The 72,089-nt window shown below is 39.2% G+C and overlaps 1 protein-coding gene, 1 long non-coding RNA gene and 1 other non-coding gene across 4 annotated transcripts; 1 reads left to right on the top strand and 2 right to left on the bottom strand.

Annotated features, from left to right (window-relative positions):
* Positions 1-17,026: 17,026 nt before the first annotated feature.
* On the top strand, positions 17,027-17,133 carry LOC131222051 (small nucleolar RNA R71). Its single transcript, XR_009159759.1, has one exon. It is a non-coding gene; the product is annotated as a small nucleolar RNA R71 (small nucleolar RNA).
* Positions 17,134-40,112: 22,979 nt separating this feature from the next.
* LOC131220905 (probable LRR receptor-like serine/threonine-protein kinase At1g56130) lies at positions 40,113-44,634 on the bottom strand. 2 transcript variants are annotated; one of them, XM_058215820.1, is made up of 3 exons: positions 44,315-44,627; positions 41,886-41,957; positions 40,113-40,210 (listed from the first exon to the last, which is right to left on the bottom strand). In XM_058215820.1, exons 1-3 carry the CDS (start codon positions 44,503-44,505, stop codon positions 40,135-40,137), a joined length of 339 nt encoding a protein of 112 aa, XP_058071803.1. In that variant the 5' UTR covers positions 44,506-44,627; the 3' UTR covers positions 40,113-40,134. The 2 variants fall into 2 exon arrangements, with proteins under 2 accessions (XP_058071803.1, XP_058071804.1); XM_058215821.1 differs by lacking the exon at positions 40,113-40,210 and adding an exon at positions 40,220-41,047 and having other exon boundaries at positions 44,315-44,634.
* Positions 44,635-64,162: 19,528 nt separating this feature from the next.
* On the bottom strand, positions 64,163-65,181 carry LOC131220906 (uncharacterized). The gene is made up of 3 exons (XR_009158880.1): positions 65,157-65,181; positions 64,369-64,471; positions 64,163-64,243 (listed from the first exon to the last, which is right to left on the bottom strand). It is a non-coding gene; the product is annotated as an uncharacterized LOC131220906 (long non-coding RNA).
* Between the last annotated feature and the right edge of the window lie 6,908 nt (positions 65,182-72,089).

Below are 72,089 nucleotides of genomic sequence, written 5' to 3'. Positions count from 1 at the left end.
TTTAGTAAAGGCCCCCGTCATCCCATTAGCAGCATTTGTTGAACCTTTAGTCCCCACCTGGGTTTCATGAATCTAGCACTTGTGCAAGCAACTAAATTTCTTTAGGTGTGAATTTTACATGAGCCCACAATGATGTGTTTCTTAGATCCACATTATCCATTCATTTTTTTCATATCATTGTGGGATATGAACCCAAATGCAGATCCAAAGCTAAAGTGGACCACACCACTAAAGACAGTAGGAATTGATGTTACCATTGAAAACTTCTTGGGCCCACATAAAGCTCCGATCAAGCTGATATTTTTATTTGAACTTCATCATCAGGCACGTGTGATCTTATGAACACTTAATATGGAAAATAAGGCTCACAATTGGTGTAGGAAAGTTTCAACGGTAGTTTGTTTAATCCCCACTGCTCTTTCTGTGGTGTGATCAATTTGGGCTTTGGATGTACCTCGTTTTTGGGTTCATGCTCTGGAATTATCTGGAAAATTTTATGGATGGTATAGATCTAACACAAAAATTATAGAGGGACATAAAAAAGTATTACACCTTAAAAGTAGTCTTGTGTAGTTAGCAATTTACCTTGGATGGAGAAATCCAAAGTATCTTGTTAGCTAGAGCCATGGAAATGGCATAGACCAATGAGAAGCGACAACATTGGAATTTCTCGTGACTTCAACACAGACTATCCGCACTCTTTTATAAAGCTGGGCATCGAGTCGAGTCGGTCCGAGTTAGGGCTCACTCGACCGGACCCAACTCGATTTCAAAATAGACCTAACAAGAACTCGACTCGACTTGATACCGAGTCCATCATGCCTAACCCAATCCGAGTGTGGGTCTAGCCTGGACTAACCCGGACCGAGTCTGACCCGGTCACCAGTATCAAAGTCGGGTTGAGTCAACACCGAGTTGGGAAGGGTATAGCGGGTGGGTTAGATTAGATTTAGATACACGCACACACTATCCAAACCTAAGTTAAGTCAAGTTTCAGATTGAGTTGGATTTTGGGTTAGTCCAATCGAGTTCCTAGATGAGCCAAACTTGACTCGGTTTGAATTTGGATTGGGTGAAGTTTCGAATTGACTCACCCACTTGGTTCAGGTCGAATCAGGTCTGAACAAGTCAGATGAGTTGAGCCTGCCGAGTCGGGATGGAGTTGAGCCTGCCGAGACGGGAAGACTCCACTCAACTTGTGCCCAACTCTACTCTTTTACCAAATGAGGGATGAAGAGAGGCTTTCTTGAACGATAAAGACTCGAGGGCAGTTTTGTAGTTTTGAAAAATATGATCAGAAATCGTATACATAACGGTAGGTGGCTGAATGTCTATCGCGAGAAATATTTTGAAAGCATGTGTTTATCCAAAAATTGCCTCAAAGATGGCCATTTATAAAGAAAAATTCCTAAATTTGAAGGTGGGTGAAAAAATCCCATAAAATTTAAGTGATTTTTTCAATTAAGCATTGAATATCTTCTGATTACCAAACGTTGCGAATTACCAAAATCACTAAATATAGCATTTTTCATTAATAAATTTTAAATTTAAGTTTTACTAAACACATCCTTAGTATAGGCCATGTGAAAGTGTGGGCGTCCTTATTATCACTACTTCCTGTGATGTGGTCCACTTGAGCCTTGGATCTCCCTCATTTTCTTTAGTTTATATCTTAAAATAATATGGAAAACGGATGTACAATATTGATAAACCCATGCGTCACAGTGGCCCCTCATAACCCTAGACTGAGCTTTAGGTAGTACCCAATCCTCATCCTCAAAGAGCTCAAGTTGTGGGAAGCTATTTATAACCTACATAGATGCACATCAAAAATCCACTCCGTCCATCAGTTTCTCAAGTTCACAATATCACATGATTCAAAAAAGAAGGCAAATTCAAAAGTTAGGTGGACCACGCTCCATAAAACAACATGGATTGAACGTCCACTAGGGAAACTTTGTGGGGTTTAGATGTTTTGGATCCGGATGATACATGTTCCTACAGGTATCCCATTGGAATAACCGAGTGATCGGTTTAAATGGCATGTGAAAATCATTGTCCAGGAAGGTTATGCGGGCATTTTCATTTTCATTGTTTGCTATTGTTCATGTGCCTGTGTTTTGGATCTTGCCACTCTAATATTTGTGAGGTTGTAAAACTGATGGACGGAGTGGATTTTTCATGGGCACTTCCTTGGAGTGGATTGTCAGGCATATTGGGTAAGCTCTGTGAGGCCAACCGTGATGTATGTGTCTTATCTACGCTGCCTGTATGTTTTCCATATCATTTTAGGACATGAGCCCTAAATTTAGACACATCCAAAGCTCAAGTAAACTACACCCTAGTAAATAATGTATATTGAAAGGGTATAGTTGAAAACCTCTTCAGGTTCATAGAAGATTTTGACAAAGTTTGTTGTGGGTAAAATCAAACTGACCTGCTACATGGGACCAGTGTTCGAAGTATCGGTATCGCTACAAGTTTCGCTGGGCAGGGATATAAAAATAATATCGATATTGTTGATAATTGGAAATGTGAGGAAATTTGGGAAAAATGGAGGAATTTTCAGTGAAACTTTATGAGATGTTAAAATGTACATGCATATTTAAAAATTTATATATATATATATATATATATATATATATATATATATATATATATATATATATATATATATATATATATATATATATTGTAAAATGGACTTTAAAGTAAGAAACCAATCCAATCATACCAACCGGCCTATTTAACCATTCAAACATCCATCGATATTGTAAAATATCAACAACATATGATCTTTCACCAAGAAATCATCAACAATTGGAAAGGAAACGAAAGTTTGTGGTTCAATATTGCGCATGGTGCGATATCGATAATATCGCGCATGTTGCAATATCGATAATATCGAGATATTATAAATATTGTAAATGACAAATTAAACACTACATACAACCATGTGCCCATGAAAAAATTATAATAAACAAAATTTTTATGTTATCAATACGTTGGTGATATTATTTAAATATCGTCGATACACTTATGATACAAGTATTACCTAAATTTTATATAGTCGAAAACATTGGCGATATTGATGCACTGGCACATTGGAAACACAAGCAACACTTAGAATTTACATAATTGAAAATATTGGCGATTGCATTAGCGATATTGATACGTTGGCAATACTTAGCGATACATTGCTAATACTTGGAATTTCTAATACTACCAACGTTATTGGTTTTCACTACCAATGTTATCGGTGTTGCTGAGGTAGAGATAAAGATAATATCGGAGATATTTCAATAATATCATAGATAATTCGAACATTGCATGGGACACACACATTATATGAGGACCAAGGTGACATTGATGATTGGCGAGAAATTGCCTTAGTAGGGTTTCTGGAAATACCTACATGGCAGTCATACAAGTGAGCCGGCGTGAAGGTGAATGCCGAGTTGATGCTCAAGGACTACGCTAAGATAAACGACATATTTGCTGACCCAAGCTACTCAAAGACATAGCAAATAAGCAAGTATTGAACTCCCGAGCTTATCTATCCAATCTCGACATAGGATGAGGAAAATTCAAATGAAATCTCAAATCACACCAAGCTGAGATACCCGACAATAATTAACCGAAAATTATGCTGATCGATGTGGATTCAGAGATATTCTCATAAACAAATCCCTACTCAAATTCAAATCATTCTGCATATCCGACAGATCCTGCTAAGATACGCAATCCATCTAAGCGTCCTATAAATACACCCCATGATTTGGGAGAAAGGTATGCATAAACAAACCTTTATCCTTAAGCACTATTCCCATGACAACCCTACCTGCTTGACTTAGGCATCAGAGGCTCTCGGGCCAACACCTGCATCCCTATTATCCTTTGTTTCATACTAGTGCAAGTATTCAAGTGGTGCCACGGGCTGATCCAGAGTCATCCAGATTTATATTTATATTTTCTCTTCATCATATCTTTTTAACCTAAGGAACAACTTGGATGACAAATAGACGTCAGTTACCGTTAGAAAGATTTCAATGGTGGATGTCACTTGGTGTGGTCTATTTGAGCTTTGGATATTTCTAAAATTCGAGCTCGTGCCATAAAAATGATCCCTAAAAATGTAGGACTCGTATGTCCTCCTAAAGCCTTTGGCAAGTTCCTACGTTTGTGAGAAATTCACACCATCCATCCACTGTGGGTGCTCATTTTAGGATAAGCTACTAAAAATGAGGTGGATCCAAAATTCAAGTACGCCAGACAAGAAAGAGTTTTATACCATTGAAACCTTCTTGGGATCTACATTGATATTTATATGCCATCCAAACTGTGTATAAGTCCTTCCCACTATGATGAAGTGAAAACACCCAAAAATTCGTTTGATATGAAACTTTGTGGGCGTATCAATGTTCCAAGAGGTGGTCGCTAAATCTACACGGTTTCTTTCCTCTAGCACAACTCATTTGAGTTTTGGATACACTTCATTTTACCTCATGTCTTAAAATGAACTCTCAAAGTAAATTTTTGGTCGCATGTCCTGAAATGACCTCCCAAAACGAATGACGGTGTGTATTTATCACAAACATCACAGTGGGACTCACTTAGAATCCCGGTGCAGGAACTTCGAGGGAAAGTTATGGGTGGCCGTATCAAGCCCAGTGCTATGCCAGAGGACACGGATCGGCTACTGACGGGTTTTAGTAGGGAAACTGAGTACTAAAGTGACGTCACGACTTCTGTGGGCCCACCATGATGTATGTTTTGTATCCACACCGTCCATCCATTTGGAAGATCATTTTAGGGAATGAGCTAAAAAATGGGTCAGATCCAATGCTCAAGTGGACCCCACCACAGAAAACAGTGTCGAGAGTGACGCCCACCGTTAAAAACTTATAAGGGCTACGTGAATTTTCGATCAAGCTGATATTTGTGTTTTACCTTTTTTTCATGTGGTTGGATCTCAAATAAACATCCCGGTGGACAATAGGAAGGTTTCAACGGTGAGCGTCACTCCTCTCACTCTTTTCTATGGTGGGGTCTACTAAACCTTTCGATCTATCTAATTCTTTGGCTCATGCCTTAAAATGATATCTACAAATATATGGACGGTGTGGATACAACACATACATCATGTTGGGGCTCACATAACTTGGTGACGTCACTTTAGGGCTTGTTTGGGCAGTGAGATTATAAGGGATTAGGTGGGATGAGATTCATGTGCCAATTCCACCCCATGTTTGGGAAGATTAGGTGGGATGAGATTCATGTGCCAATTACACCCATGTTTGGGAAGAATGGAAAGCTTGGAATTAGATTGAGAAATTTAGGACCGTGGACCCCACCTTTTAGCCAACTGTTTTTATGAAAGAAGACAAACCTTGTTTTGCAACTTAGACCTCCACATGCGGATACTGAATTTCAGGACAAAAATACCCCTCCTTTCACGGAAACGGATTGGGTACTCTACCTGCCACCAGCCAACGGCGGATGGTCGGTGGTCTGTGGGCCCCAGCATGATGTATGCTCTTCATCCATGCCGTCCATATATTTTATGATACGAGACCAAACATGAGTTATATCCACATCTCAAATGTACCACATTACAAAAACAGTGTTGAATGAGCGTCGACCATTAAAAACTTTTAGGGGGCCCACTGTGATGTTTGTGAGAAATCCTCCCCATCTAAGTTCATTCATAGGGTCACAAAGACCTGGATGAAGAGGAAAAAAAAATTTCATAATGATCCAAAATTTCTGTAACCCCTAAAAGGGTTTCAATGGTAGACGTTCAATTCCCCACTGCCTTTTACAGTGTGGTGCACTTGATATTTAGATCTATCTTATTTTTCGTCTCAAGCCTTAATATGATCTCTCCAAATAGATGGATGGTTTGGATATAATACAGACCTCATGATGGGACCCACATAAGCAACAAAATAAAAAAGACTACCGCGGTGCAGTCTGGCTGCGGTTATGGCTACGGTTATAATCCGTAGCTATAGTGTATCAAAAATTGCAGGATTTTTAGGCAAACACACTGGACAGTTAATGGACCTTTTCGATAATATCGAAAGGTCGTCGATATATCGACGCTACTTATTGCTACGGTTATAATCCGTAGCCATAGGACTACGGTACTTTCTCGATATTAGTTATCGATACTATTGATCATGTCTCGATATTATCGATGACTTATGCTCGATATTATCGAACATATGTCGATAATATCGAAAATTTATCCATTTTTCAAGTTTTGTTGCTGGCCAATTTGGCATTCATCTTCGATATTATCGAAATATAGTCAATATTATCGACAATCTATGGCTACGGTTGTAATCAGTTGCCAAATGTCTGTGGGCATTTTCTCCTTTCTTTTCCCCACAAGTACTATTACTTTATCAACTTTCTTCTTCACACCTGATGCAAAAATAAATAAAGTAAAACAAAACAAAAAAAAAAAGAAAAAAAAAAAGAAAGAAACAAAACATTAAGACACCGTAGAGAATGTAACCTTAAAAGGCAATGTAACCTTTAAAAAAATCTAAAAAATAAGGGAAGACTTGCCTATGAATGAGTGAATGAGAAATAAAACTATAAAAGAAAAGGGAAGAAATGAAATGATCTTAATTGTTGAATCTTGATCTTCGATGGTTGAACGCTTCAACTTTAAACTTTAAATTTGAAGCTCGATCTTGGATACTCGAATGATGAATCTTCATCTTGGATGGTATTCTTGAATCTTGAATGGTCTTGGAAATGTTCGAATTTGTAAATGGGAAATGAAAAGTAATAGGGAGAAACTTGAAATAGTTGTAGAGAGATTAGAGTAAGAGAGAAAGAATGAGAGCTTTAGAGTCAAGAATAATGAAAATGGAGGGGATATGAGTGCCTATTTATAAGCAAAAGTGTCCCACATTGCAAAAAAAATAAAAAAGATTGCTCCCAATGGTCATATTTCTGACTGTTGAGAAATATGTGATTGCATATACAATATGGCATCACGTACTCACATATGTGATTGCATATTAGTTGCATATCAAAGTATGTCATGGCGTACTTGTTGAGATTGCATATGCCATGATGGTATTTGAGATGTGATCCATAGTATGCACATATGTGATTGCATTTGACAACAATGGTTTTTCATTTTATAATGTCTAGAACAATTCCATTATTCTTGTCTTGTCAATCAAGTCATTGTTAGAATTGAGTAAATTTTAATATAATTTCATTGTTTGTGCCTAAAATAAGTAGGACAAACTGGAAATTCAGCGGGGTAACCTAGAAAATGAGTGGGGCAAACTGAAAATTGAGTGGGGCAAACATAAAATTTAGCGGGGTAAACATTAAATCGAGCGAGCATTGCATGAATATTGAATGGGCAAACTGTAAATTGAGCGAGCATAGGATAATATTGAGTTAGGCAAATATTAAATTCGGCAATCCTAGCATTATATTTATCGAGGCAAACATTAAATTGACCTTATCTACCATGAAATTAAGATGAACAAACATTAAATTGAGCGATCCTAGCATGAAATTGAGCAGGGCAAACACGAATTTTAGCAGGCCAAACTAGAAATTGAGCGGGGCAAACATGAATTTCAATGGGGCATACAAGAAATTGAGCGGGGCAAACACGAATTTCAGCGGGGCAAACAAGAAATTCAACGGGGCAAACTAGAAATTCAGCGGGGCAAACATGAAATTGAGCGGGGCAAACTGAAAATTGAGCGGGGGAAACTAAAAATTGAGCGGGGCAAACTAGAAATTGAGCGGGGTAAACATGAAATTGAGCGGGGCAAACTAGAAATTGAGCGGGGCAAACATGAAATTGAGCGGGGTAAACATGAAATTAAGCGGGGCAAACATGAAATTGAGCGGGGTAAACTAGAAATTGAGCGGGGCAAACATGAAATTGAGCGGGGCAAACTAAAAATTGAGCGGGGCAAACATGAAATTGAGTAGGGCAAACTATAAATTCAGCGGGGCAAACTAGAAATTGAGCGGGGCAAACTAGAAATTGAGCAGGGCAAACTAGAAATTGAGCAGGAAGTAGTGGATCATGTGACTTTCTACAACACCAAATCTGAACTTGATGCTAGTTGAAAATCTATCCATGGTTGAGTCTCACATGACATTTGTAAATTTGGGTTTGCCTCCCTACTCAAAATTAGTGCCTACTTGTATTATTGATACATCCTATTGAAGATATTGTTCATTGATGTGTTGACAAATAAATATCAAACAAGGAACTGTATAGTTGCACAATTGGAACATCTGAAATTCAATGGAATGACAAAAACAACTGATTTACTAATCATTATACTTTTTCCATATTGCTTCAACATGTTGTCATCCACTTGTTTGAGCAGGTCAAACAGGAAATTGAACATGTTGTCATCCACTTGTTCCAGCCGAATTACCTAAAAAGTAAAAAGTGTTCTTTAGGCAATTTGTTCACTCCCCAAGTATAGGGTTGTGATGTAGTAATAAACTCGGTAAGACCGAGGTCGAATCCATAGGGACTGATACCTGTACGTTATCTGAAACCAAGTAGAACTAGAACTAGACTAAGATATGATCTAGCCAAGGAGATTTTTAAGAAACAATTGTGGAATAATTATCTAAAACTTTAAGGAATTCAGAGGAAGGAAACTAGGGATTCAGAGGATCCACTTGTAGAGATCAGGGAGATCTTATGCCTGCATCAAGGATTATGGAATTCAAACTGAACTTACTTGATCTGATTTTCAAGAGATGAAAGGTATATGAATTAGAATGGATTCCATCATCTAACCATGCCCAGGAGACAAAGTAAATAACGGGATTAAACTAATTGCCAACCAATCGAAAGTACATGAAAGTTAGGAAGAGTACTATCATCCAACCATGCCCAGGAGACGATGGTGAACAACAGGGCCTCCTGACGTCATAAACATCAAAAGAGAAAAAGAGATATTCAAAGCCATTGCAAACCCACTGTAATTTCAGTCACAACAGACCATTAAAGACTGAGTAAATATTCTTTTAATAATCAACTCAAAACCAAGTTCAGTTCATGAAAAGCAGGAAATAGTGTCTCCCATCTCGCTACAGGCTTCACCTCTTAGCCCTAGCTAAGAGGTTTAGCCGAGCATGATATGGGCTAAATTCCAATTAAAAAGAAGAAGAAGAAAAAAAACATTAAAGGAAAGAAATAAAATAAAAGAAAAAGAAAAAGGAAAACCTCTTTCTTCCTATCTCCTCAGCCTTTTCTCCTTCTGTTTTCTCCAGCCACGTCTAGCAGGAATCCCACCTGCTGCTTCTGTGCTCTCTCTCTCCAGCCGTGGATAGCAGAAACCACCCTCCTTCCTCCACACGTCCCCAAAACGAGCGCTGATCTCCTCCAAAGAACACGGTCCCTGCTCTCTTTCTCTCTCCGTTTTTTCTTCCTTGAATCCTAACCGTAGCTCCCTGTCTTCTTCCTCCGTTTCTCTTCCTTCGTCAAAGCCAAAAACGAGAGACCTTCCACTGCCTCCAACTCCCTGTTTTAAAAGGGCTTTGCTGACGGTGAAACGTCCTCCGCAAGTCTGTTTACGCAAAGCCTCCTGCGGAACCTTTGTTTACGCAGGGATTTAGACGATGCATTCCACCCTTGCTGATCTTGCTGATCGGTGAAAGATCTTCTAGGGTTTGGTCTAGTCCCTCATCCCTACAAGATGGACGATGTAGATCTTCAATCACCTTGAAGATAGGAGCCCACAACCATCTATAACGTGGATCGTGCAACAGAGTCCGCGGACGGTGCGGTGCGGATTGATTTCCGTCCGGTTAACATAGATCAAGAAAACGAGCATTGACCGGTCGGTTTTTGACCCTGATCAAGAGGGGTGGACCGGATCATCCGAAAAGATCGTTTACGTGGCCCACCAGGATCGTCCGCAGATCTGGTCGCGAAGCAGAGACGTCGTAAGGCTTCTTGCGCCGTGGCTGATGGGCATTGATCGACCATATATGAGAAATCCACACCGTCCATTGCACTTTCCTCGAAAAAACTGTTCGGATCTAGTCGGTTTTGGATTGACGCTGAAGCGGCCCACCTGATTTTCCATATTGTCGTTCAACCTGCGTTTGAACGGTATTTTCCTGTGTATGCGAGCATAGGTTTTGAAAAACCTCATGTGTACGGTCGGTTTTACCTTCTGAAACAAATGGACGGCCCGGATTAGAGATATCTGCGATGATGGTGGCCCACCTGACTTCAACCGCAACTCTCTGTTGCAAACAGCGGACGGCTTTGCCGTTTTTGAGTTGTAATCAGCCAACGCCTTGTTAACCGTCTTCAACTTCTCGGTGCACAGCGAGCCGTCCGGTACGTGGTGTACACGCACTGCTGCATAGGGTCCACTTTGATATATTCATGAAATCCGTTCCGTCCATCCATTCTGTCATATCATTTAAACCATCCAGCCCAAGTTTGAAGCATATCCAGATATCAGGCAGGCCCCACATAACGATTAAAGGGGCTGATCTGTCCGTTGGGCCACTTCTATAGGGATCCAATGGATGAAACTTTACGTGTACGGTTCATTTACGGTCCTCAGGCCACGTATGGAGTTTTGAACTGATCAGATGGTGGGTACCCTATGATCTTGCATTCTGGACACTTTTCAGGCCACTTGAGCTTCAGTTTCTCAATTTTCTCAGATCCCTGGCGTGAATTCTTCAGTCTTGGTTCTTCGGAGTGTGTCCCTTGCTTTGGTGTCATTAGAGCGTTAAATCCATGCTTTTAGTACCCTTTCCCAGTCCAGGCTCGTAGATACGCCCTGCATCACAAACATGATTAAATCAGCCATTAAATGGAATTATGCTTGTAGATCCAAGTAATAACTAGGGTCTAATATGCAATATTTGACCCTCAACACAACCCCCAACCAGCATTTTGCTAGTCCCGAGCAAAATATGCGAAAAGTAAGTTGAGAATTACAGAACAATTTCCAAAAAAACTCGAGTGATTTTTGCAGAATAATCTAGATATGAGAATTCTCAGATTCATGAATGTTGGCATTACTTTCTCTTGAAATCAAGTTCACAGTAAACTTCATAATCAAGCTCAAATATTAATCCATTAATTTGAACGATTTTAAATGTTGAGTTCCATGAGTGTATAGTCCAATCTCGACTTGTCAACATTAAGATTCACCTTGATATTTAAGGATATCATTGGTAACAAATAAGAGAAATCACGATAACCCAACTTGGCTTACACCTATTTTTTTTTTTTATTCTTTTAATTTTTAACTTCTTTTTTTTTTTCCATTAGGAGTAACGCCAAGAAGTTAGGAGTAACGCCAAGAAGAGGGATCAAATCCTCACCTACAGGGAGCAAACCTAAGATAAAGACTGTACACCCATCTTTTTCACATATCATTCATGGGGAATCGAGTCCTCACCTATAGGGAGCAAACCTATGGTAAAGACTGTTCGCCCAATCCTTTTAATTTTCTCAGGCCGGTTCTGTTCATGCTTAGTGATTACCACGTTAATCCTTTAATATCAGACTGAAACCTTGACATGCAAGCGAGATGTGTCTTGCGAATTCATGACTCAATCAATATTTACAAATTCTAAAAATGGATTAACAATTCAAACTTAGCTGTAAAATTTAATAGATAACTGAATCCAAGAGTCATGAAGTACCAACATCACGCATTTTGAAATTCTAAGTACCCTAGATGGCCATCAAAATCACTTTGAATTCATCAGAAATTCTGAAAAATTAAAAATTTTCACAACTTTTGCTCAAGACCAAGAAAACACTGATTAGGAAACCTAATCTCCCACCCCCAACCAAAAATCTACATTGTCCCCAATGTAAAAAAGAAATAGACATGCAATGCACATGAGACAACGGAAAAATAGGAGTGATGGAAAGATATTACTTGGACGAAAGAATCAAGAGGCTTTCCAAAGATATCTACGTAAGAGTGGGTCAGCATAAGAGAGAGACCAAATAAAATATAAAAATAACAAAAATGAAATACTACCTACACCACTTTCGTAGGTGCTCTCGATTGCATTTAGCGTATGCAACAAGCCTTTAAACCCCTAGGTTACCCCTAGTGGACGAGTTGTAGTCTCGTGAGGGTTTGCAGTAATGTTACCCACAAACATTAAACTGACTAATGATAAAAATGACATGAAATGAAGAACTGGGTTGCCTCCCAGGAGCGCTAAGTTTACTGTCTTCAGCCAGACAAATAAAGTAACTACCCTAGTCCTAAGAAAACAGGAAACCTACCTATACCTCCATCAGACTAGGAGATCAATCCTGGTAAACAGGATCAGTCAGAGGCATGGACATGTCCTCTGAATCAAATTTCTCGACAAATGGTTTCAATCGATGTCCATTGACTTTAAACTCCTTGCCATTGTCGGGATCTCTTATCTCAACGGCCTCATATGGAAAAACAGTGACAACAATGTAAGGGCCGGTCCAACGAGATCGAAGCTTACCCGGAAAGAGATGTAATCGAGAATTGTACAAAAGGACCTTCTGACCAGGCGTGAATGATTTTCGCAAAATGTGTTAGTCATGAAATGCTTTCATCTTGTCCTTGTAAATTCTCGAATTATCGTATGCATCATTCCGGATTTCCTCAAGTTCATTCAATTGAAGTTTGCGTAGCGAGCCAGCGTTGTCCAGATTGAAATTAAGATTTTTGATCGCCCAGTACGCTTTATGTTCCAGCTCCACAGGCAAGTGACAAGCTTTCCCATAGACAAGTCTAAAGGAAGACATTCCAATAGGGGTTTTAAAGGCAGTACGGTATGCCCATAAGGCATCGGTCAATCGGATTGACCAATCCTTACGATCAGGGTTAACCGTTTTCTCTAGGATATGTTTGATCTCCCTATTGGAAATCTCAGCTTGTCCACTTGTCTGTGGATGGTATGGGGTGCTCACCTTATGAGAGATACCGTATTTCTTCATTAAGCTCTCAAATGGTTTATTACAAAAGTGTGCGCCCCCATCACTAATGATGGCTCGAGGCGTTCCGAATCGAGAAAGGATATTTTCTTTTAGGAATTTAATGACCGTGCGATGGTCATTAGTTCGACATGGAATCGCTTCGACCCATTTAGTGACATAATCCACGGCGAGCAAAATATACAGATTTCCAAACGATTGGGGGAATGGTCCCATGAAATCGATGCCCAAGCAATCAAATGCTTCAATGATAAGAATGGGATTCAAAGGCATCATATTTCGACAGGACAATGCTCCCAATTTCTGACAACGCTCACAAGCTTTGCAAAACTCATGAGTGTCCCTAAACATAGTGGGCCAGTAAAAGCCACACTGCAGAATCTTGGCCGTAGTCTTTTTAGCAGAAAAGTGACCACCACAGGCCTGTGAGTGACAAAAGGAGATGACGCTTTGATGCTCATCGTCTGGTACACATCTCCTTAGGATTTGGTCTGGGCAATATTTAAATAAGTAAGGATCATCCCAGAAAAAGTTGCGCACCTCGGTGAAGAATTTCTTCTTATCTTGCGCAGTCCACTGTGTCGGTATGGCACCTGTAGCAAGATAATTGACAATATCAGTGAACCAAGGTGAATGGGAGATTCTGAACAATTGTTCATCAGGGAACATATCATTTATATGGGTCGCCTCAAGAGAATCAGAGGTATTAAGGCGAGAAAGGTGATCGGCCACTACGTTCTCTACTCCCTTTTTGTCTTTAATTTCTAAATCAAATTCTTGGAGTAGAAGGATCCATCGTATCAAACGAGGCTTAGAATCATCTTAGAAAGAAGATACTTAAGTGTTGCATGATCTGTGTAGATAATGATCTTGGATCCGATCAAGTAGGACCTAAATTTGTCCAAGGCGAACACTACAGCTAAGAGTTCCTTTTCCGTAGTCGAGTAGTTTACCTGAGCAAAATTTAAAGTTCTACTTGCGTAATGAATGATGTAGGGCCGCTTATCTTTTCTCTGGCCTAGGACCGCTCCAAGAGCATAATCAGAAGCGTCACACATAAGCTCAAAAGGAAGGCTCCAGTCGGGTGGCTGCATGATAGGTGCAGTGGTTAACGTGCCCTTAAGCTTGGTGAAAGCTTCCTGGCATTGCTCAGTCCACTCGTACGGAGCATCCTTTTGAAGAAGATTACATAAAGGACGAGAGAGGAGACTAAAGTCTTTTATGAATCGCCTATAAAATCCTGCGTGTCCTAAGAAGGATCGCACGTCTCTGATGTTCTTGGGTGGGGGTAGGTTAGAGATAAGATCGATTTTTACCTTATCTACCTCGATTCCCTTGGACGAGATGATATGCCCAAGGACTATTCCCTTCTGAACCATGAAATGGCACTTCTCCCAATTAAGTACCAAGTTCTTTTCTTCACATCTTTTCAGCACACATTTAAGACTTTCCAAGCACTTGCTAAAAGATGGACCGTAAACAGAGAAATCGTCCATGAAGACCTCTAGAGATTGCCCCACCATATCAGAAAAGATACTAAGCATACATCGCTGAAAAGTGGCAGGGGCATTACATAGTCCGAATGGCATCCTTCGATAGGCAAAGGTGCCGTAGGGACATGTGAATGTGGTCTTTTCCTGGTCTTCAGGGGCTATCTCTATCTGGTTATAACCTGAATACCCGTCAAGGAAACTATAATAGGAATGACCAGCTAACCTTTCCAAGATCTGATCAATGAATGGTAAGGGAAAGTGGTCTTTCCTCGTGACGGTATTCAACTTCCTGTAGTCAATGCACATTCTCCAACCAGTAGTGACTCTAGTTGGCACGAGTTCATTATTAGCATTGGCTACGATGGTGATTCCATACTTCTTAGGGACCACTTGAGTTGGACTCACCCATTGACTATCAGATATAAGGTATATAATACCCACATCCAATAGTTTAAGAACCTCGGCCTTAACCACTTCCTTCATATTTGAATTTAGTCTACGTTGTGGTTGCCAAGCGGTTTTTGCATTATCCTCAAGATATATGCGGTGAGTACAAATCGAGGGATCGATTCCCTTGAGGTCCGCTATCGTCCATCCCAGGGCTCCTTTATGCTCAATGAGAGTAGATATAAGCATACTCTCCTGTTCTTTCTCCAGGTGGGCAGAGATCACCACCGGGTATGTCTCATCTTGACCTAAATAGGCATATTTCAAATCAGAGGGCAAAGGTTTTAGGTCAAGCTTCGGCGGCTTGAGGTTAGACGGTAGAGGCACTACATCGGTTTGTGGCAATTCTTCAAATTGTGGCCTCCACTGGTTAACTTCAAGTACCGGTGCAGTATCAAGCAAGGCACACGTCTCCCTAATCATGTCATCATCAAAATCATGGGAGTGGGCCAGGCACGTCTCCAGATGGTCGGAGGTCAGCGGTGTCGTATCTTCCACGAAAGAGTCAATCATGTTAATGTCGTGGAAATCGTCATCATCCTCTGAGTTGCTGCCGTTATTGAAAAAAATGTTTGACTCCAATGTCAAATTTCCAAAAGACATAGTCATGATACCATTCCTGCAATTGATAATTGCATTTGACGTGGCAAGGAATGAGCGACCAAGAATGACGGGAATCTGAGTGCTCATGTTATTGATGGGTTTGGTGTCCAGGATGATAAAATCTACAGGGTAGTAAAATCTATCGACCTGGACTAACACATCCTCAATTATCCCTCTTGGTACACGAACAGAGCGATCAGCAAGTTGTAGTGTGGTTAGGGTGGGTTTTAATTCACCCAAACCTAACTGTTTGTATACCGAGTAGGGAATCAGATTGACGCTCGCTCCTAAGTCAAGAAGTGCATGATCAATTCGATGGTTCCCGATTGCACATGATATGGTTGGGCTACCGGGATCCTTGAATTTCTGCGGCACGTCTTGCTTCAGGATGGCACTCGCTTTCTCAGTCAAGAAGATTTTCTTTTGAATAATTTTCTGTCTTTTGGTCGTGCATAAGTCTTTCAGGAATTTGGCATATGAAGGTATCTGTTTAATGACATCAAGTAGAGGAATGTTGACTTTCACCTGTTTCAACACCTCTAGGATATCCTGAGAGTTAGAGAGAGGTTTTGGTGAAACCAACCGTTGGGAGAATGGAGCAACTGGCTTCTCTAGAAGTTCCGGTTCTACTTTTTGTGGGGCATCATTGGATTCATCATTGTTGTCCTTTTCTGGTTCTTGAGGCTTTTCGGGCCTAACCGGAAGAGTTTTATCAATGATCTTCCCACTCCTAAGAGTGGTGATGGATTTAGCATGCCCCATTTGATTTGAAGAGCTGGGATCATTACTCTCGTACTGCGGTTTAGGATTGGGGAGAGGTTGTGCAGGAAGCATCCCCTTTTCTATAACCGTCATACGAGAGTCTATCTTTTGCATAAAATCTGTAATTCCCCGCATTGCCTGAGCCAGCTCTTATATGGGATTTTGAACCGGTTCCTCTTAAGGTTTCACTTGATTTGGATTTTGATTGAAGAAACCTGGAGGAGTCGCCGTTTGTCCATTCCTCCAACTAAAGTTTGGATGATTTTTTCAGCCAGGATTGTATGTGTTGGAGTTAGGTCCAGTAAAAGGTCTTTGATAATTATTTACGGCATTAGCTTGTTCATTCAACACTCCTCGAAAGGCGGGTATTGTAGGACAATTTTCAGTTGTGTGAATGTTGCAATCACAGATGCCGTAAACAATTTCATTGACCTTATCCTTCTTTCCTTCCATGGCCTCAACTTTCCTTATGAGCGTAGTCACTTTACACTTGAGATCATCATCTTCTTTCAAGAGATATAATCCACCTTTTTCCTTTAATTGAGTCGGCCTAGACGTGGTGTTCGCCATTGGGTAATAGTCCCATGATTGTATTTTTTCAGTGAGACTATCGAGGTAATCCCATACCTCGTCAACATCTTTGTTGATGAACTCTCCATTACACATTGTCTCGACCATTTGGCACATGGAAGATGTCAGTCCATCGTAGAAAAAATTTGTAATGCGCCACATTTCAAATCCGTGTTGTGGGCATGAACTGACCAAATCTTTGAACATTTCCCAACATTGGAAGAATGTTTCATCTTCCTTTTGGGCAAAGTTCATGATTGCTTTTCTGAGGGTAATCGTTTTATGATGTGGGAAGAATTTTTTTATGAATTCCCTCTGCATGTCGTTCCATGTGCCAATGGATCTAGGACGAAGTGAATGTAACCACGTCTTAGCTTTCTCTTTTAAGGAAAAAGGAAAGAGTTTCAGCCTAATTGTATCCTCAGATACATTAGGAAAACATAATGTAGCTATAATCTCATCGAACTCTTTCAAATGTAAATATGGACTTTCTGATTCAAGTCCATGGAATTTGGGAAGGAGTTGGATAACTCCTGGCTTGATGTCCATTTATCCTGTGTTTTCAGGAAAAATCATGCATGAGGGCATACTTACTCCCGCCGGTTGTAGATAATCTCGTAAAGTACGAGGCGGGGGTGCCTGTTGCACCTCATTCTCATCTTGGGTATCCTCCACCCTGGGTGGGAGTAGAGGAGGTTGGTCTTCAGCCATAACTTTAGTTAACTCAGGGGATTTCGAGCGGTGTCTAGTCCTGCGATGGATAGTCAACCCCTCAACCAATCCTCCTTCAGTCAAGAGACGTCGAGTGTCGTCACGGGCCCACTTGGGCATGAAAACACTCGCAGCCCTCAATTAAAAACCTAATCCTAAGAAAGGGAAAGAAAATCTAGAGAGAAAGAGAGAGTTGGAAAGAAATTACCAAATTGGAGTCTTAAGTTAAAAACCTGCAAAATAAAACAAAAATAAGTTAGATTCTAAAAAGAGAAGAATGATCCTTTAAAAGAAAAATAACAGTAAATTAATTTCTAAAAGAAGGTATTCTTAAAAGAAAGTGGAAATTTCTAAAGTAAATTAGGGAAGATCTAAACTAGAAAGTAAATTATTGAAAGAGAACTGAAAAATAGAAAGTAGAGAAGGAGTGTACCGAATTAGAGATTTCTATCTTAAAGGCCTACAAAATGGGAAGGTTAGTTTCTAAACAAAAATTCTAAAAATAAATTAGGAAACAAATTAAATTCTAAGATTAGAAAGAAATAAAAGTAGAAAGTTAATTAAGAAATAACTTAGTTTCTATTTCCTACAGATGAGAGGATACTAGAATTAGAAAATTTCTAAGATTTAAACCTTAATTCTAAAAACAGAAAAAATAGAGAATTTAGAAAGGGATTACCAATTTAGAAGTTATTTCAGGATCCTACAAAACAAGAAAACAGGTTAGCTTCTAAAAATAAAAAACCTTTAACCTAAAGTTAGTAAAATCCTAATCCTAACCTAATTCTAAAACTAATTAATTTCAGAAAAACGTAACCGTCAGTCCCCGGCAACGGCGCCAAAAACTTGTTCACTCCCCAAGTATAGGGTTGTGATGTAGTAATAAACTCGGTAAGACCGAGGTCGAATCCACAGGGACTGATACCTGTACGTTATCTGAAACCAAGTAGAACTAGAACTAGACTAAGATATGATCTAGCCAAGGAGATTTTTAAGAAACAATTGTGGAATAATTATTTAAAACTTTAAGGAATTCAGATGAAGGAAACTAGGGATTCAGAGGATCTACTTGTAGAGATCAGGGAGATCTTATGCTTGCATCAAGGATTATGGAATTCAAACTGAACTTACTTGATCTGGTTTTCAAGAGATGAAAGGTATATGAATTAGAATGGATTCCATCATCTAACCATGCCCAGGAGACAAAGTAAATAACGGGATTAAACTAATTGCCAACCAATCGAAAGTACATGAAAGTTAGGAAGAGTACTATCATCCAACCATGCCCAGGAGACGATGGTGAACAACAGGGCCTCCTGACGTCATAAACATCAAAAGAGAAAAAGAGATATTCAAAGCCATTGCAAACCCACTGTAATTTCAGTCACAACAGACCATTAAAGACTGAGTAAATATTCTTTTAATAATCAACTCAAAACCAAGTTCAGTTCATGAAAAGCAGGAAATAGTGTCTCACATCTCGCTACAGGCTTCACCTCTTAGCCCTAGCTAAGAGGTTTAGCCGAGCATGATATGGGTTAAATTCCAATTAAAAAGAAGAAGAAGTGTAAGACCCGTGTCCTAATCCGTACCATTCCGTTGGCTTCCGCGGTCCTTCCGGTCAAATTTCGGCAACCTTCGCACCGAATTCGGTGTTTACGCACGATCCTAAGCCAGGTCCCGCGCACCGACGTCGGCTCGATCCGAAACTTATGTCTTGGCGGTCGCGTCGTCGCCGCGGTTCCAACGCCGTGACTTGCGCACCGAACCGATACCCAGGTAAGAAGATGCCGATCAGCGTTTATTCCGAAGAAACACCGCACGTTGCGGATTTCGAGGGAATCTCTACGCAATTAGTCCCACTAATTAACCATAAATGCAACCATACCTCAAAGTACTTCACCCATTCCCTCTTTTTCCAAAAGTCCACCATCTTTCCACCTCACCATTCCTCTTTTCTCATTTTCAACCTCAACCATCCCTCTTCTCCACCAATTTCAAACTAAACCATACCTCTCATCACTCCTTTCTTACAACCATCACTCCACCCATCCCTCCACCCATTATTTCTATCTCTCCCTCTCATTCTCTAGCAAATTTTCCAAATCCCATGAGAAATTTCACTCATCCAACACTCCCTCTCAACTTCAAGTGTGGCCCACCCTCTCATATCCAATCTCAACCATTCATCCTTCATCAATCTCCATTAAAAGTGAAGGTAAGGAGCTAAGGAGTCCAAGGGAGCTAGGAGAAGGAAGATAAGGTGGGTGATTTTCCATTAATTTAAATTTTAGGGCCCACTTGTTGGTGGGACCCATTTGGATGTATGTGATTTAATCAAGAGGGCCCATAGTGGCGGGGTTCCTCTATCTCACCGTGTATCTCTCTCTTTATCTCTCTCTCATTCTTTCCTTGTAATGTTGTGGATCCCACCGATATGTGTTACATCTCCCCCGTCCATCTACATCAGACGGTGTGGCCCACTCTATTATAGGTGATGATCCACACCCCCTACTGTTGGGATGGGTCCAATGCATCTTTTTATATGTATATATATATATATATATATATATGTATGTTATATATTATATAATATATGTATATAATATATAATATAATATGTACTTATATATATATACAATATAAGATGAATATTAAATGTATATGTATATATATATATATTGGTGGGCCACATTCACGTGGGACCCACCACATGTCTGTGAATATATACAAATCGTCCAGCGTCCCTGGACGCTGGACGTTGCATCAATGGGTTTTTTTTTAAAAAAAAAAAAGAAGAAAGGAGTGGTGGGCCACTCATGCAGGCCCCACCTTGATGTATATGTAAGATCCGAGCCGTCCATGTTGTTCCTCAACTCATTTTAGGCGTTGAGCCGAAAAATGAAGTGGATCCCATTTTCTGGCGGGCCGTACCATAGGAAACAGTGTCCCTACCTTTGATTTGCTCCCTGATGCTCCTGTACATTTGAAAAAGCTCAATATTGGACTCTATGGGTTGGTATCAAGCCACAGAAACCAATGGATGGAGTGGATTGTACTGAAGCGGGCCCCACCTAGGAAAAACCGTAGAAAAACCGTTTTTCAAAAAAAAAGAAAAAGAAAGAAGCAGCAGCAGCCGCTGCCGCTGACGACAGACGCAGGCAGCGCCTGCGCTGCCACTGACGGACGGACGGTCGGGCTGGGTTCACGGCCCCAATTGTGGGCCCCACCGTGATTCCTTTCGACCATCAACACCGTGCATTTGATGGTTCCCCATGGACTGGCCGTCCACCCCAAAAATCAGCCATAAACAAAGCTCAGGCGGGCCATACCATCAAAAATCATGTGAAGACATTCCTAAACATATAAAAACACTTGGTGGGACCCGTCCGAAATTTGGATGAATCTGAAACTTGGTCTGAACGGTCAGTTAGGTGGGACTCACATACTGGATGGGCTGGATTGTGAATCACATCTCGGTGGGCCCCAAAACAAAAAAAAAATAAAAATAAAATAAAAATAAAAATAAAATTTAAAGCAGCAGCGCTGCTGCTGCTGCTTTGACGGGCGGGCGGCCAATAAGCAGGGACCCACGGCTCCATCCGTGGGCCCCACCATGATGTATATTTTGTATCCACACCGTCCATTTGGTGGGCCACTATTTGACATGGACCCCCCTCAAAAATCAGGCCAATCCAGCGCTCGGGCGGCCCACATCACAAGAAACAGTGTGAATTGAACTCTACCATTGAAACCCTTTCTGGGTCCACAGAAGTTTCAGATCAAGCTGAAAATTGTTGTTCCCCTCCTCCCTTGCCCGTGTGACCTTATGAATAAGTTGGATTCCAAATGAACATTTCAGTGGGCCTTACCCAAGGTCCAAGTGACCTTATGCATAGGTTGGATTTCAAATAAATATTATGGTGGGCCCTAGGCCCATGTGGTGGAGCCATATTGATGTATTTCTGGCCGTTGGGGAGGCCCACCTTGATATATATGTAAGGCCCATGAGGTTAGGCCCATTCGACGTATTGGTGGCCCGATGTCGAGGCCCACTCTGATATATATAAGGGCCATGTTACGAGACCCATTGTGAAGTTTTCAAAGGCTCATGGGTTATGGCCCATTGCAATGTACATAAGGCCCACTAATGCGGCCCACCTGACTTATATAAGGCCCATATGAGATGGCCCATTTGATGTATCTGAGCACTATGGGTCGAGGCCCAATGAGATGTATATTAGTCCATTGCAATGTGTGATTTCCTATGGTTTGTGTAATGGTGCTTTATGGCGGGCTAAGCCTTCGGAACAATGTTGGTTTGACGTCCACATTGTAAGGACAATGTTGGTTAAATGTCCGCATTGTCACACTCCTTAAGGCCACTGATAGGTTCATACTTATACTCTGCAGGCCGTCTAGGCCCATTTCTGTGATACGCAGAGCCCATCCCTATATGCATGTTTAGTATAGATCCATGGTTCATGATCATTCGCATCATATGTATGCCTGACGTGAGGGGTGACCGATCATAGCATATGCCTTTGGGCAGACTGTTTATGGGCTCCCTGATAGGCGGAGTTGCCCCATATAAGTGCATGGTACATACAGACTGTTGCATGACGATAATGTGACTCATGCACTTGCATTTGTGTGATTATAGTTACTATATGCCCTAGCGACATCAGGGCCATGGCCTCCACAGAGACATCATCGTGGATGGCAGGATTGGAGACCGAAAATATTTGATTCTAGCATACGGGCACCATAGATGTCCCTGGGTGAAAATCCCTAAACCCGATGGTACCAGAGGATGACTCCAATGTCGAGACCGAGTGGATATATGAGCGCACGAGGGCCGAATACCGGGAGGCCGCGTCTCCCACTATGTCGTGGTCGGTTGGAAAGGAGTGTGGCCTTACTCGCCCGAGGGTAGGGGGCAATACTAGGCTGAGTTTGACCAGCTCGCGAATGGGTCCGCTATCGACGTGCCGGATAGGTATTGGCAGACTATTGGTCAGGCGGATAGTGAGGTTTCTTACGCTCATTTGGACTGTGCGGCTAGGAGAGCGACAGTGCCATTTGGAGTGTATTGAACCCCGGTGATTATCCAGAATGAGAACTGTACTGATACATGATGAGGATTAGCATGCTTGAGTTGCATCTTGCATCGCATGGCCGTGTTATGGCCGATAGCATTCATGTCTTGCACCGCATAGCCTTGGTACGGCTGATTGTATTCATGTGCTCATCACCATGATTCTGCATCACTCTGACCTTGTATTTTGAGCACGTTTATATTGCACACACACTTACACCACCCTCTAAGCTTTCCATAAGCTTATGCACGATTGATGCGTGCAGGTGACGCCAGGACGCAGTCGCAGCCATAGTCTGGCCATAGTTGGAGCGTGCAGCCGAGCTTCTGGAGTTTTGTTTCTTTTGTTGCATTATATTTCCCCTTTCTGCCGCATTGTACTCAAAAGTTTTTGATCATAGTGGATTTTGTGGTGGTGTTCTTGTGGTTATTGTTTGTGGGTTATGCTTTTGTTATGCTCATTATGAATCAGACTGATGACTTGAAATCCTCCTTGTAGTATCCCAGGATCGGAACCTGGTGAATGGGTGCCGGGATCCGAAAATGGGGTTCTACGGAGGCTGTCGGCGCCGGATTCGGCGATCGGGAATTTTATGAGCCCGGTTTCCGAGTTCGGGGCGTGACAAGAAGAAAAAAAACATTAAAGGAAAGAAATAAAATAAAAGAAAAAGAAAAAGGAAAACCTCTTTCTTCCTATCTCCTCAGCCTTTTCTCCTTCTGTTTTCTCCAGCCACGTCTAGCAGGAATCCCACCTGCTGCTTCTGTGCTCTCTCTCTCCAGCCGTGGATAGCAGAAACCACCCTCCTTCCTCCACACGTCCCCAAAACGAGCGCTGATCTCCTCCAAAGAACACGGTCCCTGCTCTCTTTCTCTCTCCGTTTTTTCTTCCTTGAATCCTAACCGTAGCTCCCTGTCTTCTTCCTCCGTTTCTCTTCCTTCGTCAAAGCCAAAAACGAGAGACCTTCCACTGCCTCCAACTCCCTGTTTTAAAAGGGCTTTGCTGACGGTGAAACGTCCTCTGCAAGTCTGTTTCGCAAAGCCTCCTGCGGAACTTTTGTTTACGCAGGGATTTAGACGATGCATTCCACCCTTGCTGATCTTGCTGATCGATGAAAGATCTTCTAGGGTTTGGTCTAGTCCCTCATCCCTACAAGATGGACGATGTAGATCTTCAATCACCTTGAAGATAGGAGCCCACAACCATCTGTAACGTGGATCGTGCAACGGAGTCCGCGGACGGTGCGGTGCGGATTGATTTCCGTCCGGTTAACATAGATCAAGAAAACGAGCATTGACCGGTCGGTTTTTTACCCTAATCAAGAGGGGTGGACCGGATCATCCGAAAAGATCGTTTACGTGGCCCACCAGGATCGTCCGCAGATCTGGTCGCGAAGCAGAGACGTCGTAAGGCTTCTTGCGCCGTGGCTGATGGGCATTGATCGACCATATATGAGAAATCCACACCGTCCATTGCACTTTCCTCGAAAAAACCGTTCGGATCTAGTCGGTTTTGGATTGACGCTGAAGCGGCCCACCTGATTTTCCATATTGTCGTTCAACCTGCGTTTGAACGGTATTTTCCTGTGTATGCGAGCATAGGTTTTGAAAAACCTCATGTGTACGGTCGGTTTTACCTTCTGAAACAAATGGACGGCCCAGATTAGAGATATCTGCGATGATGGTGGCCCACCTGACTTCAACCGCAACTCTCTGTTGCAAACAGCGGATGGCTTTGCCGTTTTTGAGTTGTAATCGGCCAACGCCTTGTTGACCGTCTTCAACTTCTCGGTGCACAGCGAGCCGTCCGGTACGTGGTGTACACGCACTGCTGCATAGGGTCCACTTTGATATATTCATGAAATCCGTTCCGTCCATCCATTCTGTCATATCATTTAAACCGTCCAGCCCAAGTTTGAAGCATATCCAGATATCAGGCGGGCCCCACATAACGATTAAAGGGGCTGATCTGTCCGTTGGGCCACTTCTATAGGGATCCAATGGATGAAACTTTACGTGTACGGTTCATTTACGGTCCTCAGGCCACGTATGGAGTTTTGAACTGATCAGATGGTGGGTACCCTATGATCTTGCATTCTGGACACTTTTCAGGCCACTTGAGCTTCAGTTTCTCAATTTTCTCAGATCCCTGGCGTGAATTCTTCAGTCTTGGTTCTTCGGAGTGTGTCCCTTGCCTTGGTGACTTCAGACTGTTAAATCCATGCTTTTAGTACCCTTTTCCAATCCAGACTCGTAGATACACCCTGCATCACAAACATGATTAAATCAGCCATTAAACGGAATTATGCTTGTAGATCCAAGTAATAACTGGGGTCTAATATGCAATATTTGACCCTCAACATAATTTGTTCTTTAGGAAAATATTTTTAACACCCTCTATGATAAATTTCACTAATTACTAGTCCTTACAATTGCAGCTGCATTGAATCATGGAGACATGGATGATTTTCTTGCGTTGAGAATGATTCTCTGTGGAATTCTTCTTGATGAACCGTATTTGAAAGCTCACTTGTCAGTGCTAATGATAGAAGAATTGAAAAGTCTCAAGGGAGGAAGGCTTCATGCCAGTGAGTGTTACTATTTATGGGAACTGTAGATCCGACTGGAATGCTAAAAGCTATTGAAGTTTGTGTTAATCTGTTTTTAATTTTGTTGCTATATGACTCTGTTTATGTCATTCCTCTGATTGTTTTAGACTAATGTGATATATTTGCATTTGTTACCTAATTAACATTTCCATGCTTTATTTCTCACTAAAATACCGAGAGAATGGACAAATCTCGGGAAATATATTATTTTCAAAATTGCAACAAACCTAAGACATCATTTCAGTAGCAATAGTGTAGGATACGATGTAGAGTAAAAACTCACTACACCTCGTGAATCAATGTAATTTCAAAATGAAATTATGCATGCATATAGGACTGATTTAGATAGTGGATTTAATCCAATTCCAAACAACACATACCATCCAATTCCATTGCAAAATCATTTTAAAAAATTTCGAATCAAGTTGAGAAGTATTAACAATATCCACTAATCAATGCAAAAATGATATCTATCAAGTTGAGATGTGACATGCCATAGTATGCATATTACACCATAACTCTTTCAAGTTATATTGAATTTTCAGTAACAATCCTCCATATTATCATGCAACAAGAAAGGCTTGTTATTTGATTAGTTACTCTTGAATTTAACAGGGACTTAACATTTGAATCATTTTATGAACATGTTTGATAATAAACAAACATCACTATTGGGCCCAATATGGTTTCAACGGTGGAAATCATTATGCCCACTGTTTCCCGTGGTATGATCCACTTGATCTTTTGATATGCTTCAATTTGGGGCTCAACCCTTTAAATTAGATGGAAAAACGGATGGACAACATGGATATTCTACATACATTCAATGTGGGCCTAATTGAGTTTACTCAGTACGATGGGAGCGTACTGACTAACTTAGTACGCAATTCGATTACACTTGCTACTCAGTGGGGCAAACTAAAAATTGAGTGGGGCAAACTGGAAATTGAACGGGGCAAACATGAAATTCAGCGGGGCAAACTGAAAAATGAGCGGGGCAACTAGAAATTCAGTAGGGCAAACATGAAATTCAACGGAGCAAACTGGAAAATGAGCGGGGCAAACATGAAATTGAGCAGGGCAAACTGGAAATTGAGCGGGGCAAACTGGAAATTGAGCAAGGCAAACTGAAAATTCAGCGGGGCAAACATGAAATTTAGCAGTTTTATATATATTAAAAAAAAACTGAAAATTCAGCGAGGGTAACATGAATTTCAATGAATTTGAAATACAACTGAACTAGCCAAACACATAATTGAAATGTAATTGAACTAGCCTAACATGAATTTTAATGAACTTGAAATGCGATTGAACTAGCCAAACATCAAATTTTAAGGTTATTACTTGGGGAATTCAACCAATCATGAACTAGGAATTACAACGAAAAAAAAAAAGAAGAAAAAGAAGCTAGCTATCAAGTGGACCACACTGTAAAAGGCAGTGGAGGATTGAACGTCTACTATTGAAACCCTTTTAGGGGTCATATAAGTTTTGGATCATTATGAAATTTGTTTTTCCTCTTCATCCAGGTCTTTGTGACCTTATGAATAGATTGGATGGAAAATATATGTTATGGTGGGCCCTACAAAATTTTTAACGGTGAAAATCAATTTTCCCACTGCTCTTTGTGGTGTGGTCCAATTGATCTTTTGATATGATTCTTTTTAAAAAAAAATAATGCCCCCAAATGATCTCAAAATATGGATGAACAATTGACAAAATGCAACTGAGAATAGATCTTTCAGCTACAAACTTTAGAAGAAAAAATCAAATCGTTATATAACCTTTCAAGCCTTGACTTGTAAGATCTCTGTCGACATTAAGATCTCTTCCATAAATAAAGGATATGACAGAAAATTAATGTCCAACCGTCTAAAAAATGAACTATGACACTATAAAAAAATCTAAATTGATAGTGTGAGTGTAACCATTTGTATCTATGAAAGAGAAAATAGACAACAACATGTAAATCTGTTATAGACCGAGGCCAAATCCCATAGAAGACTAGAAATATAGAAGACCTTAAATTCAGAATGTAGAAATAGAAAACATGACTCAATTTGCTTGTCCCTAGCAACCAAAAGAATTATCCCATATCAAAAACCAAACAAACCCAATATGAAACAACATTTTTAAAACATGCCCACCGAAGAAATCAGATTTAGAATCAACAACCAAAACAGATGTCTTTTGACATTGACCCTCACTCAACCGTCCCATCCCCGCAAACCCAGCATAAAAACACCAAGCACAAACCAAACAGCATTATACTAATTCCAAAAAAGACTCAAAAAACAAAATCAGATTGCAAACAACTAAATGATTTCAGCTATCTAAACAACTAAAATAATTATATAAATAAGTTCAATTGGAAGATAAAATTCTGTTGATAAATGATTTCTAATTTGTTGAAAGTAACTTGTTAGATTAATATAACAATAGAATAGTCCTATTAGTCATAGATTAATATAACAATTTGGAGAAGAGTCCAGCTTTTGGGGTATCTCCTGTGAAATTAAAACCATTTGGAGCTTTTCTTCTTGGGCTGAGACTAGCTCTCCCTCTTTTATCTACTTAGGCCTCGTTGAGATCAATGCTTCAAGATTTGTTTAACATTTCTTATCATGCTTTTGACATAATGCAAGGTACTTACTAATCAGGACTTCTTTTCCAATGTTTGTTTGTTATCAAACCTATTCATAAGATCATATAGACATGGATTAATAGAAAACACAATTATAAGCTTGATTCAAAACTTCTGTGGCCCTTAAGAAATGTCAACATGAGAAGTTCTATTCAAAATTTTCATGTGGTGTGGTCCATTTAAACATTGAATACGTTTAGTTTTTTGGGCTCAATCCATGAAATTATCTGTTAAGTTTGCACCACTAATTTTCTAGTTTGGCCCGCTCAATTTCATGTTTCCCCCGCTCAATTTCATGTTTGCCTCGTTGATTTCCTAGTTTGCCCCGTTGATTTTGTAGTTTGCCCCGCTCAAATGCAAGTTTCTCCCGTTGGATTTCTTGTTTGCTCCGCTGAATTTCTAGTTTGCCCCACTGAATTTCTAGTTTGCCCTGCTCAAATGTAAGTTTCCCTCACTGAATTTCAAGTTTGCCCCGCTCAAATGCAAGTTTTCCCCGCTGAATTTCTAGTTTGCCCCGCTGAATTTCTAGTTTGCTCCGCTCAAATTCAAGTTTCCCTCGATGAATTTCTAGTTTGCCCCGCTCAATTTAATGTTTCCCTCACAGAATTTCTAGTTTGCCCCGCTCAATTTCATGTTTCCCCTGCTGATTTTCAGGGTTACCCCGCTGATTTTTTAGTTTGCCCCTCTGAATTCATAATTTGCCCCGCTGAATTTCATGTTTCCCCCGTTGAATTTCATGTTCACCCCGCTCATTTTTCAATTTTTTCTGCTGAATTTTCTGTTTCCCCTGCTGAATTTCATGTTTGCCCCGTTCAATATCTAGGTTCCCTCCCTCAATGTCTAGGTTCTCTCCCACATATGGGGTTTTGGTGTATACATAATCCGATGAATATGATGTATTACAAATAAAACATCATTGAGGGGCGTAGCAAGCGTAATCGGATTGCGTACTGAGTTAGCCAGTACGCTCCCATTATACTAAGTAAACTCAGATGAGCCCACATTGAATGTATGTAGTATATCCACGGCGTCCATCCATTCTTCCATCTACTTTTAGCGGTTTAGCCCCAAATTGAAGCATATCAAAAGATCAAGTGGATCATACCACGAGAAACAGTGGGCATAATGATTTCCACCGTTGAAACCATAGTGGGCCCAACAATGATGTTTGTTTGTTGTCACATCTATATAAATTGGCCAACCTAATCACTATTTGTGAACAAAAAAAGAGTCTATATTCTTTAGCACACATAAAAATATCATGATCAAGTATACCTTTCAAATGATGCAAAATCCTTTTCCCTATTTGTAGATGAATCTAACTTAGAAATTTCATGTTTTAGTTAAGTAATTCCACAATATACAAGATGTTTAGGCTAGTATGAGTCAAGTATTGAAAACTTCTAATCGACAACTTGAAGCCTTTTAGGATCTATTAGATTTTTTTTTCTTGTCCTTGCTCTAGAGGTTGATGTTCGAGCTAGGGGTAAGGAGCCAATGCATTCTCTACTTTTCTTTGGACTTGAAAGGTTCTCAATTTCATGTTCGCCCCGCTCAATTTCCAGTTTGCCCCGCTGAATTCCTAGTTTGCCCCGCTCAATTTCATGTTTGCCCCGCTCCTTTATGTTAGCCGAGATCTTGTCTTAATTCTTGTGAAAATCCTTCCAAAGAAAAAAGATTCCTAAATAATATACTTGAGAAAAGAACAATTGGGCATTTTTTAACTAAGACATACGAGGAAACTTAATATTTTACTAATATAGTGAGGAACTCATTTACTTGTTAATGAAATAACATCATCATGTCCACCAATTAATTGACATGAAAAAATCAAGTGCCAAAATGAATGATATTGAGAAAGACTTGTGCTAACATATGTTACTTAATAAACTAATAAGGAATGGTTACAAACCTCTGGATTTCTTGACACCCAATACATGTCTCCATCAAAATCACTATTCGCCATCTTATCTGCTAATGATCGCGGCCCTTTGGTTGCAATTTTTTTTTGTGCGACATTGAACATCTTTTGTGCACTTTTACCTCCTACGTTCTTGTTACTTTCTTGTATGCATCAACTAATGCTTTTGGTATTTGGGATATCTGACCACAAAAATTATGAACTAAGTAAACTGAAATTTAATTAGAGAAATGGTCCAGTGCTCCCACAGCTCTGCAAATTATGTGCTCCCAATTGCATAGGGCTACCTAGACGGACCAATCAAACGATTTTGACAGTCCCTTTGACCCATAAGTCATTTTTCAGCAATGATCCAGAATAAGAAAGAAATAATTCCTTGGGATATTAGTCTAGGATCCTAGATTTGACAGATATAATGAGTAATCACAAATTAAACTAATGAAAACTTTGGGTGTACCTGCTGATTTTTTCCAGGAATTCCTTGGGATATTAGTCTAGGACCCTAGATTTAGGAGGAACTGAAATTCATGGAGAAAAAGAAAAACAGATGGTCTAGTAATCCAATTAGTGTGGTTTCTTTTGCTATGCTCCATCTAATTAAAAGGGCCCATGACTGGGACAATCTGGATTGATTTCCATAGTCCATATGTGTCATGTGTAGCTCCCAATAATCATAATTCACAAAAGGCACTTTCTTTCTTCTTCTTTTTTAAAAAAAAACTAATGTCGAGATCAAGTCAGAAAAATAAAAATAGCATAAATCGCAAAACAGTTAAACACCTTGAAAATCTCCTGCACAGTCTCATAGTATAAACCAGTTTTAGCCCATCCACCAGTAAATAGCACACTGTTCACCAAGTTGAGCTTCTGCAGTAGATGAACATTGTATGTGAAAGTTGAAATTCATGCCATCCATTTATCATAAAAACAAGTGCAAATAGAAGGAGAAGTCAACCCGCATCTTCAAATAATAACTATCTAATGAAAGAACATTCAAGAACCTAAGATGTGGTTGCACACACAACTAAATTGGATTGTAATAGTGAGGTAATCAAATTGCAACAACCTCCATTAGTATTTGTATGAGGAAGTAGCCCCCAAACTGCAATTATGCCCTGTTCAGCACTGTGGATGTGTGGATGTTGAATCTGTCAGAGTATTGTACAATTCTGCTTCTCGATAGTTTTGGTTTCCTTTTTCCTGCAGGCTAAAGGAATTTCTGGGAGGTTTGCGATCCATTTCCAGACAGAGCCAAAGGCCTCCACTTGCTTGTCTGTTAAGGTGTCAAACACAACAGTCAACATATATAGATAAAAGGGAATGAGTTCCCAATAGAAGAAGCGCAGCTCATTTTGTTCAGAATTTTCGATTATTTGAAATTTCTTAATTTATTTTTTTAATTAAGATTCTCAATTAATACGAAAATTCTCAAAAAGAAAAAAAAAATGTTGATGAGGCATATTCTGAAGCATTAGAGCAATTTGAGCAGAGGAAAAGGTGTTGGGCTGAGCATCAGACTATCAGCGGTAGTCCACCTTTAAGGAATTGCACTAATTTTGTTCTTAAGGTCTGTAAATACGACTGCAGTAAGACAGAATCTCATGCAAATGCTGATGAGGCATATTCTGAAGCATGTGAATCTGCACCTGATACATCATGCACAAGTTGCAAAGATGAAGCAAGTGGGAACAACCTATCTATGGAAAAGTTAGGTGGGGATGATTGTGTTGTTCTTCCTGCTGATCTTCCTAAGTCCTTTGAAGGTCCAGAAAAACTGTCATCATTGTATGATGAGGACAGAAGTTCTCGAAGGCATTCAAATGGCTGCAAAGATGTGAGGGAGAAGGAGAAGATGACCGTAGACCTATAGCTACGGATTATAACCGTAGCCATAGATTGTCGATAATGTCAACCATGGTTTGATAATATCGAAAATGAATGCCAAATTGTCTAGCAACAAAACTCAAAAAATGGAAGAATTTTTTATATTATCGACATATGTTCGATAGTATCGAGCATAAGTCATTGATAATATCGAGATATGATCGATAGTATCGATAACTAATATTGAGTAATGACCATAGACCTATTGCTACGGATTATCGATATTATCGATGACTAATAACCGTAGCAATAGGTACCGTAGCCGATATATCGATATTATCTACAGCATGTCGATATATCGATAATATCTCGATATATCGACATTTTATGGAAATACAACAATTCTTACTGGACAATTGTCATTCAAATTCGATATTATCGACATATTATCGATATTATCGATGACTTACGTCGATAATATCGATGATATGTCGATAATATCTACGTTTGCATATTTTGTAATTTTATTTGTTGTGTTTTTTTTTTTTTTTTTTTTTTTTGGTTTTTTGTTTTTTAGGGTTAGCTTGTTGTATACACCCATGTCAGTACACACCCTCCATGTTAGCCATCCCCACTAGGAATCGATACGAAGATGAATAAATTCTATCTTTGTTGGGAGTATTTGAAATTTTATTAAGGTGAGACGTTGGAGTACGTGTTCTTGAATTTACTGTGTGAATAATAGTACAGTACCTTGTTTGCTTTTAGTGCTTGTATTTTTTAGCAATCAACCAAGGAAAACGTACCTAAATAAGACTTTAATTTCACTACTAAACTATGGAGGTGTCCCTAAGGAATAATTTATGGATCTTCTGAGGAATGCTTTGAATGATGCTCGAAATGTTCGTTCCAATAAGCACATTGCATTAAGAGGTATGTTTCGTACTTAAGATCTATTAGATGTGTTGTTGAAAGCGAGTTTAAATGCACATGCAACTGCCATAAGTTTCTACCATCATAGATTTCTTAAAATTTAATAACTTCCGTAGAAATCTGATGTAGTTTTTCCATATTGCTTCAACATGTTGTCATCCAATTGTTCTAGGTGAATAACCTAAAAAGTGTACTTTGGGCAATATATGCTTTAAAAACATATTTGTTCCATGCTTTATTTCTACTAATGATATTCTTGCTATTCTACTAATGCTACTCTAGTTGTCCTTATCGTTCAAATATAGCACGAGAATTTCAACATTTTCTCAACATAGACCAGAAAAAGTATCCTGTGTAAACCAACATAAAAGCAGCAAACAGTGCTTCTACACTACACATATGAAACAGCATGTTAACACTATACATATGGATAGAATTGTTAATGTTCTGTAGCAATTCTCTCACAAGAAGATCCAAGTACAACATGGAAACTTAGTTTTTCCATCTAATGCATGTGGTCCAATGTAAGATTCTGATATTAGCAACAGCAATAGCAGCAGCAGTGAGTGATACTGCAACTTTTTTTTCTTTCTTTCTATTTAGATAACTTATACTATACATACATATGAAAAATCTACAGATGGAAAAATGGGGACCATTTTTTTTTTCGAAGGGTAAGAAAAAATTCTAATAAAGACAAGTTTTTCTGAATTGTATTATATATGAATGGATGACATGAGGTGCTAAAAAATACCTTTTTGGTAAAGTTTGACCAGTAACTCCTGGACTCCAGGGTCTTCAAAAATAACATTAACAGTTAGGTGTACAGCTTCCTCTCACCAAGAAACCAACAAAAGATACAACAATGGGGCCCGCAACCTTGAAGATGGAAAAGTCATTCCATAACTTCTTTAAATGCTTCAATGTGACTTTCAAACTCAACATTCTAATTAGAAAACTAAAAACCACATTAGTGTGCTAGAGAAACATATATTGTGAAATCTAAGGCTGTCAGTAGGCCAGGTTGGGCTATGTCAAGCAAATCAACACTGTTTCCCGTGGTATGATTCACTTGATCTTTTGATATGCTTCAATTTGGGGCCAAACCACTAAAATTAGATGGAAGAATGGATGGACGCCGTGGATATACTACATACATTCAATGTGGGCTCATTTGAGTTTACTTAGTATAATGGGAGCGTACTGGCTAACTCAGTATGCAATCCGATTACGCTTGCTACACCCCACAATGATGTTTTATTTGTAATACATTATGTTCATCGGATTATGTATACACCAAAAATCATATGTGGGAGGGAACTTAGACATTGAGGGAGGGAACCTAGACATTGAACGAGGCAAACATGAAATTGAATGGGGCAAACATGAAATTCAGCGGGGGAAACATTAAATTCAGCGGGGAAAACATGAAATTGATTGAGGCAAACTTGATTTTCAGCAGGGAAAACATGAAATTCAGCAGGGCAAATCATGAAATTCAACAGGGAAAACATGAAATTCAGCAGGAAAAACTGCAAATTGAGCGGGGCAAACATGAAATTCAGCGGGAAAAACTGAAAAATGAGCGGGGGAAACATGAAATTCAGCGGGGGAAACATGAAATTCAACGGGGCAAACTAAAAAATCAGCGGGGCAACCTAGAAAATCAGCGGGGCAAACATGAAATTGAGTGGGCAAACTAGAAATTGAGCGGGGCAAACATGAAATTGAGCGGGGCAAACATGAAATCAGCGTGACAAACTCGAAAATCAGCGGGGCAAACTAGAAAATCATTATGCCCACTGTTTCCAGTGGTATGATCCAGTTGATATTTTGATATGCTTCAATTTGGGGCTCAACCTCTTATATTAGATGGAAAAACCGATGGACGGAGTAGATATACTCGTTGGCCCCGCTCAATTTCATGTTTGCCCCGCTCAATTTTCAGTTTACCTCGCTGAATTTCGTGTTTGCCCCGCTCAATTTCATGTTTGCCCCGCTCAATTTCTAGTTTGCCCCGCTCAATTTCTCATTGGCCCTACTTAATTACATGTTTGCCCCGCTTAATTTCATGTTTGCCCCACTCAAGTTCTAGTTTGCCCCGCTCAATTTCATGTTTGCCCCGCTCAATTTCTACTTTACCCCGCTCAATTTCTAATTTGCCCTACTCAATTTTCATGTTTGCCCCTCTCAAAGGAGATTAAAGTTACATGGGCCCCACAATTTTGTATTTAATATATCCACAATGTTCATCCATACTTCGAGATCATTTGGGAGCATTATATATATATATATAAAAAGAATCATATCTAAAGATCAACTGGACCACACTACAAAGAGCAGTGGGAAAATTGATTTTCATCGTTAAAAATTTTGTAAGACCCACTATAACAGAAATTGAGCAGGGCAAACTAGAAATTGAGCGGGGCAAACTAAAAATTGAGCGGAGCTAACATAAAATTGATCGCGAAGTAAATGAAATGAATGAAATTGACCACGAAGTGAATGAAATAGATTTTCAACCATCGACCTAATGGAATCTTGAAAAATAACCGGGTTAGTTGGCTAAAGTAGCTTCTCCTACCCCAAAATCATATAGGGTACATCAAGTAACTAATTCTGGTTTAGAAGATATTCTTGTTAAATGAATAAAGAAAGAAATGAAAAAAAGAGAGAAAATTTTTTTATATGCTTATATATGCATATTTATAGAAATGTGTATTAAAGAATATTGTAGGTAGAATAAAGTTCTTTATGTAAAAAAATAAAAATAAAAAAATAAAATAAAAAATAAAAATAAACATAAATTTTGCATAGACTGGCTACGGTTATAATCCATAGCTATAGGTCCTTCGATATATCAAAAGGTTTTCGATATTATCGAAAAAGTCCAGAACTGTCCAGCGAGTTTGCCAAAAAAATTTTAGACACACTATAGCTACGGATTATAACTGTAGCTATACTATGCGGCCGCTGCAGTCTATAGCTTTTTATTTTTTTAATGCTGTGTTGCTTATGTGGGTCCCATCATGAGGTCTGTGTTGTATCCAAATCGTCCATCTATTTAGCGTACTCATATTAAGTCTTAAGACGAAAAATAAGATAGATCTAACTATCAAGGGGACCACACTCTAAAAGGCAGTGGGGAATTGAACGTCTACCATTGAAACCCTTTTAGGGGTTACAAAAGTTTTGGATCATTATGAAAGTTGTTTTTCCTCTTCATCTAGGTCTTTGTGACCATATGAATGAACTTAGATAGGGAGGATTTCTCACAAACATCACAGTGGGCCCCCTAAAGGTTTCTACTGGTTGACGCTCATTCAACACTGTTTCCTGTAATGTGGTACACTTGAGATTTGGATATACCTCATTTTTGGTCTCATACCATAAAATGACCTGGAAAAGTATATGGACGGCATGGATGAAAATCATACATCAGAGTGGGGCCCACAGACCACTGACCATCCGCCATTGGCTGGTGGCAAGCGGAGTACCCAATCCATTTCCGTGAAAGGAGGCGTATTTTCGTCCTGAAATTCGGTCTCAGCACGTGGAAGTCTAAGTTGCAGAACAAGGTTTGTCTTCTTTCATAAAAACAGCTGGCTAAAAGGTGGGGTCCACAATCCTAAATTTCTCAATTAGATTAGATGGAATTGCATTGGGTCCTGTGCCAAATTTACTCAATATTAGCAAGTTGTGTAGGTCCACCATGATGTGTGAGCTATATCCACACCGTCCACCCATTTTTTGAGATTAATTTAGAGCATGGCCCAAAAAATCAGGTAAATCTAAAGCTCAAGTGGACCCCACCATAGAAAGCAACGGGGATTGAATACTTATAGTTGAAAACTTCTTTGGAGCCACATAAGTTTTGGATCTACCTCGTTTTTAGGCCCATGCTAGAAAATGAGGTTACAAAACAAATGAACGGGTTAGATATAACACATGTGTGTTATTCTCGATAATTTTAAATGATGATAGGTATATTCATTCGATATACCATCGTATTACCAACAAAGCATGAAATTAATCTTGTCCCCATGGCAACGGGGACAATTTTTTTGAATCCCATCCCACCCAATCCCTTCTAATACCACCGCCCAAACACGCCCGTAGCGAGTCTCGCTTCTCGACCCGTGAGTAGCGAATCCGCGTCCTATGCCAGAGTATCGAATAACCCATCTTAGGGTTGGTTACTTTTTTCTTCTCTACGCAACACCCAACGGCGTTCTTTTTCTTCTTTCCTGCCAACCTGATTTCTCCGATTGAAGAAGAAGAAGCCTCGGACTCTCTCTCGAATCGGGTCGAGCTTTATCTCACAGTCCATCTGAAGTTTCATCTTGCTTCTGGGTCCCACCATGGCTCCGGTAAGCTTCCGATGGCACATCCGTAATTTTCGCCTGAAGATTTTTTTTTTTCTTTTTTTTTTTAAAGGTTTAAAAACGAATAGCATTTTTTGTAGTACTGTCTTGATTTTCTGCACCTTTCTATCATTTTGATAATATACCTGCATTGAAGGAGTAGCTCTATATGATTCTCTTGCACAGACGAGTCATTGGGCTCACTCAGCGGAGTTAGAATGAATCCCAGGTTAGTCGGCTGCCCCGAACTGTCGTGTTTAGGGCCGATGCTGATATGTATGGTTGCAAGAGGTCTGACTTGAATTGAATTGAATTTGGACATAGATAATTAGAAATCTAGGTTTAACTGGTACGAATTGCCCGATATGAACTGGCTTCATCCCTAAGCGATTCGGCTGAATCGGCGCAAAACAGCCTTGATAGTACACAGAAACCAATTTCAAATCCTTGTTGTAAATGTTTTATATAAAGAAAATATATTGCTGATTCAACCATGCTATCTGTGGTACTTTGATGTAGTTATGAACTGCGTGGAAAAAAACTGTTTTTGTTAGGTTTACCTTGGAGCCCATCTTTTCTAGACTGAACAGCTGTAAAGTCATTAAGAGTCCGTTTGGATACCACCAAATAAGTTACTTTTCTACTTACAGCAGTAGATAAGTAACTTCTTTCAGAGAAGTAAGTTTGGTTTGTGATTAGTTATAAGTAGCTTTTTTACTTAAAATTTACTTAATCATTTCAGATTTTTTTTTTTTTTTTTTAAGGTTTTCTACTTTTCTGAGACGAAAGAGAGGAGAAGCTAATAAATATGTTGTTTACCAAACGTACTTATATGCTTAATAAGTAGAAACAAAGATAAGCTACCCGAGGCATAAGTAGCTTATCTTAAGTAACTTACGATTGATGTATGGCTCTAACCTTTTAATAATATTTTTCAGACTGACAATAATTTCTTCATCTTCCTTATATGTAGGTACGCATTAGAATATATGATTTAAGAAGTAGACTATAATCATTAAAGAAGAGAACATATCAAAATCTTACATTAAGACTCATAACAAAGTAATAAGTCATAAGCATGCAGGTAAGAAGTAAGAACTAAGAAGAAAGCATTAACAGTTATTAAGTAGCTAAATAACTGCAATTGTTTTTACTAGCTGCGTAGAGTTGTGGTGAAGTTGATCATTCCAATGTTGTTTATTAGCTTCCAATAATTTTTGTAGTGTTTATTGTCAAACAACCAATTTCTTTAAAAGCTTGAGCCGTTAGAGGATGTTGTATCAATGTATATCAAGGGACTTTAACACTCTCCCGCACATTTGGGGTGGAGCTCTGCACGGGAACATACCGGGCAAGGGTGGAGGGACACTTGCACCATAAACAATGGCCCCCGTGGGATAATATATTATAGAAGCATATTTGTTGCCCCTGGGATTCGAACACTTGATCTTTCGCTCTGGTACCATGTCAAACAACCAATTTCAATTTCTCTAAAAGGTCGAGCTGTTAGAGGATAGTGTATCAATGCATATCAAGGGACTTTAACATTTACAATCACATTGAATGAATAACTTTACTCTATCCATAGCCTCATAAAAAACCTCATTGTCGGCTTATCGTCAGTTTTTACAATTCGAAGAACTTTAATCAAATGTTCCATTACTTTCATAACTTTTAGAGCTTTCTTCCAATACTTGTTTTCTTATAATCCTGCACATTTCTATAGGCATGATACTCTCCAGCTTTCCATACTTAAGTTTATCTGCGCCGAGATCCAATCATCTCACTAAGTGCCCCTTTAAGATTGTATGAGCTATCAATGACTATAAAATTTATGGTGAATCTAGTTGCCCCTAGCCTCAATAACTCTTGTCTGTCTGTGGATTTTTTCATGAGGGCAATTATCCAATTGTGATTGTAAATATACGTTGTAATCAACCTTGGCTTCTTAACCTTGTTACATTCTTCTTCTTCTTCCTAATAACCTTGAGGATGAGGTTTGTAAGCTTTCCCTGATCGCCATAATAATCTCCTTATCTGAGTCCTCCCTTGACTCAATGTCATCATCATCACCACTGTCCTGCCCAGCAACACCAAGTACATCTGCTCGACGTGCATCAAGGGTGTCCTTCTTGAGGATGAGGTTTGTAAGCTTTCCCTGATCACCATAATAATCTCCTTATCTGAGTCCTCCCTTGACTCATTGTCATCATCATCACCACCGTCCTGCTCAACAACACCAAGTACATCTGCTTGACATGCATCAAGGGTGTCCTTCTCGCATTCTTTTCCTTTAATTTCTTCCAAGTTATTTGTCATTTACTCCCTTGCTTCCTTTAAGACACTTAGACACCCCAAAACTTGTCTCTTTTGATTGTCAAGTGTTGTTTTAATTGATTTATGCACTGCTCGCACTCCTATTACAGTATTTGCATATAATTTGCTGTCTACTCCATCCTATTCTTACCCTGTGTCGCCACCACATCTTCATTGTCAATCCTGGCTATTTTGCCATGGTCAATTGCCAAGCATAATTACCAACCCCAATCTCCAACCCAACAAACATTAATGAGTCTACATTCCACTCTATGGCAACAAGTCAACAAGTGCCTACACCACAGCCTAGTAGCCCACTGCATGCATATGCAATGGAAAGTTCACTTTGCAAAAACATCAAAATAAAGATGAAGTGTATTATAAACCTGCTTAATAAACTAATTAATTAGATACAAAAACTCATAAAGCAACTAAAATTTAAAACAAAAGCACAATAAAATAGAGACAGTGATCATATCTAACTGAAATAAAAATAAAAAAATAGCAAAAAATAAAAATGACAAGAAAACAAAAAAAAATGAAAAGTGATGGATTTATTCATCTAATATTTAGTCCATGTGTCCATTCCCGAAATTGGTTTTTGAAAGAATTAAAAAAAGAAAAAGAAAAAGAGAAATTGAAGATGGCTGAAAAAACATAAAAAGATTATAGATCATAGATGTAGATCTATGTTCAAATAACAAATATGTTTCGTTTTCCCAAATTGACTTTTGAAAAAATAAAAAATTGAAAAAATTGAAAATTGAAAGGCTGGTATGCATGGCAAGTTACCAAAGAATTGAGTTATAGATCAGAACTTGTCTTTTTAATACTTCAAGAACAAAGTCACTTACAACTTACAAGTATCGCAAGGTAGTTAAGTTGCCGATGAATGCAGGCAATGGACCTGTTAAGTAATTTCGGGCCATATTCCTGAAGAAGAAGATGCTTTAGTAACTAGTTGTAGATGAGAATTTTGTGTTACTAGCTGCTGTGGGGTGCACTGTGGTGTGTTAACAGCGTCCAATCCATCTAGCAGGGTCGCCCACCATGAATATGGGACGCCCCAAAAATCAGTCCAATCCAAGCCAGCACATGGGTTTAGAAATGTTTGGATGGTTGTCTATTTTTTGTATGGTGTGATTGGATCAGTTGATATGGTGATGAATCTAACCATCCAATTGTGGGCCACCTCTAAGATAAGCTATAGCCAAACAATGCACCAATTGGAAACTCATTAGTCATTACCATCCAGTCAATCACTAATTTTGGACAGTTGAGAAAATCCTTGAGCAACAGCTCCAACCAAAAAAGAAAAAAGCAAAAAAAAAAGAAGAAGAAGAAGAAGAAGAAGAAGAAGAAAAAGAAAATGATTAGATAGATTCATATCATGCTTAAAAACACCCAAGGACTATGATCTCTTAGGACTGTCCCAGCCGTGAGGTGGCCTGTCAAGTGCTCGGTTTGGACTGCCCAATACCTTGGTAGACCTTCTGAGTTATAGGGGGAGACCTGCTAAGTGCACTGGCAGAGGTGCTTTCCTGGTCCATGTTGCTCACATGTGCCAATATTGCACACAAGTGACAGACGAAAGGCACATATCAGACAGGCCTCAGCATGCAAATAACCTGGCCCAAAAGAGGCCTAACTGGTCATTATGTGGGCTGCCTGATAACCACCTCAGTCAATTAGATGAGTAGACCATCTCAATTTTGTCCCGTGCATCTACATGATAGGGTCCATCTCAGTAGCTCATTCCTTACAAATGTTCTGCAGATTAAAACATGTGAGGATGAGTACTTTGGAAAGTGTTAAGGGTGGCAGTGCACTTCACATTCTCATTGTAGGGGCTGCACTATTTACTACATGGTACAGTCAGGCACTGTTTCATGGACCCCACTGCCCCAATAGAGGGGCCACCCAATCACCACCAAATGCTGCCGGAACAATTTCATCTGATGGGCCCCACCATGGATGGGCATGGTGCAAGATGCACCAACAGATAAATCCTGTCAGTTCATGGCCAGTAAATGAATTGTTATAAAAACAACAACAGCCCATGGTTTATATTCAGCAGGGGAAAAGTCCGTTGCTCTGACAGTTAGAATCACCTGACCAGTACAAATTTTGTGCCGTGGCCCATCCAGGACGGGCCCAGCAATATGCAATAGTTGAATGAGCCTCCGTCCTCTGAGATTATCAATGTGAGAAAGCACAAAAAAATTAAGTGTGAGGCACAATAGACCATAACTCTGGCAGTTCATTGGGCAAGTCCTACCATGTAATGGACCATGGTAGATAAATCAAACTGATCGGAAAAACTTAACCATGCAATCAGTAGATTAAAAAATGTACAGTAAAAAAGAATCTGCAATGATCAAAGTGAATAGATAAAAGGTACATCATTCAAAAAGGCAGAATCATCCAATCCGTGCACCTCAAAGACAGTGATCCAACCACAGAGGAACCCACCAAGTGAGTGTCCTGATCATTGATCAAACTATTGCATGTCCAACATATAAGTGCAGCTAGATCAATGTGCTACAGGTATGATGTTCGATTTCAAGATCGAAACTGCAAATCAGGAATGTAAAGAAACCGTACGTACAGATTATAGACGAAAGTCAGATTCAATAATTCCTCTGGAATTTGCCCATTTATGTTCAACTCATACATTTTCCTGGAAAATAAAAAATGAAAGGAAAAATAAAAGAAAGAAAGAAATCCAAAGAATAAAAAAACATTACACTCTGGCAGAGTCTGAAGATTGATGAACCAATGGATGCAGCCAACCACTGTGCATGTCACAAACATATTTGTTCAATCCAAACAGCCAAATAGCAGGTGTCACTTTAGATAGGATATTACTTTAGAAAGCAAATCAAATGAACAATCTTAAAATGAACAGCTAAAGTGAAAGATGGTCAAAGTTCAAAATCAACAAATGATGCCAATTCAACAGAGCTTAGTATCATCCAATCAATATGACTTTGTGCCTATACTCCATCCATAGTGGGGCTAATGATTTCAACTAGGTATAGTGTTTGCATGTGTGCTTACCATGTAATTATGATGAGGAGAGATTTCAACAAGGTATAGTGTTTGCATGTGTGCTTACCATGTAATTATGATGAGGAGAGATTTGGGAGGCGATCAGCAAAGCACACGCATGTGAGATCCAGACCATCAATTAGTGGGAGACCACCATGAACATGTCCAGAGTTAAAAATTAGACCGATCCACTTATTACGACTACGAGAGACACTTATAAGAGAAGATGGAAGAATAGGAAAGTCATGACTGACGGCCTATATTCAACACATATCATGGCCCACTTGATGAATGCTCTAACCTAATTTTTGCGTTCAGGAATGCTCACAGTGAGACACATGTGATGGCCATGGATCTCCAACCATGTCTTTGTTTGTCACAATATGAAAGGGTCAGAAACTTCAAATTTTAGGAGAGTCCGATGCATTTCCCATCCATATTTCTGCCCATTATATCAACAGTTTGGATCATGAAAGAATGGGTCCTACATGCATGAAATCCGACACAGTGGGGAGTACCTGTATAGTGCACATGATGCTAAATGTGCACCTTTGGCATAATCTTCGTGAAATTGGTCGGAGCAGTCAAGTACCATGTTGATAATTTGATAAGCTGGCAGAGTATGATGATCCACACTCACAACAACTCTACACATGACAACATGTGCCCTAGTCGATAAACACACACACACACACACACACAAAAAAAAAAAGGTTGTGATGTGGCATATCTGTAGTTCAGTCAAAGAAATGCAAAATTGGAACCACTGTAGATGGGTCATGACTCAAAAGCACGTTGAACTGATGATCATAACTGTCCAATTGGAGGCCATCAAGTGGACAATTAGAATAGAAAATAGTCAATGGTCCAATTTCAAGAAACAAATGCTCGTCACTAAGCGGTTAAAATATTCCATTCAATCTGATTATGGACCTACATCTGAAGTGCCACCCATTATTTGGATGGTTTGGGTAGAAGTAAATTTGCCCCCAAGTACACAATAGCAGTACCTTTGAGGACTAAAAATGGAGAGTCATAAACAAATGACCTAGGATCCGCATTCAATGTCTCAGGCAATGGACCATCCATGTAGATGCCTGAAAAGTGAATGATCCAGCTCTTGTACACAAGAGCCATATGTGTGGTGTAACCTGTGATTGGTCCCAGAAACTAGGAGCCACCTAAGCAAAGGCGTTGGGGGGTTTTCACCAGTTGCATGTTTGGACTTAGTAGTTAGTAACAGGATAGGTGCCTGATCATCCACCCCACACATGCCATATGTGCAAGATCTGCACTGTGCATCAACCAGGGCCTCGCTATAAGTCTGTAACGTTCCTTGACCTAAAATCAGTCAAATGTGCTCATCATTTAGGCCAAAGAAATAAAGAAAAGAAAAGAAAAAACAAAGGTTCAGAAAGGAAGGATAACAGTCCACATTCCACCACAGCTCAAATGCTCGATAATTCAACTTGAACTGATCTCCACCAGTGTCAACTCGATCGAGTCTTCATCTTACTCAACTTCATATTTAATAATTAAATCAACTTCATATTCAATAATTAAATTAAATATTTAAAAAAAAAAAATAGTATTGAATAAATAAGGAATATGAAATAGCAAAACTAAGAAAATCCACAGTCAGCGGTACGGTGATTACAGGTGTTTGCTTCATTAGCAGCTTTGAAACTCACTTCCAAGTGATTCAGCTTGAGTCACCATGAGACTCGTCAATTTGAAACTGACAAGCGAGTTCCTAAGAGACTCTTGAAATCTTGTCAAATTGAGTTGATTCAAGTCAAGATAACAAGTTTTAGAACTACAGATTCGAAGGCAACCATGGCGCACAGTGGTGGACTGGCCCAACCATTGTTTTGAAGCATAGATGCAGTGCAGCCCACTCAGTCACGAAGACTAAAAGCACCTAATCCACATTGACCATTAAATGACATGATATGGAAAATTAAGCAAATGAGAGTATGCACGTACAATTCCTTCAAGTGGCATGTGGTCCCGCTATCAAACGTACAGTCACACTTAATAGCCGGATTGATGTTGGTGCTGTCTACCTTTGTAGAATCGATGGCGCTTCCGGTGCATGGATCACCAGTAATATTCCAGGCAGGGTCGGAAGAAATACCAAATTTCTGAAATATGGCATTCAGCGCCCTCACTGCCATCCAACAAAAATATTTATTAGGTGTTAGTGACTAAACAGAAACAAGATTAGATCTTATGCCTCAAGAATCAGGCCATATCACTCATCAGGTGGGCAAAAATGTACAAAGTAAACTGACAATAACTATTTTGTTTGGCCATCCATCTGTTTTTTATGCTATGAACCACCAGAGGTGTCAGATGGCCTGATTCTTAGGACCTGAGACCTAATAGTGTAGCCCGCCTGATGGAAGGCTCAGATCTCACACATATGTTTTGTATTGGCAGTTTGGCACTTCTACCTGAGGGTGGGACACGCAAAGCTCCCACACGCATGTAGAATTAGTAAACCTCATTGCTAACATACTATGAGACATATTATGCTTAGGCCCACCCTGTGGGCTATAAGTTAAGCACAAGCATGGCCCAAAATGGCTGGGCTTTCTAAGCCCATCACACTACCCAGCAATTGCTAGCCTTGGGCCCACTAATCCAAACTAAAAACGACTATCCTGTGCATATCCTCAAGTCAAAAATCCTATGTTTCCTCTGTTATTTTTGGGGATAGACTCCTATGATTTGGTGGCGACTCATCTTCCTCACATATGGCATTCATGTACCACGCTATCCAACGCATCCAAATTGTGGGCACGCTGTAGATGGAGCATATCTCTAAAATCACATAAACCAAGCAATCCTAACCATCTAATTGATGCTCATCAAATAGGTGGTTAAAGTAAATTAGTGAATGGTCCAAATCCAGGGCCAAATCAGATGATTACTATCATCTTCTCAGTGTGATTTTTGGGCTATAACCCAACCAGGATTGTGCCATCGATTTGGACAATCTGGATTGTCGTACAACTATGCCATGCATACAGAAGGGCCACCACTATTTTTAAAATGGCGGCATACTACCACAGGAGCCTAGTGCTATTTTTCTTTCTTTCTTTCTTTCTTTCCTTTAAATTTTTTTTTTTTTTTTTAAAAAGGTCTACGTGTAATAACTTCTATTAGCTAAGAACAAAGTCTTACAGCGATACAACCAGAAATATCTACATTAACAAAACAGTAAAAAAAAAAGGTGGGAATTCGGCAATCTGTTCAATTAGTGCAAAGTAGCAGATTTTGCCAGAATATCTGCTACAGCATTTCCTTCTCTATAATCTCATACTAAAAGTCTAAAACAAGCAATAAATTTTCCTTCAGAGCGACATAATTGAAAACTGATGATACCACCGATTCCTGCATGAGCAACATAATTGAAACCAAACCCATCAAAGTTTGAGTTCAAAGAATCAGGGCCATCAGGAATTACCGTTTGACTAGGGATGATGGACGACTAAATACACTCTGAATAGGATTTCTTCTAGTTAAATCAAGAACAGAATTCACATACATTGCATTCTCCTTTTAAAAGGACTGGCTCATGGTCAAAGGTTTGATTTCAAAATATACGGTTGTTTCTCTCTAACCAGATCCATAGAGTGGAAGGTAAAACTTTCAAAGTAGCATTAGAGTGGCCTTGAGCTGACTAAGCAGTATGCCATTGGAGAAGAAGGATTGAAGGTTTTCAAGGTCTGGTAAGTGTATTTGGAACCGTAGTTGCACAAAGCAGGAAGCAAAGCAGAACAAATTCGGGTATGGGAGTGGACAAGTGTCTATTTTAGAATGCAAACAAGTAGAAATATGTAGCGAGCGGGAGTGGGAGCAAGAGTCCAAACTCTGAAGCATGAATGAAGCAGGAGTAGCGTCTAGTTAGAAGAATCCTGCAACTAATTTTGGAACAAAGTAACGAAATAACAATTTCATTGAATGAAATCATGGCAATATAAAATATGCATACGATTTTCATCTTCCAAGTCATACAGAACACGGATCAGGTTACTTGGTAGGTGATGTGCGATGAGTCTGTCTTTTGTGGCAGCCTGTCCATGCAAGACAATCTGCACAAAGAAATTTTTTTTTTTTTTTTTTTATAGGCATCCAGTGGACAAAGAAGCATTTCTGACAAAATTGTCGTTGGTGGATTCTTTAGGGATTGGAATTTGAAGGGTTCTTGTTGTTGCATTTCAGGGTCCCAAGGTGCTTAAATTTTTGCTACATTAAGTTATTTTGTTGTCAATGTGCAGATGGTTATGGTTCTTAGGTGTGGGATTATGATAAGTAATGTATTGGTGGGCCATCTGTTGGTCATAGATTGATTGACTCACCATCAACTAAGGACTGTCCACTGCATGCCAGGTCTGATAAATTTGTATATTTTGCAGAGAAATGGAACCAAATAGGCAAAAAGATGGATGGGATATAGATATCAAGCCACTTTCTTCCTTTAATATATTTACTATTAATCAATGTAACCCAGGTCCATTAAGGGAGTTTCCAAAACATGTTAATGGAGAATTAGAGGAAAAACGATGAAAGTCCTATGGGGCATATCTTTCTTGTCAGAGTTGTGGTCCCTAGTCCCCACAGAGAGAACAAAATATTAGGATTTTTAACAAGAAGTCGGAAGGGGCTGAAGTGATTTTCCAAAGGGCAAAAGGGAGGAGGATATTTGGGCTTCTGGAAACCTTCACTACAAGGGATGCAATTGGGAAGAAATTCCGGGTTTTCTTTTAGAGCTTTGATCCTCTGTAATTGAGGCCAAATTGGGATGATTTCATATGATCACTTTCTTCCTCATTTGAAGTTTTTGGCTTTTTTTCCAATAAAATTTTTGTTGCCATTAAAAAAATTATAGGAAGTAACATGTTAAATGCACAAAAAAAGAGGATGGCGGAAAGAAAAGGTAGGAGAAATCGAAGGGGGAGGAAAAAAGGGAGAAATTGTATGGAAGGTGCGGGCTACGAGCAAAGGGAGAAAGAGAGAAGGGCAATCATGGTTTCAACAGTCAGTAACCCGTCTGCATGTTTTCCTGTGTTATGGCCTACTCGAGCATTAGATATGCCTCGTTTTGGCTTGACATCCTAATATGAGCTAGCACAACAGATGTGCTATATGGATTTCACACAATCATCAATTCATCACACTTCTATGGCTCACCTACTACCTGGTTTTATGTGAGGATCAACCCTAGGCTTTAGTGAGATGAGCTTAACCCAATGATCCACTTTAAAATCCACTCTTATATGCCATTTGAATGTTTTTTTAATGAATTACTTCTCTAACCTATCTCAGTTGTGAATACACAATTATAGGATATAAATCATTTACAGGATATCCAAACACTATAAATGATTTACTAGTAAATTATTTACAACTTAAAGCCAAACAGACAGGTTGTACATCATTTACAGCCGGTAAATGATTTAATAGTAAATCATTTACAACTTAAACCATTTACCACCATCCAAACAGCTGTAAATGATTTAATAGTAAATCATTTACAACTTAAACCATTTACCACCATCCAAACAACCCCTAACAATCTGTTCTTGAATCCATGGATGGAACGGTAAGGATTGCTTAAGTGAATACTAATCAATCCATGATTGGCCCAGAGACAGATAGATCAAATTGTTGATTGAACCTATTCTATGCAAACGATATTGATCATCCCAAAGATCAGATGATCAAGATTGTTGGATCCGTACGATTTTTTAATGGAAAAGCATGGAATGCATGTTTGAGCTAATGGACAGTCCAGATCAATCAATTAGAGTCTGTAAGTTTCCTAATTATCCAAGCCACCCATCAGGCATGTCCGATCGTCGTTTATGCTCTTGCCCAAAAATAAATCTGGTCCACTCATCAGGTGGGCCAAGGTGATAAAAAGTTTTTCCTTCTCAGATGTACATGTTTTTCCTAAACTGTGGCCCACCTGACTACTGGACTGGCCTTATTTTTGGGCCAAGGCATCTATATATATATAGGGAAAAGGTACTATGCGCTCGACCTGACGAGACCATCCCATGAGGTCGAGCTGTGTGGGCCCCACCGTGATGCTTTTCGAACATCTAACCCATAAGTCAGATGCACTATTCCATCGTGGGCCTAGGTCTCAAAAATCAAGTCAATCCGTGACTTGTGTGGGCCACACCACATACAGAAGTGGGGAGGGGCCATACACCATTAAAACATTCATAATTAGTTTTTTGGACCCAACGAGATGTGGTTTGAAAATCCAGCCCATCCATTATGTGTGTCCCACTTTCATGAGGGTTCAGACCAAGTTTCAGCAGCATTCAAAACTCAAGTGGGCCCCACCAAGTGCTTTTATATGTTTTAACGGTGTTTCACATGATTTTAGATGGTATGGCCCACCTGAGTTCTGTATACGGCTGATTTTTGGGATATCCCATAATTTAGAGGGTACCCATCAAATGCACGGTGTTGATGGTTGACACACATCACGGTGGAGCCCACACAGCTCGGCTTCACGGGAGCTAATCGGCAAGTCGAGCGCATAGTACCTTTTCCCATATATATATATATATATATACAATATATTATTCTCTACAATGGGACCTCTAGTTTAGATGGCCTAAGATACCTCTAAATCATTGTCACCTGCAAGGTGTAGGGAATCTCCATCGATGCTTTTAAAATGGTATAAAACAAATACAACATTTTATATGATTGATATGACAACCCAAACATTATTTTACCAAGAGTTGTATGATACTAGATCACTTAGAAACTCAACAATTATGCACGTTACTAATGTTAATTCAAGTCAAGACGAGTTAAGTAATCCTAGCCGCTGAATTGGTGGACACTTTTTAGTGAAAGGCGGATTGAATATAGACCCTGCTGGTACCAACGTTGCTAGTGGTCATAAGGTTCATCCAATTTTACATATCATTTTAAAGCATGAGCCCAAAAAAAGAGGTAGAATCAAATCTCAGGTAGACCACAACTTAGGAAATAGCGATGATTAATCATCGACCCTTGAAAACTTCCTAAGGCCGATTGTTTATGTTTATTTGCCATATGACATCCAACCCATTAATTAGGCCACATAGACCACGATTAAGGTAAAACACAAATATCAAATTGTTCCAAAACTTTTGCGAGGTCTAAGAAGATTTTAATGATATACAGTTTTCAATCACCATCATTTCCCGTGGTGAGTTCCACCCAAGATTTGGATATGCTTTTTGTTATCTCATGTGTTGAAATAAATTGAAAACCAAAAAAAAAAAAAAGAAAATGGACAACATGGATAAAAAAGAGGATTGACGACATGGATAAGACATACATCATGATCAAGTACATGGTGAACGAACCAGTAGTAACGTTGGTACTGGTAGGGTCAACATGCAATCAACTGTCGTAGAGATGAGTACTGTTAAATAATTTTAATTTTGTAAACGCAAACCAAGCTTACTAGGAAATAATGTAATTTTTTGTTCATGATACATCTAAGTTGCAACTATAATTTGACTAGTTTTATTTGACTACTTATCTGTCACATGTGTAGTTTTTAAGTGACTTAGTATCATTCATCACACCTTGCAAGTGCAACTTTTGAAATTTTATCGGGAATAACAGTGCCCTTATTTCTTTACTTGAAATTTTTTTATTTTTTTAAAAGGAGAAATCGAGCAATTTCTTTCTTCACTAGAAAGCTTTCTTGATAAGACTCACCACCTCCGAAATTTTTCTTCTTGGAAGCTTTTTCCACGGTACTAACTACCACTACCGAAATTTTCTGTTTTCGAAGCTTCTTTCATCAGACTAACCACCCGTTTCCATTGTCTTTGATGCCTTTCTATCGAAGCTTTCTCATATATCCATGGTATGGTCATAAGCACAGGGCTCACCTTAATTGATGTACCATATATCCACACCGTCTATCAGTTTTAAAAGATCATTCTAAAGCATGAGGCGAAAACTAAAGTAGACTAGAATCTCCAGTGGAATATACCATAAGAAATAGTGGTAGTAATGGCCAACATTAAAAACTTCTCAAGCCCAACATAATGCCCATCTTAATGTTCATTTTCCATCCTACCTAATAATAGAGAAAATGACCACTGTAGATAAAATCTTTTACCCAGCGGTTTTTATGAAGGAATACAAACTTAAGTTACCAACTTAGACTAGCACGTGCGGACGGCGACTTTGTGGACGAAACTACCCCTCCTTTTCACTGCGAAGACGAGCGCTGACGCTCCTCCAGCTGACAGTTGTACGTACGGCTTAAAAGAGATCAAAGTTACATGGCCCCACAGCTATGTATTTATTATATCCACAACGTTCATCCATATTTCGAGATCATTTCGGAGCATTATCCAAAAAAAGAAAATCATATCCAATGATCAACTGGGCCACACCACACAGAGCAGCAGAAAATTGATTTTCATCGTTAAAACTTTTGTAGGGCCCACCATAATATTTATTTTCCATCCAATCTATTCATAAGGCCACAAAGACCTGGATGAAGAGGAAAAACGATTTTCGTAATGATCCAAAACTTGTGTGGCCCTAAAAGGGTTTCAACGGTAGACGTTCAAGTAGAATGGTAATGGCGGGTGGACCAGGGATACGGATATAGCTACGGTTATAATCCGTAGCTATAGCATTGAGTATGCGATTAATCATGGATTCCACGATTCCACCGCAAGTTGCTGTCCCGATCGGCGATTAATCGTGAACCTTGCGATTCCACCCCCCGATCTATGGCTACGGATTATAACCGTAGCTATAGCCGTATCTCACCACAAGTTGCTGTCCCTATTGGCGATTAATCGTAAACCTTGTAATTCCACCCCGATCTATAGCTACGGATTATAACCGTAGCTATAACCGTAGCTATAGCCGTATCCCAACGCACTTTCTTCTTTTTTTTTTTACATGGAGAATTTTATTCTACCTACATTTTTTTCTAACACATATTATAAATAAATATGTAAATATAAGCATATAAAAAAATTCTCTTTTTTTTTTTTTTTTTTTTTCATTTCTTTCTTTATTCATATAATAAGAATATTTTCTAAACCAAAATTAGTTACTTAACGTACCATATATAATTTTAGGGCTGAAAGTTGGGCGGGCTCAACCCGACCAACCTGTGACCGACCTGACATTGGGTTGGGCTTGGTCAAGATGTATCGAGTTTGGTCTTGGGGTTGGGCCATACAAACAACAACTCAATAAAACTTGGGTTGGGCTTGGGTTGAAGTCTCGGGAATTGCCAGGAAATGCATGGAAATGACCGTGAAATGAAGGAAAATGACCATGAAATATATAGAAATGACCGTGAAATAAAGGGAAATGACCATGAAATGCATGGAAATGACTGTGAAATGAAATGGAATCGCTAGGATTGACCGTGAAATGCATGAAAATGACCATGAAGTGAAAGGAAATGACCGTGAAATGCATGGAAATGACCGTGAAATGAAACGGAATCGCCGGGATTGATCGTGAAATGCATGGAAATGACCGTGAAATGAAAATGAGCATCTTTTGTTTAAGCGGGAGTTGGGTGTAAGCATCTTTTGTTTAATGTATTGTATGTGCTGGATTCAGTCTCGATATTGAGGTAAACAACCTGTACCTTATGGCAATTCTACAAGTGGGCCAAAATGAGAATTGAGTGGGCTAATCTGAAATTGAGTGGGACAAACTAGAATTTTAACAGGCCAAACTGGAAATTGAGCGGGCCAAACTAGAAATTGAGTGGACCTAACTAGAAATTGAGCTGGCCAAACTAGAAATTGAGCATACCTAATTGAAAATTGAGCGGGCCTAACTAGAATTTCAACAGGACAAACTGGAAAATGAGCGGGCTAAATAGGAAAATGAGCTGGCCAAACTGGAAATTGAGCGGGACAAACTGGAAATTGACGTATATATAACATAACATTTATATAAATATGTATATATAAGCGTATGAAAAAAAACACGGAATCGACGGGATTGGCCGTGAAATGCATGAAAATGACTTTGAATCAACGCGGAATCGCTGGGATTGACTGTGAAATGCATGGAAATGACTATGAAGTGGAGCGAATTGACCGTGAAATACATGGAAATGACTGTGAAGTGGAGCGAATTGACCGTGAAATGCGTGGAAATGACCATGAAGTGAAGGGAATTCACCATGAAATGCATGGAAATGATCGTGAATCAACACGGAATCACCGAGAATGACCGTGAAATGCATGGAAATGACCGTGAAGTGAAGCGAATTGACCGAATTGACCATTTGGGAGAAAAGCAGGGAAAACTAGAAAATGAGCGGGACAAACTGAAATCGAGCAAAGCAAACAGAAAATGAGCGGGCGAAATCGAAATTAAGCTGACAAACCGAAAATGAGGGGGCCAAATCGAAAATCGAGCGACAACCGAAATCGAGGCCAAACTAGGAAATGAGCTGGACAATCTAGAAATTGAGCGGGCCAAACTGGAAATTCAGCAAGCCAAACTGGAAATTAAGCGGGCCAAACTAGCCTAACAGGAAATTGAGCAGGGCAAACTGGAAAATGAGCGGGACAAACTGAAAAATGAACGAGACAAACTGAAAATTGAGCGGGCCAAACAGGAAAATGAGCGGGCCAAATTGGAAATTGAGCAGGACAAACTGAAAATTGAGCGGGCCAAACTAGGAAATGAGCGAGCCAAACTGAAAATTGAGCGAGCCAAACCAGAAATTGAGTAGGCCAAACTATAAATTAAGCGGGCCAAACTGGCCAAACTGGAAAATGAGTGGGACAAACTGGAAATTGAGCAGGGGAAACATGAAATTAGCGGGGCAAACTAGAAAATCATTATGCCCACTGTTTCCTGTGGTATGATCCACTTGATATTTTGATATGCTTCAATTTGGGGCTCAACCCCTTAATTAGATAGAAAACAGATCGACGGCGTTGATATACTACATGTAACTACTCCCCCTGCCACCAGCTAATGGCTGGTGTTCAATGCTCTGTGGGCCCCATCATGATGTATGTGTTGCAACTATGTTGTCTGTCTTTTTTTATATATCGTTTTATGATATTATATTAAAAAATGAGGTATATCCTGATCTCAATTGGACCACATTATAGGAAACAATGTTTAATGAACATCGACCATTAACAACCTTTTGGTGGCCATAAAAGTATTGGATTAAGCTGATCTTTGTTTTTAGCCTTCAGCTTGACTCATCCATGCTGAGTCAAGTCGAGTTCGAGTCGAGTCGAGTTGCAATACACCATGGTCGAACTCGGCTTGAACTCAACTTTACTCGCCTCGAGTTGGCCTTTCAATCCGAGTTGTCTTAGGTTTGATGTTAATTTTGTAGGAGCTGTATATTGTTGTGAATGATGTCTTTACTTCACAGTCATTACCATGCATTTCACGGTCAATTACGGCGATTTCGTATCTTTTCACGGTAATTTCCATGCATTGTTCAGGTCTGTTCATGGCTCTGGAGGTGGATGGCCCGCTCAATTTCCAGTTTGTCCCGCTCAATTTCCTGTTTGGCCCACTCATTTTCCAGTTTGTCCTGCTCAAATTCTAGTTAGGCCCGCTCAATTTCCAGTTAGGTCCACTCAATTTCCAGTTTGGCCCGCTCAATTTCCAGTTTAGCTGGCTGACATTCTAGTTTGGCCCGTTCAATTTCCAGTTTGTCTCGCTCATTTATATGTTTGCCCGCTCAATTTCCAGTTTGTCCCGCTCAATTTCCAGTTTGGCTCGCTCAATTTCCAGTTTGTCCCACTCAAATTTCAGTTTGTCCCGCTCAAATTTCAGTTTGGCCCGCTCAATTTCTAGTTTGTCCCGCCCAACTTTCAGCCATATAATCCTATATGATACATCAAGTAACTAATTTTGGTTTAGAAGATATTCTTGTTATATGGTTAAAGAAAGAAATGGAGAAAAAGGAGATAAAATTTTGTTTATATGCTTATATATACATTTTGATTATAACTATGTGTAGGTGGAATAAAATTCTCCATGTCAAAAAAATGGATTAATCGCGGATCTTGGGATTCCACTACAAGTCGCTGTGACGATCGGAGATCAATCGTTCATTTGGTGATTCCACCCCAACTCGCTGTGAGGTTCGTCGATCTATGGCTACGGTTTATAACCGTAGCTATAACCATACCTTGATTTTTTTTTTTCGTTTCTTTTAGATGGAGAATTTTATTCTACCTATATTTTCTCTTAACACATATTTATAAAAAGTTAATCCCACATGTGACTAGCATGCAATTTCCTACATTTAAAAACATTATAATCATTCATTCATTTAATTACCACCTGCATAATTATATATACATTCAATGACAATCATTCATTCAATAATGAATCAATTACAATCCTTCATTCAGACTAACAATTACAATTATAATCATTTTAATAATGAATCAATTACAATCCTTCATTCAATCAATTACAATTACAATTACAATACTAATGAAAATATAAATCTTGGTGAGTCTGTGTGCACTCGCATATGGCCAGGTGCATCCTTCATCCACCCTAGATTGAAAATGGATGCAAGTATCAGTAGTCCACTTGCACATCCGACAACTATACCGATAACTTCTATCGTGTGTCTTCTGTAATTTTTCAAGGGCGAACCACCGCTAGAAGACTACAACATAAAAACAAAGAATCAGTCAATTGAAAAAGGATGAAAACTAAATGCAAGGAAAACATAGAATTCCTCTTATGTAAACTGAATTAATGCTCCAAACAGCGTTCCCACAAACAAATTTTTCGAAAGGACATTCATCCAAACATGCTATGAAATAAATTTCCAGACTAAAAATTTATTTTCGCTTGGCCTGGCCCTGGCTCATTGATAGTCCTACATGTGACCAGCAGGCATTAAATGAATGTGCGTATTTGAATGCAAAGACCTTTTGGTAATGAATTTGTCTTTTAAAAAAACATTCAATTTATCTGGAGGCTGAATTACTCTCATCAAACCAGTGTTTTCTAATTGCCATGTTTACTTAATGTCAATATTACATTGTTGGGTGCCATGAAGAGGCAGGAAGCCTCCAGAGATATTTTCAGGCCACAACAGCTAAAAAAGGCTAGGATCTTCCAGAGTCTGAATGATTTCAGCAGAGATGATATGACCTCAGCAAGCAAGAAATGTGCCACTTGTGTAGAGAAATAGAAAAATCATTCTATCACCTATATCTTGTTTGTAGAATGCCTAGGGATATGGAACTTCTTCAAACGCTTTTTAATTTGTTGGGTTCTCCAAAAAAGTGGCCTTGGTCGTAGGTGGGAGGATGAAATTGTTGTTTAATCAAGTAGGGCGAATTTTGAGGATGCTTTCATTTGACATAATCTGGTGGATCTAGAAGGAAAGGAATAAGAAATACTTTGAAAATAGAGTATCATTAGAAGTGAGTGAGAGACATGATCAAGAATTTTTTTATCAGTTGGTTGAAATTAGTGAAAATGGGTTTTGTGTCACTTTGGCATCTGTATGGAAAGAGCTTGAACAGCGACAACACGGACAAAAAAATTTAGTTGGTGTTATGAGAAGTGACTAGGGAGAAACAATATGGTGTTTCAGACCGGTGAGACTCCAACAAGGCAGGTGAGTCTCATTTATTTTTTAGGCTAGTTATAGTGGAAAGAGATGTAGAAAATGCAAATCAAATTTCGTTGTTAGCAAAACTAAAAAAGTTGGCATAAGGTATGTGCTGATATTTTTACAATGTTTCGAGGGAAGCTAGTGTGGTCCTATACTTTAGTTTGCTAACGATGAAATTTGGTCCTATACTTTACAATGTTTCTAGTTGGTCATTTGATCTGCACACTAGCTTCCCTCGAAACATGAAAAAAATATCAGCACATACCTTATAGCAACTTAATTTCCAGTTTGGCCCGCTCAATTTCCAATTTGGCCCGCTCATTTCCTAGTTTGGCCCGCTCAATTTCCAGTTTGGCCCGCTCAATTTCCAGTTTGTCCCGCTCATTTTCTAGTTTGTCCCACTCATTTTCCAGTTAGGCCAGTTTGGCCCGCTTAATTTTTAGTTTGGCTCGCCCAATTTCTAGTTTGGCCCGCTCATTTTTCAGTTTGTCCCGCTCATTTTCCAGTTTGTCCAGCTCATTTTCTAGTTTGGCCGTGATGGAAATGATCGTGAAATGAAGGGAAATGACCGTGAAATGCATGGAAATGACCGTGAAATGAAATGGAATCGCCGGGATTGACCATGAAATACATGAAAATGACCGTGAAGTGAAGGGAAATGACCGTGAAATGCATGGAAATAATCTTCTAAATAGCATTAATTGCTAGTATTTATCATAAAAGCTAACTTTTTACAAATTTCTAAGAAGAGTCTGATGGAAGACTGAGAAAACTACAAATTTCTAGTCTTTAATAACTACAAAAACCAAAAACTAATCAGTAGTAAAAATTATAACCATTCTTAGTCTTGCTTGGATTATCAGAGAACAAAATCAAACCACCTCTTTAGGATGAGTTCTTTCGGTTGGTGTAGTACATTTCCACTAATTTACAACCTTCCTTTTCTTCATTTTAGTATTCATGGACCAGCACAACACAAAAGTATTTATGGACCAGCACATGCAATATTAAACAGATGTGAGCGCTGGATCCCTTTTTCAAGGGCTAACCTATGGGTCAACTGCTTTGACGACTTCGTTTGGAGAACTTGTAGCATGGAGGAATTTCGAAAAGTAAAAATTGAGTGGGCCAAACTAAAATTTCAGCGGGCCAAACTGGAAATTGAGCGGGCCAAACTGAAAATTGAGCGGGTCTAACTAGAATTTGAGCGGGACAAATTGGAAATTGAGCGGGCCTAACTGGAAATTGAGCGGGCCAAACTGAAAATTGAGAAGGACAAACTGGAAATTGAGCGGGTCAAACTGAAAATTGAAAAATTGAGCGGGACAAACTGGAAATTGAGTATCATTCAAAGCATTCCTCAGAAGATCCATAAAATATTCTTTTGGGACACCTCCATAGTTTAGTAGTGAAATTAAAGTCTTATTTAGCTAGGTACGTTTTCCTCAGCAATCAAGAAATATTTTTGGCCCTCTCCAATGGCATGCAGCCCCAAGAGGATAAGCTAGGATGTTTGCTTTATGAACATTTTCATAAAAATTGAGTAATCTGGTAGATATACCCTGGGTTGTTAGAAACTTATATTGGGCGCATTCCCTATAACTGATGAAGAATCTTGGATATACCCTGGCCCTATAAATGTGGGATCCACCTTAGGTGGTCTAAATAGTTCACATTTTGGCTTCATTGTGCATTGAACATCCCCACAATGTTCTATGTCTTCTACTACAAGTTTTACGTGTTTATATCGAAGAGCCATTATTTTTTGTTATGTTTGCAGCTTTTCAGCTTTTCATTGTTTTATGTTCAATTGCCAGTAGTTACACCATCCAGGCATTGCAATGCCTGGTAATTGAAATATCCAATGCATCTAGATGCCCCCAATTCAAATGTTCCTGAAGTAATCTCACATAGTTTTGTTTCTTAAAATTCTAAAGACTTACCATTTATAATTGGTAAAATTGGAGAAGTTATATTAGTGGGTATTTTGAAAGTGGCTTATTTCCCAGGGTATACATTATGTCAAAGCATCGTTCTAACGTACCTAAAAAAATGCTATGACCAGTTTGATATTTGTCATGTTTCAGGACTTGCACATTTGTGTAAGGACAATGGATTTTCAATCTTTTAGAGTTTATTAACTACTCCCAAGAGCAGTTGAAGTTGGCAAAGCTAGCCCTTCTCTTCTTGTTCAGGTCTATTCATGGCTCTGGAGGTGGCAATTTTCAATTTGTCCCGCTCAATTTCCAGTTTGGCCCGCTCATTTCCATGTTTGTCCACTCAATTTTTAGTTTGGCCTGCAGAAATTCTAGTTTGTCCTGCTCATTTCCACGTTTGCCCGCTCAATTTTCAATTTGTCCCGCTCAATTTCCCATTTGGCCTGCTCATTTTTCAGTTTGGCCCGCTCATTTTCCAGTTTGTCCCGCTCAATTTTCAGTTTGGCCGGCTCAATTTCTAGTTTGTCCCGCTCAATTTTCAGTTTGGCCCGCTCATTTTCCAGTTTGTCCCGCTCAATTTTTAGTTTGTCCCGCTCATTTTCATGTTTGCCTGCTCAATTTCCAGTTTGTCACGCTCAATTTCCAGTTTATCCCATTCAATTTCTAGTTTGGCCCGCTCAATTTCCAGTTTGGCCTGCTCATTTTCCATAAATTTTAATCAAGGGAGCAAGATTTGATTGACAGAGCTAACCTTGGCCTCAGAATAGAGGGTTTGTATGGTTCTTGTTGCCTTCTAAAGCTCTTTGACCTGTGGAAATTTACAACAGTAGGAGGTATGCATTAATTTGCTTGTTTGAAACGAATAGATCATCACTAACCAGCAAAAGCTAAAGAGCATCTTACCATTTTCTTAAGTTGCAAAGCAGATCAGCCAGCTACTTTCTAGTTTCACGGAGTAGAGATAATACTTTACCATAGAGCCACAACACTATTTCCGTTTGGTAACACTAGCTCTATTCACATAATCACAGGAGAAATAGAGAAATCAACATATTACTTACAAAAGGGGAAACTGTCCCAGGAGTCAAAAGTGGCATCTTTAGTTGGCATTTGTTAAAGATGGATGGCATGGTCATGAATGCCTAATAAGAGTGATCCGTTGGAATCATATGTAGGGGTTAAAGATGAACAGTCTACATCAATGGATTGGACTAGGTATCCCAAAGCAACTACGTGCACTATAACTTACATTACTCTGAAAGCAATGGAGCATCTCTCCATCTCCTCCACTTTCTCTTCTTTCTTGGCCTCAGCAGCTCCACCACCGACACTTGCAGCCACAGCAAAGCCACAACCACTGAACCATTAGGCACTGAAGCAAACTTCTCCCTACATAATGATAATACAAATTAACAAGATCTCACCACCAACTTCAGTCCAATTCTTTGGAAAAACTTTCCCTTCATTTAATGGCACGTTTATTCATAATAATCGAAATACATCAAGAAAGGGGCAGCGATTGTTCAATAAAAATAAAGATCTAGGAACATTTTGGTAATGAATTTGTCTTTAAAAAAAAACATTCAATTTGTCTAGAGGCTGAATTACTCTCATCAAACCAGTGTTTTCTAATTGCCATGTTTACTTAATATCATTATTCCATTGTTGGGTGCCATGAAGAGATAGGAAGCCTCCAAAGATATTTTCAGGCTACGACAGCAAAAAAAGGCTAGGATCTTCCAACCTGGGAGATTTCAGCAAAGATAATATAACTTCAGCAAGCAACATATGAAATGCAAATAACTGAATTTTGAAAGGCATATAACCGAATTTTGAAAGGCATATAACTGAATTGCCAGCAGACTACTTTCTCATGAATACTAGCAAACATTACTAACTTTTTCCATTTCCTCATGATTTAGACAGAGCATTTGCAATTCAAGTCACATGGGTACCCAAAAGCAAACTGAGAAAATTACCATTTGGTTGTTAGGCGAAAATACCGAGTTCTTGCTTGGTCATCTCCTCCTCATCGCTGTCGACCAGACATCCTTTGATCAGTGCAATCTCCTACACCACAATGAGTACTCGAACCCATGACCTTAGTGTTGAAACTCCTGTGAGTCTACCACTAAGCCATGAGTAGGGACCTAGAACCACTGGAAGAGGTAGTGTGGTTTATAGAGTGGAATAAAATTACTAGGAGGAACAAATATCTGCAAATTTGTTTTCAAGTACACTATGACAATAGTTTTGTAATTCCAAATACCAGCATCTAGATTGAGCAGCTTGGATTGCATAAATGCTTGTTTGTCTGTAACCTGTAAATGATACTTGTCGTAGGCATGAGATGAAAAGGATAATTTTGTGGAATGTTGTATTGAAAGAAAGGCCGAAGCCAAAAAAATACAAACATAAAAGAAAACACATTATAGTTGAGGTGTGAATGCCATTTCCACCCGATCGACCCCGAACCGCTGTCTAACCAACCCGGTCGACCCCGAACCCCTGTCCAGCCTACCCGGTCGACCCCGAACCCCACATTCAAATCTTTGGGTGGTTGGTTTGTAATTGTTTTGGTTGTGAGAGTATTGAATTTGGGAGTGGAAAAGTTGTTGCTAGTAGTGGTCATAGGGGTTTTTGAGGCCATTGTACTTTCAAAGATTTGAACTTGTAACTGTTTGTAAGTTTTGGGAGATAGTTCTTGTTGGCATTGTTGTGTCATTTGTATGGTGGTGAGAGTATCGGATTAAACAAAAACGGAATCAATGTTGTTTTGTAGTTTACTATTGAATGCGAGAATTGTTTGAGACTTTTGAGTTGGTAGTTATTTTGTTTTTGAATGATTTCTTTTAGAAATTAGAAATCAGCATTTTCTTGGACGTTTTTTTTTTTTTAATTTTTCTGAGAGATGGGATTTTAACATTCGTTGTTTAATTTGTTTGGGAGTGAGTCTTGGATTTAAGGAATGGGATTTGAAGTTGTTGGTGATTTAATGTTGACCATGGGGATTGTATGTGGTAATTGTTTATCTTGCTCAATCATCAGTGTGAATTGGAACGACTGGAAGAATGTGGTTGAAACCTACATGTTGGTGTCTTTTAGAAGATTTGGGGGATAGATTATGGTCTATAATTGGTCAGCAATGAGTCTTGGGTTTGAGAATGGAACTGGAAGTTGTTAGTGGTTAAGTACTAAACTGGAACTTTCCGAGAAGTGTAAGAAAGTTGTTAGTTGAATTGCTGGAAGTTGGTATTGGTTTGGTGCTTTTTCTTGGAAGTTTTCAGAGAGGGACTTTTAGCCATTCAACATGTAATTAGTGTCGTACTGAGAAGGATTCATGTTTTTATAAATGGCCTACATGAGGAAGGCACAAAGAATTTTAATTTTAATAAAGCAAAAACTTTACAAGCGTCGATCGACTTAGAGCTGGAAGTCCAACCTGTTAAATCAATCTTGATTCTCCTTACAACTATACTAACTGAACTATGGAGGTTACAAAAGCAACAATTGTTCCTTTCCCCCCAAATAGCCCAAAGTGAAGCCATTGTACCAACCTCACCTAACCTGACCAGAATTCCTGCTTTGTTGTGATTGTGGAAGTTGCAACTTGCTCATTGTCAAATTGCCCTAGGTATACTTCTAAATTCAAATCAGCCATTTGAAACCAGTGAGGTACTAACAGCAACTAGTTTACAGTGCTGAGTTGTAGTCAATGAGTAATAAGAAGCGCAGTAATGTGATTGTTCTAGTATGCTTCCCATATCCACCGATTCATCCTTTTTTTGTTACACTTTTCTTTTTTCTTATATAGGTGCAGTTTCTACCAAAGAAAGTAGCTGCTGTACAGGCCATTTTTATCTCAAATTATCATGCCTAAAAATTCAGTGAGAGAAACCTAAAAATTCAGCGAGGAAACCTCGGAATAGAGCGAGGGAACGTAGTAATTGAGCGAGGCAACCTATAAATTGAGCAAGGGAACCGAGGAATTGAACGAGGGAACCTAGAAAATGAGCGAGGAAACCTAGGAATTCAGCGAGGGAACTTAGAAATTTAGCGAGGGAACTTGGGAGTTGAGCGAGGGAACCGAAGAATTGAGTAAGATTCGCTCAATTTCTAGTTTATCCCGCTCAATTTCCAGTATGGCCCGCTCAATTTCCAGTTCGGCCCACTTAATTTTTAGTTTGTCCCGCTTAATTTCCATTTTGGCCCACTTAATTTCTAGTTCGTCCCGCTCATTTCCATGTTTGCCCGCTCAATTTTCAGTTTTGCCCGCTCAATTTCCAGTTTATCCCACTCAATTTCCAATTTGGCCTGCTCAATTTCCAGTTTGTCCCGCTCAATTTCTAGTTTGGCTCGTTCAATTTCCAATTTGTCCCACTCAATTTCCAATTTGGCCCACTGAAATTCTAGTTTGTCCTGCTCATTTCTATGTTTGCCTGCTCAATTTTCAGTTTGCCCCTCTCCATTTTCCAGTTTGTTCTGCTCAATTTCCAATTTGGCCCGCTGAAATTCTAGTTTGTTCGGCTTATTTCCATATTTGCCCGCTCAATTTTTAGTTTGGCCCTCTCTAATTTCCAGTTTGTCCCGCTCAATTTCCAGTTGGCTCGCTCAATTTCCAGTTTGTCCCGCTCAATTTCCAGTTTGGCTCGCTCAATTTCCAGTTTGGCCTGCTCAATTTCCAGTTTATCCCGCTCAATTTCTAGTTTGGCCCGCTCAATTTCCAGTTTGGCCCGCTCAATTTCTAATTTGGCCCGTTGAAATTCTAGTTTGTCCCGCTCATTTCCATGTTTGCCAGCTCAATTTTCAGTTTGGCCCTCTCCAATTTCCAGTTTGTTCCGCTCAATTTCCAATTTGGCCCGCTGAAATTCTAGTTTGTCACGCTCATTTCCATGTTTGCCCGCTCAATTTCCAATTTGGCCCGCTCAATTTCCAATTTGGCCTGCTTAAATTCTAGTTTGTCCCGCTCATTTCCATGTTTGCTCGCTCAATTTTCAGTTTAGCCCTCTCAATTTCCAGTTTGTTCCACTCAATTTTCAATTTGGCCCGCTGAAATTCTAGTTTGTCCCGCTCATTTCCATGTTTGCCCACTCAATTTCCAGTTTGGCCCGTTCAATTTCCAGTTTGTCCCGCTCAATTTCCAGCTTGGCCCGCTCAATTTTCAGTTTGGCCCGCTCAATTTCCAGTTTGTCCCACTCAATTTTCAATTTAGCCCTCTGAAATTCTAGTTTTTTCTGCTCATTTCCATGTTTGTCCCCTCAATTTCCAGTTTGGTCAGCTCATTATGAGCTTAGCATAATAGCCCATAATGATATGTTCTTGTCGTGAGTCCCATCATGTTCTAATTTTTTGTTTCTTATCCAAAATTTCAAGATTTTCAAGGTCCCATCATGTTTGGATTTTTAAAATAACCCCTAGTTCAAAGATTTTCAAGGTCATTTCTATGTATTTCACGATCAATCCCGGTGATTCTGTTTCTCATTTCACTCTGGAATGGGAAGTCAATGTATATATTGTCCCCAGATGTGATATTGACATGTAGGAGTCTACATGTGAGATGAGTCACCGAAAATAGTGTGGACCAATAAAAGCATTTCACGGTCAATTCGCTCCACTTCACGGTTAATCCCGGTGATTCCGTGTTGATTTACGGTCATTTCCATGCATTTCACGGTCAATTCCCTTCACTTCACGGTCATTTCTATGCATTTCATGTTCAATTCCGAAGATTCCGTTTCATTTCACGGTCAATTCCCTTCACTTCACAATCATTTCCATGCATTTTTTTCTAAACAAACAAGCTAAAGTATAGGACAACTACTCCATTACAAGTTGTATTTTGTATCAAGCAATTTATTTGGGAGAGGAAAATTCGGCATATCTTGTTAGCTTGAGGGGAGCCATTGGAATATCTTTTGCCTTCAACACAAATGATCTGCACTCAATTATAATTAATTTATAAGGAACTTGTATATTAATCGGGTTCATGTTGGGTCAGGCAACCTGAGACCTCAACCCGAGCCCAACCCAAGTTTTATCAGGTTGGTGTTTGTATGGCCCAACCCCAAGACCAAACTCGATACACCCTGCCCAAGCCCAACCCAATGTCGGGTCGATCACAAGTTGGTCGAGTTGAGCCCGCCCAACACAGCCCTCAAGAACTCAGACAGTCCCTTAGCAGGGTTCATTAATTTATTTTTTAATCCTTAAAAACTGAAAATTAAGTCTTGAAGCAGGTTCCTCAATTCTGACCTTGGATATGTAAGTAGGAAGGGATCCTCCACACATTTCATAAGCTTCTTCATATGGTAAAACAGCAGCTGACACCTGAAAATTGGTTGAGAATAATCAGAGGTTCTTACTTTTGTCCTAACTAAAAAATGAAGAGAACATGCAAAGCCCACGACGACATCAGATAAAATCGCAGATCTACCACATGATTTGATACATACTTTCCCTCCATTAGAAATTAATGCATTCGCTGCAATTTCCAGCTCCTTTTGTTTATTTTGCAATTCATTTGGTGGGATTGTGCCTTTATACTCAACAAACGGCCTGCAAAATGGAGAATGTTAAATGCCATATCCAAGCAGGCAGATCAGCACTGCAAAAGATAACTTTATATCTAGATCATTCCAAAGTATAAAAATTTCACAGGAACAAATGGAGAAACTTCCACTAATTACGAAAAAAAAACAAGAAATCTAACAATGAATGGCTAAGAATTGATTGTTATATGAGAAATTTCACCTTGTTGAAGGTACCAAACTACCTAATGCAGATGCAAAGTACAGCTTTTTGTCTTTGTGGGATTTGTTCAACATTCTTTGAGTTTACTGGTGTTTGTTTTTTCTTTTCTTTTAAATAATGTAATTTTGGCACCTCTATTTTATGTGTAGTCCCAACATCAGAGATTCTGACTTGACAAAACAAGAAGATAATAACTTTCAGCATTTGAAGCAACAAGAGTGTCCTTGCTCTTTGTCTGATATATATATATATATATATATATATATATATATATATATATATATTAAGGATACACAGAGAAGCAGCTCAGGATTATCTGGCCCATCTCAATCCACCAAAAATGCGTTTTCTTCATGCGTAGTGAATGAAAGCGTAAATGCTGCAAGAGCTTGAATAGTTGGGTTGAATTATGCAGTGGGAATAATATGGTTTGGAAAGACAAGAATGCAATATACTTCACTAAGAATCTGCAAATACTATAAGATCATACCCATCAGGAAAATGGTATCCTTTTCATATATGGTATGTCAAGTAACTAATTTTGGTTTAGAGAAGATATTCTTGTCATATCAATAAAGAAATAAATGATAAAAAGAGATAACTTTTTTATTATATGCTTATATATACATATTTATATAAATATGTGTTAGAGAAAAATGTATGTAGAATAAAATTCTCCATGTAAAAAAAAAAAAAAAAAAATGCATACGGATACGGTTACAGCTATGGTTATAATCCGTAGCCAAAGATCGGGGGTGGATTTGCGGGATCCACGATTGATAGCCAATTGAGGCAGCGACTTGCGATGGAATCGCAGGAGGTGCGATTGATCGCCGAGCTATCACTATGGCTACGGTTATCATCCGTAGCTAGAGAAAACTGTAGCAATAGAAAACCATAGCAATACCTTCCCAGTTTTTTTAAATTTTTTTGTTTTTTTTTTTTTTCCTATTGTAATCCCTACCGGCTTTTGTAGGTCCCATCATAAGGTCTGTGTTATATCCAAACCGTCCATCTATTTGGTGAGCTCATATTCAGGCTTGAGACGAAAAATAAGATAGATATAACTATCAAGTAGACCACACTATAAAAGGCAATGGGGGATTGAACGTCTACCATTGAAACCATTTTAGGGGTTATAGAAGTTTTGGATCATTATGAATTTTTTTTTCTTCATCCAGGTCTTTGTGTCCCTATCAATGAACTTAGATGGGGAGGATTTCTCACAAACATCACAGTGGGCCCTCAAAAAGTTTTTAATGGTTGACGCTCATTCAACACTGTTTCCTGTAATGTGGTACACTTGAGATTTGGATATACTAATTTTTGGTCGCATACCATAAAATGATATGGAAAAATATATGGACGGCATGGATGAATAGTATACATCATGGTGGGGCCCACAGACCACAGACCATCCGCCATTGGCTGGTGGCAGGGGGAGTACCCAATCCGCTTCCGTGAAAGGAGGGGTAGTTTCGTCCTCAACGTCGCTGTCTGCACGTGCTAGTCTAAGTTGGTAACTTAAGTTTGTATTCCGTCATAAAAACCGCTGGGTAAAAGGTTTTGTCTACAGTGGTCATTTTCTCCTAATAATAAGATCACGCTGACCTGATTGAAGTGTGTGTGTGTAGAGTCATGCTCCCCTGCGCACGTGCGCACCTTTGCACATGTGTCATGGGTGTCTAATCTGAACGGTCCATGTGATGCGGAATTCCATGAAACCCTATGTGACAAACTTTCACCCTGATCTAAAATTCTTTTGGGCCATAGCAAAGAGAAATGCAAATCAAGGGAGGATAATGTTTTCATTTTTCATGGGCCATCAAAGTTTTAGATCAAAGTAAAACTTGGGCCCTGGAGGTTTCACTAGGTGCTGCTTCACATGAACGGTTCAGATTTTGGATCCACATCAGGTAGGATGGGTTCTCAAAAAAGTGCGTACGTAGTACGCACGAACTGGTTCACAGGTGAACGTTTCCGCACGTATGCGTGTATGACTTCAAAATATGAACCCTCCACTTGTAGCAGGACATCTATACAAGAAGTTATCATACGTGATATGACTCCAAAATCTGAACGGTTCACGTGAAGCAGCACCTCATGAGACCCCGGGCTCAATTTTTACTTTGATTCAAAACTTTGGTTGGCCATGAAAAATGAAAACAGTTTCTTCCCTAGATTTAAATTTTTCTTTGCTATGACCCATTGGAATTTTAGATCATGGTGAAAATTTGTCATTTGAGATTTTATGGGATTCCGCAACATATGGACCGTTCGAATTAGATACCCATGACATGTGTGTAAAGGTGCGCATGTGTATAGGTGGACAGGTGAGCATGTTTCTCTCTCTCTCTCTCTCTCTCTCTCTCTCTCTCTCTCTCTCTCTCTATATATATATATATATATATATAGAGAGAGAGAGAGAGAGAGAGTGGTGCACGTTTTTATGTGAATCATTTTTGGCATGGACAGCAAGGATATACAATATAAACATCAATGTGGGCCTCACATTCAGGACTGCACCGTGCTGGGTGAGGCCGGGGCAGCCCCTAATCCGCTCCTCATTCATGGATGCGTAGGCCCTGATTTTCTTCGTGGTGCTTGACATGCAGGCAATCAGTAATTACACACGTGGCATATATTAACTTAAATTAAACTTGTCACGCCCCGAAATTCGACTACCCGAATAAGGTCTTCTGGACCCGAATCTCAAGGTGTGAGTTAAAATATAATACATTAATTACAATCCAGTTGATTTAATTAAATTCAATCAACACTCAACATCATCTAAAAGGAAATACAACTGAAATGTTTATTTAATTCAACCCTTTCTACATCGAAATTTGAACATAACTAACCTAATAACAAAATGATTTGAATTAAAACTAAACCTAATAAAAAAATAAAAATAAATAAAATAAAAATAAAGCTAATAGTAGAGACCCGCCTGCTCGTAATATTCCAGCTCTGCACCTGTGCATTTGTTTTAGTAGGATGAGCATAACAGCCCAGTAGGGTCGTTTCTTACCCAAAATTTAACATGTTCAGATAATATCAATTTTAAAAGAAGGAATCGAAATAGATAATGGAATTTAACAACAGAATTATAAAATGCAATACATGTGATATTTCCATGAATACTCCTAACATTTGTATTATTTCTTACAACACCGTATCCAAGTGGATGGTCACGTTGCATTAACGCCCATGCACTGGTACCTCATGGTGAGGGACCCATTTATACGTTAGCTGGTCAGACTATTGCTCCAGTTGTACCTCTGACGTATGTCCACGCACACAATTGTACTCATACGCCGTACACAAAGGAGACTCCAAAGGATCCAATGGGTTCTAGGGTCTTTCACCCAAGGGACACGATTGCCCTACTTGCTGACTTTAGGGTCTCTCACCCAAGGGACACGATCGCCCTACTTGCTAATACAACCATATATACATTTTTTTTTACAATTTAAATAATCAATAGATAAGCATGAATAACATGAACAATTCTAATATCAACAAAAATAAATGATTAATAATTTAATAAATTCAATTTCTACACTATAATGTAAGTTCTATATGAGGTACATAAATTTGTTAAAATATCAAGTTCTATACGAGCTCCACCCTTGAGTAATAAATCTCACATTGAGTGGCTGGGCCTACTAAAATTCATGGTTACTTTCGCATTCTCAGCTCAAATATTTTTATTTATTTATTTTATTTTTGTGGCCCACCATCAAAAGTTGGTTCGGCAATTTGGACGGTCTGATTACCATACCAACATTTCATGGTGGACGGTTGAGGAGTCACCACCATATTAAAAATGACAGTAAACTATCATGATATTGTTATTTAATAAAGAGGCAGATTGTGGAAATAAATCCATACAACAAACCGAGTAAATGGTGTATCCCAAAGTAATAATTAAAAATGCAGGTATATGATGAATGTATACACTACAAAGCCGGAGGGGTCATGACCACTTGCACAAATCCAAAGCCGTTGGTTAATTTTTAGAATACATGCAGCAACTCCAATGCCCCACCATTCAATTTTTCATGGAAAATGGGAAAGCTACTCGCGCGAGTAGGATTTGAATCCTACTCGTGGGTCATGTGCCACACAAGACACGTGTGTGATATCTATTCCATTCATCTGAGAGGTCATGTTTTCTATGTTCCCATTACTTGAAAATTTAGCAGTTAAACTAAATAGGTGGACCATACTTGTAAGTTGAATAAGGAACGTTGTTAGCTTTCATTCATTCATGGTGCCTAAGAAAATGGACAGACCGTGCTCTTTTATTTATTTATTTATTTATTATATTTATCTGGGCACGTTGAAGATGTGGATTGCATGGTAGATTTCTCAGACTTACAGTTGTGCGCTATGTTCCACATATGAAGACGAGTAAGATTGTAGTCATACTCGCCTATCCCGCACTAGCAAAGTCCCATTATAATAAGAAGATCTCCAGTTCAACTGGTTGGAAACATTACGGTCCATCAAGTAAATAACTTCTAACCTTTAATTTACAAGTAAAATCTAACCCATTCAATAGGTTTATTATACTATTAGGATCACTTACAAGAAAACACTTACATTCACTCATTAAATAGATAATACTATTTATCAACAGTTATAAGTTATTTTCTATTTTTGGTGAATATCCTGACTAGTATATAGGATTGATTTTTCATATAAATGTTATTCATGTTGTTTTAAACGAATTGAAAGGGTTGGATTTTGAATGAACTTAATATGTCATAAATCTATTGCTAGGTGGACTGTAACTTGTGGTCCAGCTTGATGGACTTGAAACATTCTCCATTAAAGTAGTTTCTCATGGTACATCTCCTGACTTTTCATGAGGAGTTATTTGATACTCTGGTGGAGTACGACGATTGACATGCACACACTCTGAAATTGCAAATGAGGCATATGATAACACAAATATTTTTATATAGAATTTATAAATCAAAATATAAACTTAGATAATTGGTTTATTTTATTCGATAAATTTATTTTATTATATATATATATATATATATAATTATTTCAACATTAAATATTAGGAATATATATATATAAAAAAATAAAAATAAAATATAAATTCATGAATAAGTAGGATTTCCTACATAAAAATCAACTGATAATAATATTCTAAAAAAAAATAAGCATAATAATTAACTGAAAATATTAAATCTCAAGAGAAGATCACCTACCTTAAAGTTTGACGATCCGCCTCCGCTCTAATCTCCCTCTCTCTTGATCTACAGAGCTTTCTCTTTCCCCCTCTCTCTTGATCTACCCGGTTTACTCTCCCTTTATGATACGATTGAAACTTTGTTTATATCTTTCCTTTCTTTTTAATGGATATGAGGAACGAGGCGGAAGAGTGGGAGATGTGGGCAGTTTCATTTCGTGGGAGGGTTCGGCGGCCATTACTGTACAAAACGGAAGGAAAGTGGAGAAAGTAGTTTAGTCGTGCGGAAGATATAACTTTCATTTTTTATTTTCTTTTAATTTTTTAAGATATAGTGGGTCCCACTAACAATAATTTAAATCTACTCCGTCCATCATCTCGGCTTGGCCAAGAGAATATATAAGGCAAAAAAAATGAGGTTAATCTGAAACTCGGGTGGGCCACACGCAAATGGACGGCGGGGTTAGTTCCCACAAAAAAATTGGGTTGTTACATTCTACCCCCCTTAACAAAAATTTCGTCCCCGAAATTTAACATACCTATCATATGAAGAGATGAGGGTACTTCTCTCGGATTTCATCCTCTCGCTCCCACGAAGCTTCGTCCACGCCATGATGCCCCCACTAAACCTTCACGAGTGGTATCGATCTTGTTCGAAGTACTTGCTCCTTCCTGTCGAGGATGCGAATCGGTTGCTCTATGTATGAAACATCCTCACGGATTTCCAGCGGCTCCCAGTCAATGATATGCGATGCATCTCTTTAGTACTTCCGAAGCATAGATACATAAAATACGTCGTGGACGCCAAAAAGTTGAGGAGGTAAGGCTAGTCTGTAGGCTACGAGGCCTACTCTCTGCAAGATCTCGAATGGTCCAATGTAACGTAGTGCCAATTTTCCTTTCTTCCCAAATCGCATAACTCCTTTCATCGGGGATACCTTAAGGAACACATGGTCTCCAATAGCGAACTCCAAGTTCTTTCAGCGATTGTCGGCGTAGCTCTTCTGGCGACTCTGAGCAGTACGTATACGTTCTTTGATGATGGAAATCTTCTCAGATGTCTCTTGCACTAGTTCCGGTCCCAACAATGTTCTTTCACCTACTTCGGTCCAACAACTTGGTGATCTGCAGGGTCTTCCCTATAAAGCTTCAAATGGTGTCATGCCAATACTGGATTGGAAACTATTGTTGTAGGCGAATTCTACTAAAAAGAGGTGGTCATCCCAATTTCCCTTGAAGTCGAGAATGCAGCTGCGAAGCATGTCTTCGAGGATTTGATTTACCCGCTCCGTTTGTCTGTCAGTCTGCGGATGAAAAGCCGTGCTGTAATCTAGCGTCGTTCCCAAGGCCTTCTGAAGACTCTTCCAAAAGCGTGATGTAAACTTGGGGTCTCGATCGGATACAATGGACACATGGATGCCGTGAAGCCTAACAATCTCCTTGATATACTGCTTGCTTAAGTCATCTAGGGACGAAGAAATACGTATAGGAAGAAAGTGTGCTGACTTTGTTAGTCGATCTACGATCACCCATATCGCATCATGATGACGGCTTGTTTTCGGTAGTCCGACAATAAAGTCCATCGATATGTGCTCCCAATTCCACTCTGTGACCTGTAACGGTTGCAAAAGTCCCGACGGCTTCTGATGTTCTGCTTTAACCTGCTGACAAGTAAGACACCTCGCAACATAGTTGGCTATCTCCCTCTTCATATTACTCCACCAATATTGACGTCATACGTCACGGTACATCTTAGTTCCTCCTAGGTGGATGGTAAATTTTGTGCGGTGCGCCTCATCTAAGATTTCTTGCCTTAATTCAGATATATCTGGAACACATAACCTCTCTTGAAATCTAACCCCACCATCAGAGCCTACTCGCCACTCTAAGTTGTCCTTTCCCGCTTCTTCTATTATTTTCTCTTGTAGCCATACATCATTCTTCTGCGCTTCTATTATTCGTCGCACCTAGAAAAGAAAGTTCTAAATAACTACATCCTAATATAAGAATTAAAGGGTTAATATAAATGGATAATTTAGAAATTACTAACCAGAGTGGGTTGCACCACTAAATTACTGATATAAGCTCGAGGTTCATCGATACGTAGTCTGACTTCAAAATCTTTAACTATATCAAGCATCTCCCATTCTTTAATCATTAAACTTGCCACCAGCTTGCGCGCCTTCCTGCTTAATGCGTCAGCTACAACAT

The sequence above is a fragment of the Magnolia sinica genome, chromosome 12, assembly GCF_029962835.1.
Source record: "Magnolia sinica isolate HGM2019 chromosome 12, MsV1, whole genome shotgun sequence".
Taxonomy (NCBI): Eukaryota; Viridiplantae; Streptophyta; class Magnoliopsida; order Magnoliales; family Magnoliaceae; genus Magnolia; species Magnolia sinica.
Note: the sequence above shows the minus strand (reverse complement) of the source record. Positions and strands in the feature narration are given on the sequence as shown.

Coding starts and splice junctions, on each gene's coding strand:
- LOC131220905 (XM_058215820.1), bottom strand. CDS start 44,505: ATGGCAGTGAGGGCGCTGAATGCCATATTTCAGAAATTTGGTATTTCT. Junction 41,958..44,314: donor ACATGCCACTTGAAGGAATT/GTACGTGCATAC, acceptor TTTATTTTCCAG/GAAAATGTATGAGTTGAACA. Junction 40,211..41,885: donor CTGACTTTCGTCTATAATCT/GTACGTACGGTT, acceptor CTTCTTCTTCAG/GAATATGGCCCGAAATTACT.